General features: G+C 35.1%; 3 protein-coding genes across 22 annotated transcripts; 1 reads left to right on the top strand and 2 right to left on the bottom strand.

Moving 5' to 3' along the window:
* The first annotated feature begins 10,376 nt into the window (after window positions 1–10,376).
* On the top strand, window positions 10,377–15,083 carry LOC120085271 (uncharacterized). Of its 19 annotated transcripts, none has more exons than XR_016532293.1 (8): window positions 10,420–10,591; window positions 10,697–10,755; window positions 11,506–11,899; window positions 12,647–13,215; window positions 13,313–13,379; window positions 14,237–14,354; window positions 14,569–14,686; window positions 14,795–15,083. XR_016532293.1 is itself a non-coding variant. In XM_039041183.2 (6 exons), the coding sequence occupies exons 3-6, from the start codon at window positions 11,506–11,508 to the stop codon at window positions 14,082–14,084; spliced, it is 1,449 nt and encodes a 482-aa protein (XP_038897111.2). In that variant the 5' UTR covers window positions 10,377–10,591; window positions 10,697–10,755; window positions 11,484–11,505; the 3' UTR covers window positions 14,085–15,083. The 19 variants fall into 19 exon arrangements, 8 of the variants coding, with proteins under 8 accessions (XP_038897111.2, XP_090174191.1, XP_090174194.1 ...); XR_016532294.1 differs by having other exon boundaries at window positions 10,452–10,591; window positions 11,484–11,899; window positions 13,313–13,373; XR_016532289.1 differs by having other exon boundaries at window positions 10,452–10,591; window positions 11,484–11,899; window positions 14,842–15,083.
* A 2,699-nt stretch (window positions 15,084–17,782) lies between these two features.
* Window positions 17,783–18,760, bottom strand: LOC120067906 (heat shock protein). Its single transcript, XM_090318060.1, has one exon. The coding sequence runs from the start codon at window positions 18,612–18,614 to the stop codon at window positions 17,883–17,885; it is 732 nt and encodes a 243-aa protein (XP_090174186.1). The 5' UTR covers window positions 18,615–18,760; the 3' UTR covers window positions 17,783–17,882.
* A 4,911-nt stretch (window positions 18,761–23,671) lies between these two features.
* LOC120070209 (uncharacterized) lies at window positions 23,672–28,666 on the bottom strand. 2 transcript variants are annotated; one of them, XM_039022078.2, is made up of 7 exons: window positions 28,467–28,626; window positions 27,980–28,085; window positions 27,071–27,115; window positions 26,845–26,953; window positions 25,423–25,720; window positions 24,330–24,489; window positions 23,672–24,057 (listed from the first exon to the last, which is right to left on the bottom strand). In XM_039022078.2, the coding sequence occupies exons 1-7, from the start codon at window positions 28,512–28,514 to the stop codon at window positions 24,053–24,055; spliced, it is 771 nt and encodes a 256-aa protein (XP_038878006.1). In that variant the 5' UTR covers window positions 28,515–28,626; the 3' UTR covers window positions 23,672–24,052. The 2 variants fall into 2 exon arrangements, with proteins under 2 accessions (XP_038878006.1, XP_038878005.1); XM_039022077.2 differs by lacking the exon at window positions 23,672–24,057 and having other exon boundaries at window positions 24,167–24,489; window positions 28,467–28,666.
* Window positions 28,667–62,224: the final 33,558 nt, after the last annotated feature.

Raw genomic sequence — 62,224 nt, 5'->3', positions numbered from 1 at the left:
GAACTGGACCCGAACCATTTGAATCGGACTAGCCAAGAACCATTCGAAGCTGAACCGGACTAGACCACAAGAGAAACGGTCAAACCCACAACTCTTGTTCATGTTCAAAATCTCGCTAAGTCTCATCGTTTAGCAATGACGACCATTGTCTTGCATTTTGCCTAATCGTTTAGTATTTGCTTAATCGTTTAGCAAAGCTACACGATCGTGTAGTATTTTTCTTCTATTGCATAGTGTCATCGTCTAGTGCCGAAGGAAGCTACACGATTACTTAGTGTCTAACACTATCGCACAACTCCATCGTTTAGCACGGACAATTTACTACATGATCACTTAGCTCCATCGTCTAACGCCTGAAGCCGATCGTTTAGCACGTGCAAAAGGTAAACAATCGCTTAATGCCATCGTATAGCATTCAACGCATCGCCCAACTACCGCACATAGGTAAGCAATCGCGTAGTGCTATCGCTTAGCATCTCGAAGCATCGCTTAGCTACCGCATAGAGGTAAACAATTGCGTAGTGCTATCACCTAGCAACTTAATGCATCGGTTAGCTCCTGATCAAAGGTAAACAATCATGGTAAGCGATCGCTCAGTGCTATCGTATAGCTCTTCATCGCATCACTTAGCTCCCACCCGAAGCTACACGATCGTGTAGTGCCATCATATAGCAATACAATGCATCGCTTAGCCCTAGTAGACACATGATCGTCTAGCACACAACACCTCAATGATCAACGCTCGAAGCTACACGATCGCTTATCTTTTCATCACATCGTTTAACGCATGAAGCTAAACGATCATTTAGCTACTGAAGCTTAACGACGATAAAAACAGAGGTTGATTTTCTTGAATCTGCAACTCGGCCTCTTCGCTTGTTTCTTTGATTTACAGCTTAATTTCAACTCTAATGACTCCAAATAAATTACAGACTCTTGGAACACATTAAAGTTTGTCAAGCAAGAGCCAATTACAAATTTAAATGGAAAATCAAAGCAAAATTAAAAGCCAAAACTAAAAGAACCATATCAGTACAACAGTTTCAGATTTTTTCATATAAAACACCCACCAAACCAAACTTAAACCGAATTGAATGCTTATTGATGCTCTGATACCAGTTGTCGAAAGGTACCAATGCGTAGCGAAAGAAACCAGGATCCATAAGCACTCTAATTCATTAATTTTGAAAGAAAAGAAAACATGCTTTAACAGAAATAAATGGGTTTCATGACATACCTTTGAAGACCTTCCTCTAAGCTTTGATCCAGCTGCAAATCTCCACAGAATCTTGTTGTAGACCACCCCAAGATCTTCCCGCTATCCTGTTGGAGCTCAAGATTGAGTAATGGGACTCAAAATAAGGTGGAATTAAGGGAATTTGGAGAAGTTCACAGTAGCAACCAAGTAGAAGAACAACCTTTTTCTCTCGATTTTTTCTCAAAAATTTGTTTGGTTGCAATTACTTCAAAACACTCCAATCTCTTCAATATATTGCAGACATTCATGCAAAGAAATTTGTTGCATGAGATGCAGCTCAATGTTAGAGTTAATGAAGAGTTAATGTGGGTTGTTGGTGAGCTAGTAGAAGAAGATAATGGAAAAACAATTTTCCAATTTTTGTGTTTATATTTTCTTTTTCAATTTTATCTAAATTGATTTCATAAATCAATTTTATCTAAATTGATTTCATAAATCAATTTTATTTAATAAAACTGAATATATTATTAATTTTATAAAATTAATTTTCTTTAATAAAATTAATAAATACTTATTTAAATAAATTAAATAATTCTAATTTATTTAATATCAAATATTAAATTAATTTTTTACACAATCCCATTTTCAAATATTTAAATCATATTTAAATATTATTTCTCCAAATTCATTTAATTATAGTTTAAACATTTTAAATTAACTTATCACGCTATTCTAGAGCTTATCCATTTACGAGCTAGTAAGGGAACCTCGTGGACCTACAGATCATGGGCTCCAACGATCCGAGATTAATCGATTAGTCGATTTAACTCCCATTCGTTAACTAATGGGTGATTCCACTAAAGCGCAAAGTTGAACTCCCCTCACTGTAGATATATTATGTCCATTCGATATAACCATGATTAGTAAGTCAATCCTTCACATGTTGCTAGTAATAACGGTTGGATTGAATCTCTGTTTTACCTCTGAAATTACCTCTTGTTCCTTAAGGATCCCCTAATGAACAATTAATTTGTGATCCAATCAACAAATCGAATCCCTCTCAGGCCAATGAGAGGGTGAGACCTCTTATTCAAGACCTAGAATTAGCACTTAAAGGGAATAACCTCTCTACTAACCCTAATCGGGTAAGAGTGAATTCCCTCTTGCACTCTATGTTCCTAGCTATTCATCCGGTCTTATCCCCAAAAAGGTAAGCTTATTGAGCAGAGGCAATTGGTCTACTCTCACCATTTGCAGATCAAAGAATAATCTCGAACAAACAGGAGTTCATAGTTAGCTCAGGATTAAGGTTAAGTTATCTAGGTCATCACTTTGAAATAGTCAGTCTTAAACAGTAAACAACATTATAAAGTAAGAGTGACTGGTTTCGTGGTCTGATCTTGCACAAAACTCATTTGCACAGGACACCCCTACTCCTCATGTCTCAACATGAACGAATTAGGATCACTTCGTTTGTATCACTTTACAACTATTTGTAACAACTACAGAGTAGGTCACATCTAATAGTGTTACGAAAATAAGGTACCCAACCTTATTCATATACTATAGATCATTTTGACTATTTACTCGAATCTAATCCACTTGTATGTCTCCACATAAAGCTCAATTACTCATATAATACTCAAGGGACTTAGGTTTATTGGATTTCTAAAAAACAATATTCAATAACAACTTTATTGAATTATTATAATAAGTTCTAATATTTACAAACCACAAATTTTAGGACATAAAACCCAATAGAAGGGTCATCGTACTAATGATTGGTTATATCCAATAGACATAGAAATATATTTATGGTAAGAAGAGTGCAACTGTTAGTCTTTAGTTGAATGTCTGGCAGTTAACGAATGGTGGATATCGTGGCTAAAGAGTTTAGTCAGTTATTCACGTTCCATTGGAGCTTCGAGCCATAGGTTCATAGGGCCCCCTTGGTAGATTGGATAAAAGATGAGAATCAGTTTTTGGTCAGTTTGAAATGTTCAAATTGACAAGAGAGAGTTCGATTATATATGATATAATTGAATTAGTTAATTATAGACGATATAGTTAATTTTATGTATGAGATATATTAATTTAGAGGAAATTAGATATAAATATGATTTATATCTAGTGGAGAAAAAATACTATGGTTAATATATGATATAAATCCATAGGTTATGAATATAATGTGATTATATTTATTGTCTATTAATTGGACGGTTAAGGGATAATTGGTCGGCGTCTTTTCTGTTTTCATAACGGATGAGTAAGATGAAGAATCACTTTGAGATGCTTAAATAGCTCACGTTTTTACCTATACGATAGTGCTGAACAATCGCTTATCGTTTACACCCGTGCGCACTATTTACTAAACGACCGCTTATCTTTTACTAAGCGATCGTTTAGTGCCCAAGTTTTTCTAAACGATCGTATAGACAATCGCTTAGCTTTTTCTACACGATCCTTTAGAGATCGCTTATTTTTTCCAACACGATCGTATACTTCACCTTAACGATTAAGCATTTTGTCTATATGATACATGAGCCTTTCTCCTACTTGCTTGATCGTTGTATATGATCTCCCTTCCTCCTCCCCTCTACCAAAATTGAACAAAGCCCACTATTTGGATTCTCACTCCGAGAATACTGAGGGCTCTGAGTGGTGGTGTCGTCCTCGTTTTCTTCTGTTCGTGTGGAAACTGTTCGAGGTAGACGATTGGGAGTTGCATAAGGATAGCTTGTCGTTCCAGTGAAAGCAAGATTTGCTATGAAGAAAAAGTCTTCAACTGGTATGATCTCTCGGTCACTTATTTATTGATTCTCTAAGCATGCTAGTAATTTTGCACTGTGAATGCATATCTGTATGTTCGAATGTATATGTGGAAATTATATCACAATGAATTGAAAAAATCCGCTTCCGCTCATATGTACTCTTGAATAAGAGTTCCTTCATGATGGACATAGAAATATATCTGTGGTAAGAAGAGTTCAGCTGTCGGTCTTTAGTGGAATGCCTAACAGTTAGCAGATGGTGGATATCGTGGCTAAAATGTTTAGTCAGTTATTCACATACCGTTGGAGCTTCGAGCTATAGGTTCATAAGGTCCCCTTGGTAGCTTAGATAAAAGTTGAGAATTAGTTTGAAATGTTCAAATTGACAAGAAGAAGTTCGATTATATATGATATAATTGAACTAGTTAGTTATATATGATATAATTGACTTTATGTATGAGATACATTAATTTGGAGAAAATTGGATATAAATATGATTTATATCTAGTGGAGGAAAAATATTATGGTTAATATATGATATTAAACCATAGATTATGAATATAATGTGATTATATTTATTATTTATTAATTGGACAATTATGGGATAATTGGTCGGCGTCTCTTTTGTTTTCGTAACTGATGAGTAAGATGAAGAATCATTTTAAGACGCTTAAATAGCTCACGGTGTGTTGCGATTTGAGAAGGTCATCGCTTAGTAAATCAGAGCCTATACGATAGTGCTGTTTATTGAATGATCGCTTACACCCGCACATGCTACTTATTGAACGATCGCTTATCTTTTATTAAACAATCGGCGCGCTACTTACTAAACGATCACCTATCTTTTACTAAATGATCGTTTAGCGCTCGAGTTTTACTAAATGATCGTATAGACGATCGCTTAGCTTTTCTTACACGATCGTATACTTCACCTAAACGATCAAGCATTTTGTCTATACAATAGACGAGTCTTTCTCCCACTTGCTTGATCATTGTATACAATATCTTTTCCTTCTCCCCTCTACCAAATCTGAACAGATCCCACTATTTGGATTCTAACTTCGAAAATACTAGGGGTTCCAAGTGGTGATGTCAAAGTAGAGATGTCCACAGAGCAGGGCAGTCATCCTCATCCCCACTACCACATTTCATTCTCCATCCCCGCAAAATTCCCTATGGAGATCAAGGTGGGGATTCCCCACGGAGAATTTGCGAGGATTGGGTAAAAATTTAATTAAAGCTAAATTACTCCCTCATATGGATAAAGATATAATTAAAATGTTTAATTTTTTGTAATCCCTACAAATTAGAATTTAAATACTACAACACCCACACCCACAAATAATTTGATCGAGATAATTTTATATGTGTATGTGTATATAATGTATGTGTGTATGTATATATGTAATCAGGGCAGGGTCAGGGACGAGGGCGACGAATATAATCTCCATCCCCATCCCTGTTTAACCAACGGAGAAAAAAATCTCCATGCTCCCTCCCTCATTTCTCGTTTAATCGGGAATTCCCTACCTTGTTCGGGCAAGCCTCATGGGTTAAATGGACATCTCTATGGCCAAGTCCACTTATTAAAAAATATATATATATATATATGAACATCCATCCAAATCCTCTATTGGATAGATATATATACGAAAACTTCCTTTCGCCTCTTAAACTCAAGTTCATACTTATCTTTTTGTCATGATACAAGCTCTTGTGTGGATTAGATTGGAAAAAAATGTTTTTCAAAAAGTCATTTTCATTTAAACACTTTTGACAAAAACACTCATGTGTCAGGCAACTATTTCTCAAAAGTATTTTTATATACAAGTTTATTTTATTTGTTAGATGCTAAAAGTGTTTTTATTAATGTCAAATTACTATAAAGAATGACTGGAAAATACTATAAACTAATAAAAAAAATTGGGAATTCACTGTTTTGACAATCTTACGTATGTTTGTGTCAATAAATCTATTTTATTAATGTTTTTACGTGTTGATTGAACTATAAATATTTATTGAAATTTTATAACCATCAAAATATGTGTTTTTAAATTAAAATTTTATGTCATGAACGTCAACATTTTTTTTAAAAAAAAAAACTTGTGCATTAATAAAGCCCAAATTTGTAGTAATGGTAATTTAAAATAATGGTTGTCCGAGTTGGTGGAGGTGACTATTGTCAAGGGTCACCAGAGTTCGACGTTGATGGTGTGGTCAAATATGGCCAAGGTTGGTCGCTGGATGTGGTGGTCGGAGTGCTAGCGAAGGCATTAGCACTGATGAGGGTTGAGTGCACTATTGGTGAACATGTGAATAAAATATCGGTGACATACAAAATCGACCCTCCAAACACTGAGTTGAGTTTATAACTCAACTCGTAGCAACTCATACCCTCACTCCAAACACTCCATAAAGAGATTCTCATATATTTGTGTAAATACTAAAAGGGCTAGTTGCATAAATAGAATTCAATCCCAAAATAATAGAATATGTAGTACAAAGATAAAATAATTGGATATATAGAACAAAAAATGGTAAAAGACTAAAAAGCCCACGCCTAGCTACCATTTTGCTCGCTTCTTCCTAATTTTCTCAAATTGAAACTAACAACAATTATCAATGATAGCCACTGATAGCTGCTATCATTGATAGCTACTATCAATTGCTATCACTGATAGTTGCTATCATGATAGCTTTCAATTTGAGAAATATTAATACAATCTTGAAATATTAAGATTTTAATTTGCTATCAGTTATCAGTGGCTACCATTGATACAAATTCATCAATTGGAATCAACCTTGAAATATTAATAGTTAAGGCTATCAATGGCTATCAATGATAGATTTTTATAAGTAGTTATCAACAACTTTGAAAGATTGAGCTATACTAGTGATGAAAAACTATTAGTGGCTATCACTGATAGACTTTCATAAATGACTATCAACTTTGGAAGATTAATACAGTAGCTATCATTGATAATCTTTTATTGTGGCTATCACTGATAGCAGCTATCAATTGCTATCATTGATAGACTTTCATCAATTAAAATCAACCTTGAAATATTAACACTTAAAGCTAGCAATGATAGACTTCTATAACTAGTTATGAACTTAAAGAAACTTGATACATAAATTTCACCTAACCTTTATCACCGTTATCACTAATATCACTTATGTCGTAGTTATTAATGATAACTTATTTCACTAATAACATCACTGATAATATGCTATCAATGATCTCACTAATATCATGTTATCAATGATCTCATTGACATCATACTGTCAGTGATAGCTCTCTATCATCCATAACATATCAGTGGTAGCTTCTATCACCGATAATGTGCTATTAGTGGTAGCATCTATCATCGATAATGTGCTATTAATGTTAGCTTTTATCACCAATAACATGCTATCAATGGTAACTTCTATCAATAATAGCTATTGGCCACCTTATTGTCCATTTCCTTGTCCTTTACAAATATTCATACAATCCCTTCTTTTTTTATACCTCTCAAAGGAACTTATGTAAAAACAATGAATAACCAAACCATACCTGAAGGAAATCAGACATGAGGATTTCCATGAGCAGTGGAAAGGATCATTCCAAATTCCATTCGAGTTGAACATAAACAATTACAGTATAAGAACAGAAACTAACAGGTCATGCAAAACTAGAAATTACAACATGCTTATAAGAGTATCAAGGGATAGAGTATGCATACCTTTGAAGAAACATCCTTCAAACTCCCTCGATCAGTTTCCAAGCGTCCATAACACAACAATACGGATGCAACGATCGATGCACAGCACGATCAACAGCACAAACACAAGAACGACCAATGGCTCCTCGAAACCAATCGAGTCGAGTGAGGACACCACCACAATGGTTACCTTGGTATTCTCGGTGTGAGAATCTAGGAGTTGTGGACTCTGTATGAACTTGGCTTGAGGAAGAGACAGGAGGACACGATCGTGTAGACGATCGAGCAAGTGGGAGATAACAAAGTCTATCGTATAGACGACGTGCTCGATCGTATAGTAAATGGAAGTTTATCGTATAGACTTAGCCAAACGATCAACTGATGAACTATCGTATAGTCAATGTGTACGATTGTTTAGTCTCTGCCAGCTATCGCTTAGTGAAACTCTTTCACTTGATAGCTTATCCGTAAGTTTTTTTTTAAAGTGGCAACTCTCTAGATTTAAGAAAACAATTTTCCATCTATCTCACGGTTACCATAAAACCACCAATAACCTTCCATCAATTGGTTATTAGAGAAAAATATTTAATTATCAAATAATTAATACTATTATAAATAAATATGATAACCAACTTACCATATTATATTTATAAACTATAGTTTTGATATTTCATCTTACGAAACATACAAGCCATAGTTCTTTTTCTATTTTATGGTACTTAATGTAAATCATATTTACATTAATCCTCCACTTGATGTATCTCATACATCACACAAATTATATCATATATAATTGAATTTCCTCTTGTTAATTTGAACACTTCAAACTAACCCCAAGAATGGATTCTCAACTTGAATCCATTGAGCTACCAAGAGGATCTTATGAATATGTAACTTGAAGCTTCAACTGTATGCGAATAACTGACTAAACTCTTTAGTGACGGGATCCACCATTTGTTAATTGTCGGAAACTCCACTAAAGACCGATAGCTGCACTTTCCTCACTACAGATATATTTTTGTGTCCATATCAACCAATCAACAGTGCGATAACCCTTCACATATCGCTCGTAAGTATAGCTGAGCCAATTACCGTTTTGCCCCTATAGTTACATCTAACTCCTTAAGTACCACTGATTAATTTATTTACTTACCCTTGCTTCGTGGAAAAAGTGAATTCCATCTTGCTTAACTGAGTTCTCAGCTCCCCAATCATACAAATCTCCAAAAAAAGGTAGGCTTGTTAAGTTAGAAATCTAGTCACTTTCACCCATACTAATCAAAAGACCGCCCTTAAAGGCAGAAGTTCCCAAAACATTCAGGATCAAGATGATGTCACCTATGGTCGTTTAGGTGAGATGTAAGTCTTAACTATCAATGACGTTATATAAAAAGACGAATCATCTCATGGTCCGGTCTTATACAAACTCTTTATATAGGACACCCCTGCTCGCATGTCTTCACATGAATGGTCAGGATCAGACCATCGGTAGTATTTCACAACTCTTGTAAACCTCTACAAAGTGGGTCGTATCCGTAGTGTTGCTAGGATAAGGTATCCCTCATTTATCCTTATACTACAAATCTTTTAGGTTATTACTTAAGGCATGATCCACTTGTATATTTCATATACATGTTTAAGTTTACATATAATAACCACAAATCTTTGTTTATTGGATATGAGTAAATGCAAATAAAACAACTTTTATTTTGTTAATAACAATGTGTACAGAGTTTACAAACTACGAGATTTCGGGAGAATTATGACACAATCCCAACAATACCCTTCTTCTTCGTTTGATTTTGTAAACAAATATTACGATACACAAATATACAAATATTTCAATTTGTGCCCTACATTTTGGGTCATCTATGCCATTTTGTGTCAAGTTTGTTTATGATAGATATTATACTCTTAAAGTCCTAATAAAAAAAACTACTGGCCTGTCTAATATCGTTCGCATTTCTCATTTTTTTGAGAAATAAATTGTTTTAATAACTATTCTCGTTTCTTATTTCAAACTTTTAAGAAATGTTTCTAAAAATGGTGCAAATTTATAGACTCAAAAAATAGTTTCTTTCTAATCCATTTTCATTTGCTATTTATATTTAATGTTTTTTTTATAATAATCGAACTTAATGATTGACTTGCTAGTTTTAAGTCACTTATGAATGGAGTACTTTCAAATATTGAGTATAAAACTCGGTTGCATAATTCTTAAAAAAAATGGGAAGAAGCAAAAATCGAATAAAGAAGATATTTTTTTTTTTAAAAAGAAAAAAAGAGAAGAAGCAAAATTGGAGAAAGAAAAGAAAATTAAAAAAAAAAAAGGAAAAAACAAAAACCGGATAAAGGAAAGGAAAAAAAAAAGAAAGTGAAGAAGCAAAAACCGAAGAATGAAAAGAAAATAAAAAATTCAAAAAATGAAGAAGCAAAAAACGGAGAAAAGAAAAAAAATAATGAAAAAACAAAAATGGAAGAAAAGAAAGAAAATAAAAAAAGAAAGGGAAGAAAAATATGTATAATAAAACAAGACAAGAGAGGACAAAATTAAAATTAGAAAAAATTTAAAAAGTTAGATTAATCAACAATTCCATATTTGAAAATAAAGAAGTGATATATTTTTAGATTTTTCTCTTTATTTTACTATCTGTTACCCAAATCCATACCAAAAAAACAAAAAAAAAGAACCATTTATCAGTTGGACCTATCATATTGGGCCTTCAGGTCCAGTAACTTCGCCGGTCCATCAAGGGCGTCGAGCCTCCTTCCTCTTCCCGTTGTCCGGCGGTAGGAACCTTTTACTCGACTCTCTATGCTTCGGTATTCGTTCTTCTGCTGCATTTTCTCATTCCCGCGAAAAAAATCCATCTCCTTGACCTCTCTGCCTTTTCATTTCTTTCAAGTTTTTCTACAATGTAAGCCCTGTTTTCGTTATGATTATGTTACTTTTCAATCTCGATTCACTTCTCGCTTCAGGCCCTTCTGTATTGCATTTCTTTACTTTCCTCCGTGTTTTGCAGATTAAGAAACGATTACTGGACAGAGCAAACCCTAAAGTTCTCTGGATAAATCATTCGAGGTGAGCTTTATGATCTGGTGCATCTTCGTTGAATAGCAAATCTTCTTTTGCAGAACTAGGGGCAGAAAATTATCTAGGGCCGGTTTTGTAGTTTCATATTTTTCATTTCATGATTTAGAAGAAATAGAAAACAAAGAACGTGCTTGGTCATTATCTTAATTGTTCAAGCTATCGGTTTGCTACATTAAAAACTGCAAACCAGTGATTTTGAGGCGCTTTAGTAAGGAAATCAGCATCATCTGCAAGTTACTAATGGGTACCAATATCTTAAATAGATTAGAAATAATTCATGATAAGTTAGATACTTTAGTTTATTTATTTTTTAATTTCAAGTATTCATTTGTAACTAGAAATTAATAATTTTGAAGTACGAATTAATCTATCAAACAAATATTGTCGATAAATTTAATGAAATCTATACGAGATAAATTACTTTGTAAAAATATAACCAGATCTTTTGAGTATTTATGAATTTCGTTCCTACCTGTCAAACACAGTTTTCCAATTCTCAGGTATCATATTCGGATAGTCCTATAATTTTCATTTCCTTTTGTTCTCTTCCCCTCCCTCTTAATACCTTTTGTTGGTTCTGGAACTTGATCATGAGAATTGGGAGCTATATGTATATGGATTTTCCTTTTGAGTTGGTAGTTTCTAATAATGAATGTTAATAGCATTGCCTATGCTTATATTCATTATGAAAAACAAAGTATTGCCTATGCTTATAGGTTGGTTCGTCAACCATTTTAGATGTCGGGGGATCCTGTGGAGATTGTAGTTCTTGAGGATACAAATGGCTTCAAACCTAGGGCGGATAAAAATGAATTGAACCTTAGGCCAGTTTCTCAAGATGAATCTGGGGAGGGCTTGCCATATGCTCCTGAAAATTGGCCCAATCCTGGTGATAACTGGAGTTGGAGGGTGGGGAAGAGAGTTGCTATAACTGGCCATTTTCTGGATAGATACCTTTATTCTCCTCGTGGTATTGGCAATTCTGAGAACTCAGCTCGTAAAGGGCATGCTTTTGCAAGCAAGCTTTCAGTTGAAAGATATATCCAGTCTGAGTTCCCTAATGCAGACATTGATGCGTTTTTTGCCTCATTCAGTTGGAAGATACCAGCAAAAAAGTCATCTTTAGCGCAAGGTTAGCTTAGTAAATTTTATCATTCTCTTTTCATCTTATACCAGAAATTTAGCTGTTGTAGCTTCATTAAATTTATTATATATCTCAGTTCTACCATTCTCGTCTCGCCTCTTGTATCTGAAATGACAGTTCTGTTGGTTGACGTGAAATGCCTATTTAAGCTGAAATATTCCTAACGTTGAAATAGTTGTCTTAAATGAAAAGGCTTCTGATGATTATGTAATGCATTGAATTTATGTTGCATTAGATTCGTCTTTCTTGTTACAGGTAGTTTCTATACTCATAAACTTATGTTAAATTCTTTTGGTTGACCATTGCACCTAATATTTTAGTTCCAGTGTCTCTGAAACTATTGTCTTTCCCTTCCTTATCAGTATTTAGATCTTATTCGTTGGTTTTTTTCATTTTTGTTGAGCTATGGCTAACAAGCTTTACAGGTTAGGACTCTCTCCAGATTCTGAAATTTTTGAAAGTTTAGATGAAACCAAGTGGCTGGACCTCAGTGGGACTCATTGAAGTTCTACTGTCATGTTGTCAAAAGCATTGTTGTAGATAACTATTTCTATATCGTTAATATAAAATCAGCATGTGTGTATGTATTTGTCAGGTCACATCGTATTTTCATTGATTGGGTACCCTTTTCTATTGGTGTGTGTGTGTGTTGGGGGGACGGTCGAGAGATTGCTTTCTCAATAATTATTCTATTGTTCTTTAGAGATCCTTAATTTACCGTTTTATTTTATTTAGGTACTCGAGTTAAACAAATTCCATTCCCTCTACCCTCAAAAGAGATAGAAGAATGCTCTGCATCCGAGTCCCAGAATGGTAGAGTGGGTTGCAAGGCTGGAAATAAGAACTGTTATAGTTTATCTGTTGCAGATAATCCATCTTCATTTAAATCCATGTCCTGTGATATTTGCTGCAGTGAACCTCGGTTTTGCCGTGATTGCTGCTGTATACTTTGCAGCAAGATTATAGACACGACCAAGGAAAGTTATAGCTACATAAAATGTAAAGCAATGGTGGGTGATGGTTATATTTGTGGACATCATGCTCATATAAAATGTGGTCTTAAATCGTATACAGCTGGGACAGTTGGCGGAAGCATTGGATTGGATGCTGAGTATTATTGTCGACGTTGTGATGCTAGAACGGATTTGGTATCACATGTAGAAAGATTTTTGCAGTCATATCAATCAGCTGACTGTCGAGATGATATTGAGGAGATCTTGAGCCTTGGTTTCTGCATTTTGCGTGGTTCGCACAAAATGAGAGCAAAGGAGTTGTTAAGGCATATCGAATTGAACATTGAAAAGGTAAAACTGGTATTTTCTTCAATTAAATAATTTTACAATATCCTATGTTGCTCTGGGAACTTTTACCATGCTATTTGACTTTGAATGCTTGCTTCAGCTTAAATCTGGGACTTGCTTGGAAGAGATTGGGAAGATGGAGGCAGACAGCTCAGCGAATGGTACTGGTAATATCTTTTCGTCAAATCCCTCCCTTGATAACTATGGAGAAAGATTTCATCATTTAAATATAGTGTCTGATTATTCTGCATACTCGAACAAACTCTTCTTAGGAACAATGTCACTAAAGTGGTTAATGTATAACCTGCCCAATATTTAGTATGTTCAACAGCCATTTACACCATCAATCTTCCATACTCTTGCCTGTTAAGAGAATGATTAAGTAGTATACTCTTATAAAAAAGAAAAAGAAAAAGAAAAAGAAAAGGGAATGATCTTTTATTTTATGCACAGATGCACCTGATAATGCTTATTCTACAGAAGGTTCTCATGACGCTTCAGACTCCACTATAAGCTCAGAATGGACTATGTCCACCCCTTTCGATCATTGGATTGAATCCCTAAAACTTGAAGACGAGATTGATCAGGTTTTGCAGGGACTGAAAAGATCACAAGAGTTCGAGTATAATTTAGCAGAAGAAAGGCTTCTATTACATAAAAATTATCTACATAATCTCTTTCAGCAACTTGAAAAGGAGCAAACTGAACTCAGACATCAAACATCATCAACGGGACAAAATGCCATAACAAACAGAGTGGACCAAATAAAACGAGAAGTAAAGAGACTTAAGAGAATGGAAAAGGTTGCTGATGGATTTGGAATGACTCCGAAAGATATCCTCAAGGAGGACTTCGATTTGGATGTTGAGTAGAGACACGGGCACAAAAATATGATGTCACAAAATTTCACTGAACTTTGTTGGTTCATTTAGCCTTATGTGGGTTTTTGTAGCTTTTACTGTGTATCATATGGTTTCACATGAAGCTGAGTGTATGATATCGAGATTTTACTTGGTTTATGAAGATAGCTGGATTCAGGAAGCAAAATACTGAACCCATGCAGTTGCGGAGTTGCCAGAAGGAATGTAGAGTAGAGATATTTTGGTCCATTGGAAACTAACCCTCTGCAACGAGTTTTCACGGTAGGCCTTCCTATCAAATTTTCAACACCATGCATTTTATAATCTCTACTGGACCAAACTGTCAGCTTTGCTCCTAATTGTTGTCTTTGTTACTTATATATTGAATGGATGATGAAATTAAAGTTAGAAACAAGCATTGATTGTTGTCGGTCACTTGAATCGAGAAACGATTATTTGTGATTTGAACTCCTGAGAATTTTGGAACTCTTCTCAGATAAACTTCCGCGTCCCCATTGGTTGCTTGACGGATTGCTTTTTATGGCATCTGTGGAGTTCAGTAGGGGATTCAGTCTGTATGGTTCAGACTTCTTATCACTACATGCCGAAGAGAGGTACTTTCTTTTCATTACAATGCTAAAACCAGAACATATTTGATATCCCCCCACCCAAAGAAAAAGAAAAAAAGAAAAAAAAGAAACATAATCCCATTTGTTGCATAGAAAGGAAGCTTCGTGGAATGTGGTGAAACCGCCATTTTCTTTATCAGGATGATGACGACGATGATTTTTGCACCTACTGTTGACGTGTGTCTGTGTTCACGACAAGAAAGGTCGGCTCCTTTCTTTGTCCTTTGGCTTTTCCATCCTTACGAATGTATTTTTGTAGTTCTTTGAGTCTAGCGATAATGCAAGTATTTTCTCCTCGACGAGGACGTTATTAACGCCACCTTTATTTTCCTGCAAATGTAATTTATCCCAGATAATTTAAAAAGTGGATCATATTTTATTACGTTTGTGGCTGAAGATGATGCACCTAATTATATTTGAAAATTACGTGGAGCCTCTTAACTTTTTTCATATACTTGTAAATGATTTTATAATTTTTGTCCTTTAGACAATGACATAGTTGGTGTTATATATATTGTTACTGTTATAGTGGGAGAATTATTAATCGGTCATAATTACTCTATCGTTACAGATATTGTAACTAATTGACCTTATAATAATGGTAAAAAATAGAGACAATATAAAATAAACAACCTCAATTATAATCAAATTAAGTTCTTAAAATGCTTGAGTAAACATGATAAAAAAATAATTCATTTATGTTTGTGATTGAGATTGATCTATAGATTGAATTTTATTAAACTGTGTATTTCAATTAAACTGTCTATTTGAAAAACGATCAGATTTTGGTATTTTCTCTCTTTCATTTCTATTATAGGCCTTTTGATTAGTTAGTTAGCCCCGAATAAAGGCTAAGAAAATGCCTCCATAATGTGTTCCTTATTTTTCTTAAATTTGATAAACTAAAAACTTTAACCGAACATGAAGCCATGGAAATCTACTGTTGCGCTACAAAATAAAAAATAAAGAGATCTAACTTGATTATTGGATCCTATTATATTTATAAAACAGATCTAAATCTCTTTTTACATAACATTTGTACTATCAACTTTGAAGTTGAAAGTATAATTTTTTAACTGTAGGTATTGTTAAAAAAAAAAAAAACAAACAAATAAGAGATTTACATAACATTTGTACTATCAACTTTAAAGTTGAAGATATAATTTTTTCACTGTAGATATTGTTAAAAAAAAAAAAACAAATAAAATCTAAATCTCTTCCCATTTTTATTAATGAAAACAATGTGAGAAAAGATGAGGTCAATGGATTTTGTCAAAATATTCATTGATGTATTTGGTTCACATAGTTCAGAAATATTGTAATGAAAGGAAGATAGGAGTTTGTCGTTAGGTATTTGGTCAGATAGGATCGTCCAATTCCTATAGAACCTATCAATCAAATACCTCTAGAGGGGGATATGACTAAGCGGAGTGAAAAGGATTTTTCATGAGATGGAAAACGAAAACTATTAGTCCTTAAATTTGTATAATCTTAAATATGAGATTATGTGTTGATTATATATCAATGTCATGTAAATAGGAACTTGTAAAATCCACCTCTTACTCTTATACTACATGTCTTAAATCCAAAATCAAATCCCAACCTACTTTTTTTTCTTTTTAAAATTTTATTTTAGATGATGGGTAGAAAAGGATTTACCTTTATGTTGAACCAAAATTTTACATCATGATAATTAGTCATAATAATGGGAGGGGATTTTAGGCCACTGCTATGCAATCATCCCAAGTCGAAAACGATTCTCAGTCGAAACCAATAAAATGATGAAAGTTTGGATTAATGCTTGATTCACATGGTCAGCTACATGGAATTTAACTCTTCTGTATTTTGTTTGTCATCTTGTATATTTAGGCACACACAATGCTCTCATTTTTCCAATATAGAATCTATATGTTATGTCAAGGTAAGAGTCAAATTTCTCCAATTTCACAATAAGCTATTTTCAAAGGGAGGAAAATATCTGCAGAAGTGTCAAAATAATGCAATCAAACCATAAATTTGTAACTAGAGAATTTCGAGAATTCACGATAAAATTATCAGGTACGGTATACCAAAGTTAAAGATGTTTGAATTTCTCCACTTGGGTAAAAAAAAAAAAAAAAAAAAAAAAAAAGAGAATCATTATTCTCAACGCTTAGGGGGAAATCTACTGTTTACATCCACTATTAAATCAATACCAAACATGACCCATAGAAAAAGATTAAAAAAGATGAAAGATATCAAAGAGCATGAAGGCATCTATTACTCAAATAAACAGGTCAACCATCCAAAGGAAAAAGGAAAAAGGAAAAAGGAAAGAGATCTAAGGAATGAGAATAGGCAAAGCAGTTAGGATTTAGGAATAAGAATTTGGCAAACTTAAACGTGGCAGATACGAGAAAAATAAGGCTTAAAAGAAGGTTTTATTTTATGTTAGGCTAGCGTGAAAAGTGCCACATTATATGTTTTAAATACAAAAAAGTAAGGAAGCATATGGCCACATATAGGACCCATAAATGGACAAGAGAGAAGCCATACTTTCCAAACCACAGAGAAGGACAAGTGTTTGAGGTACGAGCAAAAGAGGGGGAAAAAAAGAAAGAGAAAATGATGTCTAGAAAATGGCTAAACCACTAAAGAAATGCATTCACAATCAAAATCTCATAACTGTATATTAGCAATTAAGAATTCAAAGCAAAGGGAAAAGTATGGAAACTGCTTCATCTTCAGTGTAAAACTATCCAATTGAATTACCAACTCAATTGTTCATCATTCAAGCCAACAGATAACGATTCTGATATAAACATTAGCCTAAAAGAAAACCCATATTTGAAATATAGATTCTGTTTTAAGAACATACTGGGGTCAGGCTATATTGATGTGGGGAGAAAAGAAAAGGAGTTCAAATTACTAGAAGCTAGCTAAAGCAGATTACAATTGCAAAAAGGGATTAATGTTTCAGAGTTGAGTATTATGTTATCAAGTTCTATGTTTGTGATGAATATCATTCAGATAGGAAGCAGTTTGGTTTTTCTTTCTAAGTTTCTTTTAAACTAATGGATCAACTGATTCAACAATGGGAAATTAACAGGAAATCTAGAATAGCATTAATAATGATGAACAAGGAAATTTCCAACAGTTAGTACAAAAACCAAAAAGAAAAGAAAAAGAGAAAGGATTCAATTTACTGTACAAGAACAAGTCGACCTTCCATTTCATCTCTGAAGCTCCCGTTCCCATCTCCCCAAATATCTCCTCCACCATCTTCAGAATTCTCTTCTTCATTCCCCTTTGGAACAGTAACTATAAGCTCTCCATCAACAAAAGCCGCACTCGCAAGCTCCGGTCGCGTCGTCTCCGGTAGCCGAAACCTCCACATGTCTAATTCGAGCTCATCCATTGCCATTTCCAACGATTCATTTTCACGGACAACGATCTTAATAACCCCAGGATGGATTTCCACAGCATGAGCCCTTACTCTATCGCTAATGTTACCATCAGTTTCAGCAATGAATCGGAAACAATCGGGATTTTCCTCCACCAAAACATCCGCATCAGATCGAAACGGAAGTTCAAGGACCCGATTGAAGATATGAGGTAATCTCCTGAGTTTCTTGTGGTTATTCAGAAGGGATTGATCTTCAAGAGAGTTTCTCGAAGTGGGGTTATTCCGAATGGCGATATTGCGCTTCCTCGGCAATGGATGGACCTTCATGGCGGTGGTGGTGTTGATTTCGAGCTCGTTCTTCACAGTCACAACAGGTTTTGAAGGGGCGGGAGAAACAACAACAACAAGCGTTATAACCCAAATCAATAGGAAAATCAGAGATGCCCTAGTTAAAAACGACGGACGAATTTCAAAAGGAATCGAAATCTTGATGGGATTGGTGTTCAGAGGACGGGAATGGGAAATCATAAAGGAATCAAACGAATTGGTCTAAAAACAATCAAACAAAATAGAAACAGGAATCGGATGACAACCCCGATCTTAAAAAATGGGGACTGAAAAAGGGAACTTACTTGAATAAGGGATTTGAGAGAGTTGAGAAATTGAATCGAAAGGAAGGAAGGAAAGAGGCATTCATTGGAGGAAGAGAATGCAGGAAGAGCCGTGAGAGCAAAGACCAGAGAGGAAGAATCGCTTAGCAGATAAAAGAAGAAAGGAAGGGAAAGTTTTATATATTATTTATTTTCTATCTTTAACCTTTAATTTTGATGAAATCACAAAGTCGGTCATATTATTGTTGTTATTATTATTATTATTATTATTGACCAAGTGGAAGAACGAAGAGGAGATAGTATAAATCCATACTTAATGTAATTATTTCTTTTAAAACAATATATTTTGAATAAAGTTTAGGTTCACATCAATCGTTTTTCAACTTTTATCGTTCTTAACCCAATTTAATCTTTGATCCACCACTTCTACTTATCTTCACAATAGTATGATAATGTCTACTTCGAACATAAATGCTCATGACTTTACTTTTGGTTTCACTCAAAATGTCTCATATAATTTGTGATAATTGTCTTCTTTTATATATCCATGATCATCCTCTTACCTAAGTACCGTGAGATTTTGATCATATTCCCAACACCTACTCATACATAGCATAATAAATCTCAACCTACAATTTGATATAAAGATGTCATAAAAAGTCCTAAATCCCCTTGATTTTTTTTTATGCATTTTACACATACATTCCATTAATGCAAAAATATATCATAATTTTAGTTTTTGTAATTTTGAATGAAACGAAGATTTTGAGATATCTACCTCAAGTACAATATTTAAGTTGGCATATGTGTGAAGATTTTAAGTTAGCATCTAAATCGGATGTTGAAATTTTAGGAAAGTATATCTGCAAATGAAAGGTTAAACAAAAAATTTAAAGCAACAAAAGTAATCATAAAAAATGATACTTTTTTAAATTACAAAAAGCTACATCAGATACCTTTGATTTAATCACTCAACTATGTATTATCGCACCATAAGCACAGATTTCTTAATTGTAGATTAAAGAATTGTGCACTTTAAACACAAACTTCCTAACTCTAGAAATATATTAATTCTAATTTTATAATTGAATTCATCGTATCAAACGAACTTTAAAATTAACTCTAATTTTATAATTGAATTCATCGTATCAAACGAACTTTAAAATTTTTACATGTAAGTAATGATTCAACACATATTAAACTATGAATAAATTTAATTTATATATTAATATATAATCTAATATATAATAATTTTAGTCTGTGAATTTTAAGATAGGTAAGGTTTGTAACATTTTAGTCTTGATAGGGAAACTTTTTGTTACGATTTAATAGAATTTCTTACCTATTTATGTCGATAAATTGATTAAGAATGTTCATAACTACAAAAATTCAAGTCTGTTATTTATAACAAAAGGAGACACTTATTTTTTATTGACTTTTTTACCATAGAAATCAAATAGATACCAAATTTAAAATACATAATTAAATTATTAAATTAAAAAATTGAGAAGCCAAAATGTTACCATTTTCAAAAGAAAAATTTTCACATATAGAAAAAATGTCTAACTATTTATAAAAATAGCAAAAGAAAAAAAAATGGATAGATCAATGTCAATCAATAATAGACTTTCTATCAATGATAGATACTGATAGATTTCCATGAACCTCTATCAAAGAAGATTAAAATTTTACTATTTTGTGTAAATAGTTTCCTTATTTTTTCTATTTTAAAAATCACTATTTTCAAAATACAAATACTAAGACTTCATCTAATAACATTTTCAAAATGTTTTCAAAAACTTATTTTTATTTTTAGATTTTGACCAGAAATTCAAGTATAGATTTCAAAAATAAAATCTAGAAACGAAATCTTGCAAAAGATTTAAGGTCCAAAAATATTTTTTAACTTAAAATTTAATAAAATTCCATAATATGAACTGCTCTTTTGTATTCTCCTTTAATTTTTTAATAAGTTATTTTTAAATTTAATAATATTCTAACTTTGACATTTTGATTAAGGATACATATTATGATAGGTTTTGTTTTCTTTAAGTATGATATGATAGTAGTAAACCATTAAGGTTTTATTTAATTATTATTACATAGGGAGACATAGAACTGAAACTTAGTACAATAAAATGGTTGAATAATTTTATGAAAATGTAGATGAAAATATGAATAAAATATTAATATCAATTGATATTTCTAGAAATGAAAAACAAAATTTTATCAAACTATTTAAATTAACAAACAAACATTTCACTTTTCTTAATTGAAGTAAAACTTATTGTTATTCATATTATTTCTAAATTGGTGATATTTCTTTGAAATATTTTTTTAAAAAAATGGTTAGAAACACTTTTTGAATTTTCATGAAAATTTTCATTTAATCTTTAAATTTTAGTTGATAACGATTTAGCTCTCAAAATTGTCACAATTTAGTCATTGAAGTTTTATAGTACCAATCTAGACCCTATATTTGAAATGGGTAACAATTTAGCCCTTATCACAAAAGGTCTCATCAAGATTGTGAATGTGAATTTTTATTAAGTAATAACTTGGTCTTTACACTTTATATAAAAAAATAATTGATCATTGATCAGTTTATCAATTTACATGTATATGAAATTTCATTAAATACTAATAATATCTTTCAAATAGGGACTAAATCATTCCAAATTATAAAATGCATGGACTAAAGTGTTAATTATTAAAGTTCAAGGACTAATTGTTACAAATTTGAAAGCATAGGGTCTATATTATATCAATTAAAGTTATGAAATTAAATTGTAGCTCCTATTAAAATTTAGGGATCAAAATACTTTTAACGTAGATTTTTTTAATGATATAATAGAAACGGATAGAAACTTAATACCCTACCTACGACTCGAGGTACTAAATGCCATTAATTGAACTATGTTTAGCGAATTTCATTCATGTACTTTAATTTATTCGTCTTGTTGAAGTTTATTATTAATATCATATTTTTTTTCGAAACAATTAATGTTATTAATTAGTGATAGAAGTTGTTAGCTAGTAACATCAATGTCACCTTACTCTACAGAACACCATGTTAAATATTTTGTTACACTGATTTAACCTTTACTCCAATAAATATCATAAGAATCAATAAATTACAACATATAAACGACATTGAGACTTTTGCTAATATAGGGACCAAGTTAACATAAGCGTGTGAAATTACCACAATCTTATCTAAGCCAAGTGGTTCCATTTTTTATGTAAGATCTATATGCATGCTAAAGAGTTCATTTCTGAGTCCATGGAGGCTGCTTCTCAGCGTAGACCAGAGAGCCCATCGAGTCAAGTTTCGTGGTCCCCACTCGTGGATGGACTTTGGAAGTTGAATTCTGATGTGTCTTGGTGTAATCGGAAGGAGGTGGGATCAATTAGATCATGCGTAACTCTATCGAATCTTTAGTCCGTATTGGGTGTGAGAAAGTCAATTTGGGATCGACTATAAAAAATATGGAGGCTTTAACTGTGGTTAGGGGTTTGTCTGAGATGATGCTTCAGATTCACAATGGCGCTTCCCTTTTGCTGATGCTGTGGATTTTGTTTATGCCCTCAATCACGAGAGCTATGATTTGTCTAAATTGAATGATTTAGTTGGGAAGATTTTATTCCTAATTGAGGCGGTTTGGGTTGTTTGTTTTGTTTGGTGTCCCAGATTGGCGAATGGGACAACCCATCGCATGACTCTTGAGGTTTTATCTTATGGTAATGTTGAAACTACTTTTGTTCTTTCCTCTTCTTCTTTATCTAAAGAAGAGAGGGGAGGTTTTGTTGGTTTGCCTGATTGGTTCTCCTTTACTTTGGACGAGGAGGATCTGGTAGACTTTGGTTAGTTGTTTGATATGATATTATTTCCAAAAAAAAAAAAAAAAAAAAGTTAACCTAAACATAAATGATAAAAAAAATGTTTTCTTTTTCATGGCATCACAGCTAGTCTCTCGCCACATCTTTTCTTTTTTCTTTTTCTTTTTTTAACAAATAAAAATTACTACTTTAGTTCAAAATAATTTCCTACCTCCAACATTTTAACTTCAAGCTTCATAACTCAATTAAGTGCTCCAAACATTCCCTAAAAAATTTTGCACAAATTAACGATCCGAAAGCTTTACCAAAAACATACATTTCTAACTAACAAAAAAAATTGTTTTAATGTCATTTTTATTCGACAATCCAATTAATTATGTACTATATATGTGTGTGTTTTTTAATGAATTTTTAAACAAAAACTTATGAGATGCCAATAATTATAAGATTGCAACACTTACAAGTTTGAAATTCATAAAAAAAATAATAAAAAAAAAAACCCAACTTTCTATCAATTCGATTCATTTGAGTAAAAATTCAAGTGAGACGAACAAATGTTAAGCAAGGAACAAAAGCTTCAAATCAACAAAATTTTAGCTACCGAGCCATCAACATCGGAATAATAATTGAGTTAAATATATACGTAACATTAGCACCGTGTTCAACAAAAATATATTACAAAAAGAAAAAATGTCCTTAAAAAAAGAAAAAAACAATAAATTCTTATATCTACAATTATTACATCTACATACCTATTGAAGCTTTAGGTTTGAATTAAAAAAGGAAAAGAGAAAAGAGTAGGGTTCATGAGTTTTGTCTCATATCTATTGCGGCACTATGCGTGCGGTAGGCCACAATCAAGCTTAAAGATTCCAAATTGATAAAAGCTTCAATTTTAATTTCAAATCGCTCCTTTTGCTTTCAACTGCTCAGATTCAGAAACCAACAATTTTTTTTTCACTTTAAATCAACTCCATTGCTTTCAACTGCTTAGCCTAAGAACCCAACAAATATCTTTCACCCCACAATGTAAAGATTAAAAATGATGGGTACTAGCAAAAAGCATCTCATCTAAACCCCCACTTCCACCAGAGAAATATATGTTGTTTATCTCGTAAGTAATGGGTTTCTATCTTTCAAACAAAACCACTAAAAAAGGGGGAAGAATTTCATATTAATGTAAAAAAGACAAAGCATGAAGCTTCAAGTTAGTTATTATAGTATTAAATGTCTGACAAAAGGCATTTACCATTTATTCTTGACGCGTATTCCTAGTCGTCTTTCTTGTGTAAGGCCTTCGACACGCCACACGGTCTGAAAGATGAAAGATTTTTCCCTACGAATCTTCCTGAGGATGTTAAGAGAATTGAGAAACTAGAAAAGAGATTGGAGTTTCCAACCTTCAACCATTACCGTGTTCTCTGAAATGTGGCTCTCCCATTTCAACCACCACCACAAAACTACCTTATGAGCATTGTCTCTGCAGTATGGATGGTTATGGCTTCTTTGGCTATCCTATCCTATCCATTAATCCAGTAATGGTTAGCCACCATAAAAGACCCTGATGGAAACGATTATACACCATTTTTCTTTCCTATGATAGGCAAATGATAACACTGCACCTCGAAGTGCATAAATGTCTCAACATTCCTTCTTCAATTACATGGTTAGGTACAAAAATGTCCCTTTTTATTTATTCAAATGAAAAGTTTCGTTAGAAAATAAAATCTCCCTAGAATGGATAGAACCTGAAATTACACATGTTCAAAGTTTGTTGGCATTGTCTGGTTACCTTTTCGATGCCGACGATTGTATCTTCTGCTGCGAGAGTGAGATTTGGGAGATGGACTAGAGGCACTTGAGTGTTGAATTTCTTCTTCTTCTTCTCTGGCCAATGTACCAAAAATACAATCTAGAGGGTCTGTGGTCGTAGCATCGGTTCCAGGCTTAGTCTGCATATAACAAAAGTTCAAATCAGACAAAATGATAGAAAAACACTCTGTGTGTGCATGTATTTCGTTTTAGTGTGATGATATAAAATAATCAACTTTCTTTCCACTTGGATGTTCAAGTTCTTATAAAGTGCGAAGTTTTGTCACTCAGGTATGCGATATGTCCATCTATTTGCATAAGAAAAGCTCGTTTGACCAAGGAGGCATCATAACATAACACCTACATTCCTGACTCCCTGTGAATCATCCTACTTGAATCCTTTGGTGCAAGGCAACTTGCAGAGAAAAAGGAAATATTTTCCTTGCGTCTCTGGTCAATACTTTTCAATTTTAGGAACTTGAGCTATGAAGGATAGACACTCCATTTTAGGCAGAGTGTTCGTGTCGGACACATTCGGAAACATGTCCGACATGCAAATTTTCATGTCCTATTTCAAACACGTACATTTGGGACACTTTCTGGATACGCCTGAAAATTGTTTTTAGAGAGAAAATGTCCAACCTTTAATATTGGACTCAAATTGAAATCCAAATCGATTATATTTTAAATTTAGATTAAAAAACTAAGATGAAAAGCCCATTTTTTTAACCGAAGATAAAAAAAAAAAAAAAAAGAAAATAAAAAATGGAAGTTAGAAACCTAAACATTTCATCTCTTATTATTGTTAATTAACTTTGACATAATATGTTTTTTTTAGTAGAGTGTATTTGGCATTTTATGTTAAATTTATATAAATCTAAAATAATAATGATAATAACAAAGAGGGTATCCCAATATGTCCGTGTCCTCCTTGGAATGTACAAGATTTCCTTTAATCAGTATAGCACACAATTCTCTTTTGAACTAAAAAGCAAAAACCATGAGTAAACGATCATAAAAGAATTGAAGAAGTATTAGTCAGATGGGGACAGAAACTGAATTATTGAACTTACAAGCACTGGCTTCAACTCAAGAGCATTTCCTTTGTCATCAGGATCACCATAGGAATCACTCTGGTAGGCACTTGAATCACGGTTGGATGAGTCATGGTGGGAGTTCCCATGCAAGTTGTCCTTAGGGTCATTATCAGGCGTCCTCTGAGCATGAGCAACATCATCACTAAAGAAATTTCGAGAACGCCACCTTATCTTTGGCCGGTCCAAGGTTGAATCGTCAAACACTTCCTCATAATAAAAATGCTTGGATATGAGCTGCATGGCACGAGGATCATTGTGATATCTCGTAACTACACTGCAATGAGAATATAAATATTGGTCATGTACAAGAGAACTCGCCATGTAATGTCATTAAAAATAGTACGAGATTCCAAGATCATTATCACTGAAATTTACTAGCCTATGGCAACATTAATAAAAACTTGATGAGTTATTACATCTCGTTGACTAATATACGTAGATAACCCTCTTCTTTCTCTAATTAAACCAGCTTCAAGTACTTCAGCACTCGAGCACCTACTCAAGTGCCTAACTAGCTTGGTTAGCCCCCTTGCTTCCCCAATTGAGCCCGCATGAGATATTTTCAGCCCTCATGCAGCACCTGAGTGGCATAATGACACCTATTTGCTTAGCCACTAAGCGGGGATAGTGACCTCAACACCTACTTCGTCAAATTTAAACAGAGTAAATTACCGCTGGCTTCTGTTATGCTCATTATGGCTGACCAAGGTGTTTGCTATCTAGTAGGATCCTTAGAAAGAGGAATAACAAAGTGTTTAAAGGTTTAGAGAGGAAATTTTCGGTTGTTTGGTCCCTCATTAGATTTCACGTCTCTCTTTAGATTTCAATTTTGAAGAGCTTTTGTAATTATTCTATTGATACTATTATGCTCAATTGGAGTCGTTTCCATTGCGGCTTCCTTTCTAAGGCTTGTCTTTTTTCGTATGCCCTCGTGTTCTTTCTTTCATTAAGATGAAAGTTGTTGTTTCATCATAAAAAAGAAAAATAAATTAAATTAGAAATAAATATACTTTCATGATGCAAAATAAAAGAATATACAAAGGCATACAAAAAAGAAGTCCAACAAGAGAGAGTCACAAAACACAACCTACAAGAAGGAACTCAAATCAAACAAAATCACATCAATGTTATAATTACAAAAAGGCCGAGTAACCAATGCCTACAAGTAGGCATTAGACCTCACCACCTCCAGAACCTCGTCACATGACCTCTTCACCCCTCGAAAGGGAATATAGCTAGATTTTCACTCATAGTCACAGCTCCCTGCGGCAACATCATTCAGATATTTTAGCCGACTCGTAAGGTTGTTTTAGCCTGGTTCTTCATGAACATCAATATTTGTTTACTAGCATGGCACTAATTAGAAAATTCCAATATTAATGAAGGCGAGTGACCTACATATTTGCCAATTCCTTTTGCATCCTACTTCCATGCAGCGCAAGAATATGATCGACACATGAAGTTAGGGACAGGCTAAATCTCCATAATCCACATAGCGCAGCAGCTCCTGCCAAAATATAATCCTTAATAAATGAATTGAAAAGTAATTTCTGCACAGCCTAAAAATCAGCAATTAATTTTGCAAAAGTGCGTGCGTGTGAGAGAGAGAGAGAGTTCATCTTACCTCCAGAAAGATTTAACCGAATGAATTTATTCAGCCTCCATGTTCCTACCAGAGCAAACTAAAGAGTAATTAAATGAATAAATGACGGAGGGAACAGAAGGAACTGCAGCTTTAAGATGCCGCAAACATTTAACTGATATATATTTGATTGTGTGCAACCGTGCACTAGAAAAACAACACAGTTTCTTTTGATTGGACACACAGCTTCACAAACTTTAAATAGCTTTAAGCTAGGTTTTATCTTTATTTGATATTGAGGTAACAAGTTATTCTATCATCACAATTTATTTATTTGTTTTTTTTTTTTTAAACATATCTCGAGTGTCAAGGACTCTACTCTTTGGATTATGCTCATGGCTTGCCCCACTAATCCCTAAGAAGAATTTGCCCGCTCCAGTGCCTGCTCAACGAAAAAAATTTTATACCAAAGGCTTAAACCCAGGACCTTCGATGGTATCTCCAAATATCCCAAGCCTTTACCACCAGGCAGCAAGCACCATTTGGGATCTTAAAATTGAGTATTGTCTACAAGAAATCCACACGTATTTTTGCTGCCTGTCTTAAAAAGAATTATCACCTAAAATCAAACAAATAGTACTTTATACGAAGTTATGATTCTATATATTGATTTTTAAAGTGAAGAGAATTAGTACTTGAGCACTAGCATACATAAATTCATCCGGAAGGTAACTACAGTTGTTGAGTAGAGCAAGATAAAATCGATTATTAAATAAAAAGGACCGTATAAATCTGAAAAATAGAAACGATCTGGCTGAAAAGTTCTAGCCTCTAGGGGCACAAACACATGTAAATTGAAAATCAAAATGCTCCCTCTGGCCTCTAGGTATCCTCATTGTATAATATTTTCAGATGAAAGGAAGATAAACTCGGCCGCATTATACAGCATACCTGCCCATGTCACGCCACCTCCAATGAGTCCTCCAAGGGTAAAATCTCGAACAGCCTTAGACCTACATGTTTGGAGCAAATTCGCTTCCTCGATCGTCAAGCTGTTCTATGTTGCAGAAATGAGTAGACGTATTAAGTTAAATGAAGTTGAACAAAAACAAGTAAAAGCGTAGAAATCGACTTCGACAGCAGAAAGCGCAACCACACTTGAAATCAACCGATCGGCAAAAGAATAGCAATTCTAGGCTCAAACCAAAATTAGTTCAGCTGTTCAACTAAGAACCAATTGAATGCCGAATAGGAGCTAACTGATTAATCAAAACAAGAAACAAATGGAAAAAAAGATTCGTCGGTGGTTCTATGTGGATCCTTGATAACAACCAATTCTTGAAAAACTTAAATATGCTGTGTCGAGAAACTCAAATGAGATTGATAATGTGAAAGTTTCAGAATGGAAGAGGAAGCGAAGGTTGGGAAAGTGAAATACCTGTTTGGACCTGAGAACTTGTTCGAGATGAAATAAAGCTTCGCCCATGGCGGAGCTCCGATTACCAAACACCGCGACTAACCGGAGCAAACTGGAGATACCAAGAAAACAATCCCCCTGAGGAGGGTACAGACTAGTGGGCCTACAATCTTGGGCCTTGGCTTATCGTAATACATATGGAAAGTTTTTCGGTCCATATTAAAATCTGGAAATTTGTATCAAGTAATACAAATAGGAAAAAAAAAACTCATCATATATTCCACATCTAAAATATTAGCACGATCGGTCAAGTTATTACTTTTTGAAAATTCTAAATTTACCCTCTCTTAACTTTTCTTTTTTACATTTCCGTTTTCATTCTTTTCCCGGTGAAGTTCTGGAGTCGAAGACCCAGTCTCCATCTAGTCTCAATTTCAATTCATGAATTCCAATTCGTGAAGCTTTCCATTCAGTCTCTCTCCGTGATATTACGTTCAATTTCAATTCGTGAGTTCGTTTTTCTTTTTTCTATTGCATCTTCGATTGGGAGTTTTCTCTTTGAGCGTTTTTTTTTTTCGATTTTGTTTTTCATTTTTTTCTCGATTTATTCAGCTCATTTACTCTTTTCTTTCTCTTTTTTCTCAAGAACCTAATGATTTCTTTAGTTCACTGTGAATATGATGAATTGTGAGGGGAGTTTGTGTGCTTTCATGAAATTTTGCTTTGTTCATTGCGTTGTTTACTTTTCTTTGATATTTTGAGTTTTGATTGATTAATTAAGTTAAGGCTTGCATTCTTCACTTTTTTATTTGATATTATATTATATTTCTAGAAACATATCAGTATATTTTGATGTTTGATATTTTTTGGTTTGATATTACGGCTTTGACTTTTTGTTTGTCATTTATGATTTTCTACTATTTTCATTGTATTAATGTAGGGTTTAGAAGCTACTGTCATCAATCGAAAGATATCAGTGGCTATCATGATAGTGACTATCACTAATAGAATATATATGATTGCTATCATTTTTTATTTGTTTATTATTTTTTATCGATATCCATTGAAAGACATGCCTAGTTATGGACTGGTTTCAGTGATATTGATAGATTTATATTTGCTTTTGATTTATATTAGAACCTATCGATATTGTTATTCAAGAGTTTTTTTTATTTACTTTCGCAGGAATTTTAAAACATGGTTATTCCAATAGTTGTTTTTCATAGTGGAATATGGAATGAAAAACATTGTTATGTGAGTTACAAATCTACTGGAGTTTTAGTAGATGATATAATGGTTTTTGAAGATTTTGTGGGTTTAATAGTGAAGGAGATTTGTTTGGACGTGTCTATTTTTTCTATAGAACTTTCGGTTTTATTAGATTTTGTTATGAACGAGGTTCAAAATGTAGTTCAAATTCGTGAAGATAAGGATATAACTTGGTTTTTGACTTTAGCTAAGGAACATAATACACGACATCCTTTGGTTGCTCATGTCAATAGTTCATGTTTGGAAGTGTCTTCTAATGTTGTTTCTAGTGGAGCTGAGAATTATTTGTCTATTGTTCCTTCTTCTAAGACTATGTTTGATGATGGCGATTTCCAAGTGATTATGGATATACATATTGCTCGTGATGTGAAAGAAAAAGATGTGTTTGCTAGTAAAGAGATTTTATCAAATTATTTTTACTTGATAGCAGTTAAGAAGAATTTTGTATTTAAGACTGTAACGTCAAATTATTTTGATGTGTTTAAGATGGTTGTCAATGGTATGTGAGGACATCCTGTTACAAGCAGAGTGTTTTGTGGATGCTTAGGAAGTTTATTGATATTCATGATTGTTCTATAAAAAGTATTCAAACTTGTCATAGGCAAGCTTCTTCGTCCTTAATAGCTGAATGTTTGAGAAATGACATCATGTGTCTTAGATACTTCATAGGCAAAGCTTATTGGAATACAAAAACAAGCAGCGGAAGAAAAACAAGATCATTAATCATTCTAATTCATTAATTTTGGCTTCAAATTCAGCATGCTCATAAACTAAAAAGAGAGTTTCAATACTAACCTTTGAAGTACCTCTTGAATCACGATCTTCAGCTGCAATCTCCTTTTTTCTTTAGTTGTGAATCACCACAAGGTCTTCCCTACTATTCTCTTGGAGCCTTAGATTGAGTTGTGGGACTAAAAAAAAGCTTAAATTAGGGAAATGGAAGTGAAGAACTGGTTTTTCAGTAGTGTGAAGAACACTTCTTCAAACACTTTTTTTTTCCAGAAAAATTCAACTACTTGCATGCCTGATTTCCACTCATAACTGAAATTTATATTGCATGACTTTTAAGCAACAAACCTTATGCATGAATTCCAGCTCAAGCTTGAGAATTTGAGCGGTAAAATTAGTGGAACTATGAATGAGCTACTAGGTTGAAGAAGTGAGAAAATTCCACTTTGAGATTTTCTCATTTTCTTCATTTTCCATTTAATTTTGAAACTATTTACAAAATTAAATTTCAATTTCAGTTTTCAATCTTAAAATTAAAACTGAAATTAATTTTATAAAAATTAAAACTGAAATTAATTTTACAAAAATTAATACAAAATTAATTTTTCTAATAAAATTAATAATAATTAATTAAATAATTTAATTAATTTAATATCAAATATTAAATTAATTCAATACTAATTCCACCACCATGATTCCCTATTCATGGATTTAATAATTAAATCATATTTAAATAGTAACCAATTCTCCAATTTTATTTAATTTCAAAATTAAACGTGTAATTATATGACATATAATTACTAATTCTCTTAATTCATATTTGAACGATTCAAATTAACTTATCATGTTATTCTAAGACTTATCCCTTTATGAGCTAGTAAGAGGTACTAATGGACCTACAGATCATGGGCTTCAACGATCTGAGAATTATGGGTTAAAACTTTTTACACCGAATTAACCCCCCATTCGTTAACTACTGGGTCACTCCACTAAAGCTCGGAGTTGTACTCCTCTCACTATAGATATATTGTGTCCACTCGATATAACATGATTAGTAAGTTAACCCTTCACTGGTTGTTCGTAATAACGGTTGGGTCAAATGGTTGTTTTACTCCCGAAATTACCTCTTATTCCTTAAGTCTCACTGATCCTATAGTGAACAATTGGTTTGTGATCCAATCATCAAATCGAGTCCCTCTCAGGCCAATGAGAGGATGGGGCCCCTTTGTTTAAGAATCAAAGTCAGCACTCAATGGAACAACCTCTCTACTAACCCTGAAAGTGAGTAGGAGTGAATTCCATCTTGCACTCTATGTCCCCAGCTATCTACCCGGCTTTACCCTTGAAATGGGAGGCTTATTAAACCGGCGCTGTTAAGCCAACCGTCACCTATGTCAATCTAAGGATAATCCCGAATAAACAGGACTTCATAGTTAGCTTAGGATTAAGGTCAAATTACCTAGGTCATCATTTTGAAATAGTCAGTCTTAAACAGTAAACATTGTTATAAAGTAAGAGTGACTTATTTCTTGGTCCGATCTTGCGCAAGTTCATTACACAAGAAGCCCCCACTCCTTATGTCACTATATGTACGAATTAGGATCACTTCGTTTATAGCACTTTACAACTTCTTGTAACAACTACAGAGTTGGCCACATCCGATAGTGTTACCAAAATAAGACATCCAACCTTATTCATATACTATAGATCATTTAGACTATTTACTTGAACCTGATCCACTCGTATGTCTCCACATAAAGTTCAAGTACTCATGTAATAGTCATAGATCTTTTAGTTTATTGAATTTATTTCTTAAACGAAATAAGCAATTCATATATTCAATGCAACTTTATTGAATCAAACGTCAATAACAACTTTATTGATTTACAGAATGAGTTTATTATTTACAAACCATGAGTTTTAAGACATAAAATCCAACAAAGCTAACATGTAAGCAGACGGTAGATACGTTCTACTATATCATAAGGCCCTATATACCTTGGACTCAACTTACCTTTCCTGCCAAAATGTAGCCCACCTCTCCATGGAGATAGTCTGAAGAAGACTTGATCTCCAACGTTAAACTCTAACTTTCTTCTTCTCTTATCTACATAACTTTTCTGATGATCTCGACTACCTCCAAGTTTCCCCTAATTAATTTAACATTCTCTAAGGTAGCTTGTACTAACTCTGGTACTACTAACTTTCTTTTCCTTACCTCATTCCAATAGACTGGGTTCTATACTATCTTCCATTCAGTGCCTTATATGGTGCCATCCCAACTACCTTAAACTATAACACACATGCTCTTGACATATCTTCCAAGTTCTTGACGGTCTTTTCTGATCAACCATCTATTTGAGAATGTAACTTAGTATCAAAAGTCTCTTGTAAACTTTCCAGAACTTTTGAAGTTAACCTCGAATCCCTGTCTACATAGAGCTTAACCAACTTTTCAAGTGCAAACATCACCTTGACTAGAAAAAATCTAGCTGTCTATGTGAGCCTATCCACAATTACCCACATGTCGTCATAACTACTAGGAGTTTTGGGTAACCCAAATAAGAAATCGATTGTAACATGTTCCCATTTCTACTCAGGCACTAGGAGTGGGTTTAGAAGTTCTCCCGGTCTCTGTCGTTTCGGCTTAACCTGTTGATAGATCAAACATCTATTCACATAATCTACTATATCATATTTCATTCCAGTCTAGCAATAAAACTTTTTTAAAGTTATATACTTTTTAGTGTTTTTTGGATTCATAGCATATGCTAAACTATGAGCCTCTTCTAAAATCGCATTTTTCAAGATCACACTGCTAGGAAAACATATCCCATTATCCATCGTTAAGACTCCATCTTGCCTTAACACCTAATCTGTCTCTTTGGTTCAAACTCACCTCCTTAGCTAACTTCTTGAGGATTGGGTTTCCTAGGGTGCTCTTTGATAGCATCATCCATCACAGTGGGTCTTACTTGGAAATGAGCAAGTAAGCCCCCAAAGTTTCCTACTGCTAAAGAAGCATTAGAATTTCTTAGCTCATGTAACAACTAAAGGAACCCCAATGTCCAAAGTGGAAGTGGGATCGGTCTCAATTCCCAATTTTCACAAAATTAAAAATACAGGGAACAAAATATGCATTATATAGAATTTACAATATGCTTTTAGAGAAGGAGTAATTAGAGTTAGAAACAATTACTTACCCTTGAAGCTAAAAGTCTTCACGAAACTCCTTCTTGATCCGATCACAAACTCACCAAATCTCCTCGAATAAGAAGTACAGTAATCCTAAAGATTTAGACACCACCAAAAGAGAGCCACATGTATTCTCTGTAGGGTATGAGAATTCTCGAGAGTGTGTGAGCTTTGATATTTTTGGGACGAGGGAGGAAGAATTTGAGAGGAGATTTTGCAGGGAAGATTTCTATAGGAAAACCCAGATAAAGCCACACACAAAGAACGATTCTATGATATCTTCTATGAAGAAGAATGAACAGCCCGTAAATGAAATCACCACATCCCCACGTTTTTCAGAGAATTAAGGGAAGTGAAGTTTAATAGATAACATATATATATATATATAAAATAATAATAATAATAATAATAATAAATTTATAACATAGTTATATATATATATATATATATATATATATATAATTATGTTATATCAAATATAATACATAACCTATAGTTTTTATATTGTATCAAATACAATATAACCTATAATTTTTAATTCTCTCAATCATTCATGATATTTAATATAAATCAAATTTATATTAAATTTAATTATATGAATCTAATTCACATATTAATATTTGAATCATATTCAAATATTTATTTTCTCTCAAATAAACTTTATATTATAATGTATCAAATACATTATATTAATTATATCACATACAATTAATTTAAATTAACAACTCAAATTAATCCAAAATTATTCTCAATAATCTCAGTTGAGCTACAAGGGGACTTTATGAACCTATAGATTGAAGCTCCAATGGTACTTGAATAATGACTTTATGAACCTGTAGATTGAAGCTCCAATGGTACTTGAATAATTAATTAAACTCCTTTAATTAAATTATTCAACATCTGTTAACTGTCAGTCACTCCACTAAAGACCGATAGTTGCACTCTTCGCACTACAAATATATTTTTGTGTCCATTGGATATAATTAGTCAATAGTTTGATGACCATTCAAAAATTGCTCATAAGTACAGTAGAGCTGTTGCATTGCACATGCAAGTTTTCCTAATAAGACCCAAGTATAAGCCTCACTAGGTTTCCTGGTAAGTCCAGGGTCGAACACAGGGACTACTGAGTAATATGCGACAGTTACTTTGACTCTCTTGCGGTGGTGAAAACAAATAAGTTGGGTGGTGTTTTGATTAAGAAAATTTCCTATGCGACGGAGTTCGAACGAAGAGTTGATGAGATCGAGAAGTACAATGAGTATGCGATGAACGGATTGAGAAGGGGTTTAGCTAACATTTCCTAAGATTACGTACAAGTTATGCAATCATGCTACATACAAACAACAACATGTCATCTCTCAATGCCAATGCTATAATTCCTATTTCTAGGACACATGCGATGTATACGAAAAAGTCAATAGGACTTATGTCTAAGCCTCTATTCTTATCTATGCAATGATGCATGATGCACACATAAAACAAGTTGACCGCATATTATCATATCCTATTTCTAGGGTGCATGCGATGTGTAAATAGCAATAGAATTTATGTCTAAGTTTCTATTTCTTGCTTATGCGGTTCTAATCTGGCTCTCTCAAGCCTAGATTCTAATCTGACTTTCTCAAGTCTAGATTCTATCTTTAGACTACTTTCTCAAGTATCTCTAAATGGTGACTGACGCATACGTAAGACAAGATGATGGCATAAAATGTAAATCTTAGGTCATGCCAGCTAAGTACTTCTCAACCCATTCGGGAATTTAGCTACTCATGCGAAGTGTGGAGAGATTGAACATAGATTGAAATGAGATTTCCATTTTCTAAGTAAAGTGTTGAATAGAAAATAGTAATGGAATTTAGGGATAAGAAGCCCGGTAAGCAATATCTTGCTTTCCGTGGCCTTTTATACTGTCTTTTCCACTCCAACTCTGTCCAGATGAATATTCTTGCTCTCGCAAGTGTTGGCCCTTTCTTCTTGTAGTGCTTTTCGGCAGTCTCTCGATCTGTCCGTGAATGATCTCTTAGCTTCTTCGTCTCCTAGCTCGTCTCCGTCCTCTAAATCTAAGTATGAGTATGTACGTGAATGAACTAACGGCTCTCTAAATTGTATATGATCTCTATATCTAATTTGTTAACCATCATTACAATGGTGGCCTTCGGTATTTATAGAGCTCAAGATGAAACAGCCTTTCTCTTTAATGATTGCAATGATGGGTGGTGATTAAATCTCCTGCTCTGATGCGCCGATTAATGGTCACCGAAAGTTGAGTGTACTTGCTACAGTGTGGCTTTAACAGATTGTCAACTAAATTCGGATACGATCGTCATTAGTTTTCCGTCCCATCATGATTTATTATGCTGTCACCTTGATGCACAGTCTTTATGCGGCCACCTTCTTGAGCAACTTCTCATGATCGCATGCGATCGCAATCTTGCAAGCGCGCGGATGCCTAATTCCTTTGGATCGCAATTTCCTTTGCGCCAATGCATTTTTCCTACACAAAAGAAGTAAATTAACTGCTTTTATGCGATGGCCGCCTGCGATCGCAATTTCTTCAGTTTAACAATTTTGGACATGATATTGCTTATTTTTACCATCGCATTCTCTCATTGTTTTACTTATTTGAGCTATAATAACATGTATTTCTATCCGTTATCATACCCCCAAATTTAAAACAATGCTTGTCCTCAAGCATAAACTAAAGATTTTCTTTTAAGAGTCAACCGCCTTTACCTTACCTAGATTTCTCAAGGTGCCTTATTCGAATTTCATGAACCAACGCCTTCTTAATTTCTATCCTAATCCCTTCCTAAAATATTTCTAATTTTTAGGGACCGCAAGTTTAATCTTAAAAAAAAAAAACTTTACTCGTTTCCTAGAGATCGCATGATTTATTTCAAAACTTTCTCCAACCAGCGTGTTTCCAAGTGATTTTTATCCTTGCACGATTTAGATATTCTTTTTGTGATCTTGCGCTGATCCAAGTGCCCAGCCTTCGTTTTGGCTTGCCCCCACGGGGGTCATGCGAGCATCCAACTACGAGCAAGGCGCTCTTTCTTAGTCTAAACTCATGCCCATTTCTTTATCTGGCAGCGAAGTTGCGATCATTTGATTTGTGCGTTGATCATGATTCCCACCTTCGTTTTGGCTTGCCCCCACGGGTGTCATGCAGCCATCCAACTACGAGTAGGATCCGATTTCAACATTATGATTTTTTTTTATTGAAATTCTAAAAGTAGCAAGGTTGAAAATAAATACTAGCACCCTCAAATTTATACACAACAATGTCCTTATTGCTGATAGACGAAATAACTCATGCGATGCTCTTAGGAAATTTCGTAAAAATCGTTTTGAAATAAAGTTGGTGGACTGCTAACTTTTAGAAATGTTTCATGAATTGACTGTCCTGAAATTAAGTTGACTCTAGTACATGCGATAAGAAATAAAGGCATGAATTTCATCATTGAAATCATAATTGGTACAGGGAAGAATGCGGTGACTAAATAAAGTAATCAAATTTCAATGATTGCATCAAACTAAAGAGGATACGATAATAAAATTTAGCAATATTAAAATGAGATGCGAGAAGTGCAAAATTTGGAATAAAAGAGTCAAAGAAAGATACAACCCCAAATTTACTCTGTTGCCTGCATCATCTGTGATCGCATCCTTGCTTGCGATGGGTTGATTCCTCGAATGCGATGGGCTGATTGAATTAGTCGCGTGTTTGATGTTATCGCGTAGCTCCACCACAATCGTTCACTACAATCATTACTAAATATCAAGAGGGTAAAAAAATATGAAAGACAGAGTTGGAAATTCTGAAGAGTAGTGGTTATACAAAAAGTGAGGTAAGTTCATGAAAGAAAGATACCAAAAGGATACTTCAAAAAAATTGCATCCCTAATGAGTTTGTGTCACATATCAATGCAAGGACTGCTCGTTTCTTCTTCAGTCAGGATTCCTCAGGTCCATGGAGGTTTTCTCGCGATGAAAGTCTCCTCCGTGATACATCTTGACTCTTTGCCTGTTGACCTTGAATGTGCTGGTCCCTTCTTCATTGGTTAATTTGACTACACCGTGCGTGAATACTTCTTTAATTATAAATGGTCCGGACCAGCGTGACTTTAATTTTTTGGGAAAGAGTCATAGCCTAGAGTTGAATAGCAAGATCTTCTGTCCAACCTGGAGATTCTTTTCACATAGTCGTTTGCCATGCCAACACTTTGCACGTTCCTTGTAGATCTTGGCATTTTCATATGCTTGAATTCTTTATTCGTCTAGCTCAAGCAACTAAAGTTTTCTCTCCTCCCCTGCAGTCCTTAAATCAAAATTGAGCTTCTTCACTGCCCACAGTGCCTTGTGCTCTAATTCCAGTGGTAAATGACATACCTTCACAAACACCATCGCATATGGGGACATGCCTATAGGTGTTTTATAAGCCTATATGCCCACAAGGTATCATTAAGTTTCATGGCCCAATTTTTGCGTGAGGGATTCACCACCTTTTCTAGAATCAACTTGATTTCCCTATTAGACACCTCGGCTTGGCCGTTTTTCTGGGGATGATATGCGGTGGTGACCTTATGATGGACATTGTACTTGAGCAGTAGTTTTTAAATGATGCCATTGACAAAGTGGGAGCCTTCATCACTTATTATGGCACGTGAGGTGCCAAAACGAGTGAAGATGTTTCTTCGCAAGAATTTGGAGACTGTCGCCGCATCGTTTGTGATGCATGATACCGCTTCAACCCACTTGGAGACATAATCGACGGCCAAAAGAATGTACTTGTGACCATTTGATGGTGGAAATGGTCCCATGAAGTCTATGCCCCACACATCGAAGAGTTTCAATTCCAATATAATATTCATCAGCATCACATTCTTCCATGAAATGTTTCCTGTGCGTTGACACTTGTCGCATTTCATAGAATAGTCTCGCGCATCCTTGAATAGAGTCGGCCAATAATACCCACTTTGTAACACTTTTGCTGTTATGCGTTGACCTCTGAAATGTCTGCCATAGGGTGAGTCATGGCATTGGGAAAGTATGCGCTGATAAGTAGTCTCTGGCACACACAGTAGAAAGATCTGGTTTGATCCCCTCTTGTAAAGATTCGGCTCGTCTCAATAGTAGGATTTACATTCATGCATAAGTCGCCTCTTTTGGTGGGTTGTGTAATTCTCTAGAAATTGCTCACAGACCAGGTAATTGACAACATCTGCGTACCATGGTAATTTTTCAAGTTTGAACAACTGCTTGTCTGGAAAGGATGCGTTCACTTTCGACTGAATGCGGTCGACTTCTGGATTCTCTAATCTCGATAGGTGGTCAGCAACCTGGTTCTCCGTCCTTTTGCGGTCAATTATTTCCATGTTGAATTCTTGGAGGAGGAAAACCCATCGGATTAGCCTCGACTTTGCATCTTTTTTGGTCATTAAATATTTTATTGTTGAGTGGTCGGTGTGAACTATCACTTTGGATCCCAGCAAGTAAGCTCTAAATTTTTTTAGTGCAAAGATCACCGCAAGAAGCTCCTTCTCTATGGTAGTGTAGTTTGCCTGGGCGGAGTTCAATGTCCTCTTCACATATGCGATGGGGTGTAGCATTGTCTTTTCCTTCTGTGCTAACACTGCCCCCATCGCATAACCGCTGGCATCGCACATTAGCTCAAATGGCTTTGTCCAGTCAGGTGCGATCAAAATAGGAGCGGTAATTAATGCGTTCTTTAGTACTTTGAATGCATTGAGGCATTGTGTATCAAAGTCAAAAGTTCTGTCGGCCTCTAGCAACACACTCAATGGTCGAGCTATCTTTGAAAAGTCCTTCACAAATCGACGATAGAATCCTACATGTCCCAAGAAACTCCTTACAGTCTTCACATTTTCTAGAGGTGGAAGCTTTTCAATGGCCTCAATTTTCGCTTTATCCACCTCTAGCCCTTCCTTGGAAACCTTGTGTCCGAGCACAATTCCTTCATTCACCATGAAATGGAATTTCTCCCAATTCAACACAAGATTTGTCTCTTCGCATCTCTTTAATATCTTCTCTAAGTTGTTCAGACAGACTTCATACGTTTGCCCGTAAACTAAGAAGTCGTCCATAAAAATTTCCACTGAATCCTCGAGATACTCGGAGAAGATAGCCATCATCCACATCTGAAACGTGCTCAACACATTGCATAATCCGAACAGCATGCGGCAAAAAGAAAATGTTCTATATGGCCAGGTGAATTTGGTCTTTTCTTGGTCTTCAAGTGCGATCATTATTTGGTTGTAGCCCGCATACCCGTAAAAAAAATAGAAGTAATCATTTCATGCTAGGCGGTCTAGCACCTAGTTGATAAAAGGCAAAGGGAAATGGTCCTTCTTCGTCGCTGCATTGAGCTTTCGGTAGTCCATGCAAATCCACTAGCCAGTGACGGTCCTCATTGGTATTAACTCATTGTTTGCGTTCGGGACTACCGTCATTCCTCCCTTCTTGGGAACGCATTGCATGGGGCTGACCCACGTGCTATCAGCGATTGGGTATATGATGCCTGCGTCCAACCATTTAATGATCTCCTTTTTCACAACCTCCTTCATCATCGGGTTCAGTCTGTGCTGAGGTTCGATTGACCCTTTTTGGTTTTCTTCGAGACGTATTTTGTGCATGTAGTATGTTAGGTTGATTCCTCTTATATCTGCTAGTGTCCACCTGATTGCTTTTATGTATTTCTTCAGGATGCTAAGCAACGCATTTTCTTGTTCTTCTTGTAGCGCAGAGGAAATTATCACCGGCAAGGTTTCATTTTGCCCAAGGAAAAAAAATACTTCAGATGACTTGACAGAGTTTTCATCTCCACGGTAGGCGGTTGTTCTAAGGAAGGTTTTTGTGTTTTTCTCTCTTCCTTCAAATTCAAATTTTCTTCTTTGTTTGTTGTTTTCTGTGATCACATTGCAGGTTTCTACAGATGCGGCCGCATCCTCTCTTTCATCTTCTTCTTCGGACTCCACTTCTTCATTACAACTGTGTTCATTGTCAGAATCGAATAGGTCTTCATCTTCTGGATACTTCATGGCTTTGATGATGTTAAACCTGAGATTCTTCCCATTTATACTCACCGTGATCTGTCCTTTGTACACATAAATTTAAACACGACCAGTAGATTAAAATGGTCGTCCTAATATGATGGGTACATCTTTATCTGCCTCATAGTCAAGAATGATCAAGTCAGCCGGTAGAATGAATTTATCAATTATGACCAGGACATCCTTCAACTTTCCCTCCGGGTGAACTAGAGACCTGTCCACATGCTAAAGAGTCACCGTCGTGGGCGTCAGCTGCCCCGCGTTCAACTGTTTGAAGACTGAAAGGGGCATTAAATTTATATTGGCCCCAAGGTCGCATAGCACTTGCCCGATATAGATCCCACCAATTGAGTAGGGTATCGTAAAGCTTCTTGGGTCACGCATCTTCAGTGGGATTATGGTGTTTGACTTTTGCGTTAGTACCACCATTGCGAACTTTCTCGTGCTTCTTTTCTTTGACACCATATCTTTAAAAAACTTAGCATATTTCGGCATTTGTTCTATCGCTTTTGTAAATGGAATGTTGATGTGTAGCTATTTTAACATTTCCATGAAGCGATGATACTGAACTTCATCATTTTGCTTCTTCTTTAGTCTTTGTGGGAACGGTGGTAGTTGTATCTTCATTATTTCGTGTTCAATAGGGTTAGAGGTGGACGCAACTTCCGGTTCCATCGTCTCATGCTCTTTTGATTCATTTTGCATAAATGAGTTATTGGATTCCATCATAATTGGATTGGTCCTGCTCGGCTCCTTCTTTTCTTCCGTTTTCATCTTTCCACTTCACAAGGTAACTACTCGACATTGCTCCTTTCCTGTGTTCCCCGGGTTGCGAGGGAGCTCAGTTGAGCTTGGCAGCGTCCCTTGTGGTCTATTTTTCAGCTCTCCCGCAATATGTCCTATTTGGATTTCTAGATTACGGATAGAAGTTGCCTAGTTCTGGAGGACCGTCTCGTTCTTCTCAATGTACTACTTTAATAGTTCTCCAGGGAGGATGATGGGGTGCTTGCGAGCTGCTGGCTTGATGTTGCGGTTGATCGTTAGTTTGTTGGACAAATCCTAGCGGTTCTTCTTTTTGTGCCATAGGTTGATAACTTTGTTGTTGGGTATTTTTTCAAGCAAAATTGGGGTGGTTTCTCCACCTAGGGTTGTATGTATTAGAGAAAGGGTTGTTCTTTACGAAGTATACTGATTGTGGGTTCCTTGGACATTCTTCAACCGGATGCGATTTTCCATAAGTAGCACAACTCGTGCTCGTCTATTCAATTGCATTGACTTTCCCTCTTTGCGTTCCAGGGTTATTGATTGCGATGCCCTGTAACAGATTAATCATCGCTTTCATTTGATTATGTAGAGATGCGGTGGCACCGTTATTTCCGTTACCTTCTCGAAGTTTTATTCGTTGATCGCTTTCCTGCCAATCTTCATGATTCTTTGATATGCGATCAAGGATATTCTTCGCCTCATCATAAGTTTTATCAAGCAGACCACCAGCTGCTGCTGCATTTGTAGCCATCCGCAATGCAGGATTCAATCCGTGATAAAATATTTCCATCTGGAGACAGTCTGGTAATCCATTGGTCGAAAAATCTCGCACTAATCTTTTAAACCTCGCCCACATGTCACTGAGCGATTCGTCTATTTCCTGTTCAAAATTTGTAATTAACTTCCTCCTTTTTGCATTCTCGATAGAAGGGAAGTATTTCTTCATGAACTTCTCTACAACCTATTCCCACGAAGTTATCTCCCCTGGTTCGAGGAATATGTCCATTTCCTTGCTTGATTGCATAACTAAAATGGGAACAACGTTAGTCAATCTTCTTCAGTGGAGATATTTGGGAACACGAAAGTGTTACAGATTTCAATGAAACTCCGGAGATAGGCGTACGGATCTTTACCACGCCTTCCACCAAACTGTCCGGCTGTCTGGATCATCTGTAACATAACCGGCTTCATCTCAAACCTTGATCCGTCCAGAGTTGGCTTCATGATTCCTGAGGAGAAATCATATAGGTTAGGTGACGCATAGTACTGGATGGGTCTATTGTGGTCGTTCGCCAGGAGAATAGGGTTTGCCATGATGTTGTTTGCATTTGCGGCTCTTTCTTTCAGTTGTTCTGCCATTATGAGATTTCTTTCTTGTTGTTGTCGGTGGTTGTTTCTTTGTCTTCTTCGGAACGTTCTTTCGATCTTTGGGTCGTAGTTGGGCTTAGGAGCGTATCCTTCGCTCATGCGACGCCTGCTTCTTCCTTACCAAAGGAATGGCAGTGCATAGAGGTCAAAAGCTGCAAAGAAAATCAAAAGGTTTACTATTAGCGCAATATGTACTGCCGTAGTCCCCGGCAACGGCGCCAAAAACTTGATGCGTTGTGAAATATGATGCGATTATAGTGTGAGTTTGAGGTGATGTGTTATGCGTTGCACATGCAATTTTTCCTAATAAGACCCAAGTATAAGCCTCACTAGGTTTCCTGGTAAGTCCAGGGTCGAACACAGGGACTACTGAGTAATATGCGACAGTTACTTTGACTTTTTTGCAGTGGTAAAAACAAATAAGTTGGGTGGTGTTTTGATTAAGAAAATTTCCTATGTGGCGGAGTTCGAACGAAGAGTTGATGAAATCGAGAAGTACAATGAGTATTCGATGAACGGGTTGAGAAGGGGTTTAATTAACATTTCCTAAGATTACATACAAGTTATGGGATCATGCTACACACAAACAACAACATGTCATCTCTCAATGCAAATGTCATAATTCCTATTTCTAGGACGGATGCGATGTATATGAAAAAGTCGATAGGACTTATGTCTAAGCCTCTATTCTTGTCTATGCGATGATGATGCACACATAAAACATGGTAACCGCATACTATCATATCCTATTTCTAGGGTGCATTCGATCTGTAAATAGCGATAGAACTTATGTCTAAGTTTCTATTTCTTGCTTATGTAGTTCTAATCTGACTCTCTCAAGCCTAGATTTTAATCTGACTCTTTCAAGTCTAGATTTTTTCTTTAGACTACTTTCTCAAGTATCTCTAAAGAGTGAATGATGCATACATAAGACAATATGATCGCATAAAATGTAAATCTTAAGTCATGCCAACTAAGTACTTCTCAATCCATTCGGGAATTTAGCTACTCATGCGAAGTGTGGAGAGATTGAACATAGATTTAAATGAGATTTCCATTTTCTAAATAAAGTGCTGAATATAAAATAGTAATGGAATTTAGAGATAAGAAGCCCGATAAGCAATATCTTGCTTTCCGTGTCCTTTTACACTGTCTTTTCCACTCCAACTCTATCCAGATGAATATTCTTGCTCTCGCAAGTGTTGGCCCTCTCTCCTTGTAGCACTTTCCGATAGTGTCTCGATCTGTCCGGGAATGATCTCTTGGCTTCTTCGTCTCCTAGCTTGTCTCCGTCCTCTAAATCTAAGTATGAGTATGTACGTGAATAGACTAACGGCTCTCTAACTTGTATATGATCTCTATATCTGATTTGTTAACCCCCGTTACGATGGTGGACTTCGGTATTTATAGAGCTCAAGGTGAAACAACCTTTCTCTCTAATGATTGCAATGATGGGCGGTCATTAAATCTCTTACTCTGATACACCGATTAATGGTCACCGAAAGTTGAGTGTACTTACTACAGTGTGGCTTTAATAACTTGTCAACTAAATTCGGATTCGATCATCATCAGCTTTCCGTCCCATCATGATTTATTATGTTGTCATCTTGATGCACAGTATTTTTGTGGCCACCTTCTTGAGCAACTTCTCACGATCGCATGCGATCACATGACTTTTCAATCGCAATCTTGCAAGCGCGTGGATGCCTAATTCCTTTGGATCGCAATTTCCTTTGCACCAACATATTTTTCCTACACAAAATAAGTAAATTAACTGCTTTTATGCGATGGGTGCATGCGATCGCAATTTCTTCAGTTTAGCGCTTTTGGACATGATATTGTTTATTTTTATCGTCGCATTCTCTCATTGTTTTACTTATTTGAGCTATAATAACGTGTATTTCTACCTGTTATTAATCCCTAGATATCGTTGTAACTTAAGTATGTATGTGGAGACATATAAGTGGATCATGCCTTAAGTGATAATCTAAATGGTCTGTAGTATATGGATAAAGGAGGGAAACCTTATCCTGGTGACATTACGGATACGGCCTGCTTTGTAGATATTACAAGTGTTGTAAAGTGCTACAAATGGTCTGATCCTGATCATTCATGTGGAGACATGCAAGCAGGGGTGTCCTATATAAAGGAGTTTATATAAGATCGGACCACGAAATGTTTAGTCTCGTTATATAACGCCGTTCATGATAGAGACTTTCATTTCACTAAGATGACCATAGGTAACATGACCTTGATCCTCTGTAAGTTGGGAACTCCTGGCTATGAGGGCGGTTCTTTGATTTGCATGGGTGCGAGTGGCCAGATTGCCGACTCAAACCTACCACTTTGGGGATTCGTTTGATTGGGGAGCTAGAAACTCAGCTACACAAGATGACATTCACTCCTTCCTCGAAACAGGGGTAAGTAGATAGATTGCTCCCTTAAGGGCTGATTCTGGGGCTTGAACGATGTGGCGCCATACATTTTCTCATGGCTTGAGAAGTATTCACTCATAGTAAGACTATGATGTATTGTTCATTAGAGGAACCAGTGGTACTTAAGGATTTTGATGTAACTACAGGGACAAAAACGGTAAATTGGCCCAACTGTACTTACAAGCGATCTGTGAAGGGTTATCGTACTGTGGATTGATTATATCCAATGGACACAGAAATATATTTGTAGTGGAAGAGTGTAGCTGCTGATCTTTAGTGGAGTGCCCGGTAGTTAACAGGTGGTGGTTTTCATGATTAAAGAGTTTAGTCAGTTATTCACGTATCGTTGGAGCCTAAAGCTACAGGTCCATAAGATCCTCTTGGTAGCTCAATGGATTCGAGTTGAGAATTAGTTTTTGGGTTAGTTTGAAGTGTTCAAATTAACAAAAGGGAATTTGATTATATATGATATAATTAAGTTGGTTCAATTATATGTGATATAATTGATTTAATGTATTAGATACATTGATTGGAGGAATTGATATAAATATGATTTATATTAAATAAATTAGAAAAGAACTATGGTTTAAATATTACATATGATGTGATATTAAAAGTATAGATTATAAATATAATATGATAAGTTAGTTATTATATTTATTTATAATAAAAACAATTATGTGATAATTGGTTTTGGTTGGTTATTTTCTCCATTAACCATGCAAGTGGGAGGTTATTTTCAGTTTTGAATAATTGAAGGATAAAATGCAAAGAGTTTTCATTTTACAAAGAATTGCTTCATTTAGTGAATAACTAATCGTTTATTCATGAGAGACTACACGATAGCCTTCATGAGAGACTAAACAGTCGAGCAAGATTTACTAGACAATCATGTAAATGATTGAATGAGAGACTAAATGATCAGCTAGACAATTCTCACGAGAACGAGAGATTACTAAACGATCAAGTACTCTTAGTCTATGTGATAGACAAGACCTTTCTATGTGTCAAGGGGTTGTTATTCGTGGAGACAGTTCATGATTGCTAGATGATTGGACGATTGCTTACGAGAGTGAGATATTGTTGGTCGATTGATCACGAGAGCAAGAGATTTCCAGAAGAAGAGTTCTTTAAAGGTATGTCTCTCAATTACTTTTGTATTTGATTAAGAAAGCATGCTGTAATTTTCTTGAAGATGCATCACTATTCTATATGTTTGTGAATGCATTTATTCTTTTACAATAGGCTTGGAAAGATCTTGCTTCAGCTCACTGGTTCTCTTGAATAAGAGTTCCTTCCCAGGCTACCAACAGCCGATGCATAGGGGATCTGTCTCATATCCTCAACTTCTTGAGGTGTCTTGGAACACTGTTCCTTAGACAAAATAATTCCATGCCTGATAGCGAGTAAACCCCTTTTGGAGTTCTGCATCGAAAACTTAGCAAGCATCTTGTCAATGTATGATGCTTGAGACAGGGCTAACATTTTATTATTTCGATCTCTAAAGATATAAATGTCTAGAACAAACTGCGCCACTCACAAATCTTTCATTTGGAATTGGGTCGCTAGCCAATTTTTAATTTCAATTAACATGCCTACATCATTTCCAATGAATAGGATATTGTTTATGTTGGGGTTGATGCCCTAAAGTCTCGTGTCCTGTAATTTGTAAACAGTTTGTACGAACGCTTGTGTTGTTAATATATGATATTTACTTCATATCTTGCTTTTTTGCTCAGTTGCTTGTTTTATTTGCTTTACCAAAAACCAATAAACATAAAATCCTTGGTTATCTGTATGTGACTCAAGCATGTATGTGGTGAGATACAAGTAGATCATGTCTTGAGTGATAACTAAAATGGTCTGTAGTATATGGATATAGGAGGGAAACCTTATCTTGGTAACGCTATGGATGCGGCCCGCTTTGTGGAATGGTCACAAATGTTGTGACTTGTCACAGATGGTCTGATCCTGATCATTCGTGTTGGGGACATCTGAGCAGGGGCATCCTATACAAAGAGTTTGTATAAGACTTGACCACGAAGTGTTAACGTCTCATTATATAACACCGTTCATGACAGAGACTTGACTTCATTAGGAGGACCATAGGTAACATGACCTCAATCCTGAGTGAGTTGGGAACTTCTGCCATTGAGGGCGGTCCTTTGATTTGTATGGGTACGAGTGGCCAAGTCGCCGATTCAAACCTACCATTTTGGGGATTCGTCTGATTTGGGAGCTGAGAACTCAGCTACACAAGATGGAATTCACTCCTTCCCCGAGGTAGGGGTAAGTAGATAGATAGCTTCCTTAAGGGCTGATTCCGAGACTTGAACGATGTGGCGCCACACACCTTCTCTTGGCCCGATAGGTGTTCACACATAGTTGGACTATGTTGTATTGTGCATTAGAGGAATCAGTGGTACTTAAGGAGTTAGATGTAACTACAGGGGCAAAACGGTAATTTGGCCCAATTGTACTTACGAGCATCTGTGAAGGGTCATCCTACTCATGATTGGTTATATCTGATGGACACAGAAATATATTTGTGGTAAGAAGAGTTCAGTTGTTGGTCTTTAGTGGAATGCCTAACAGTTAACGGATGGTGGATCTCGTGGCTAAAGAGTTTAGTCAGCTATTCAGGACCATTAGAGCTTCAAGCCATAGGTTCGTTAGGTCCCCTGAGTAGCTTGGATAAAGTTGAGAACCAGTATTTGGGTTAATTTGAAATGTTCAAATTGACAAGAGAAAGTTTGATTATATATGATATAATTGGATTGGTTAATTATATATGATATAATTGACTAGATGTATAAGATACATTATTTTGGATGAAATTAGATATAAATATGATTTATATCAAGTAGAGGAGAAAATACTATAGTAGATATGTAATATCAAATTATAGGATAAAAATATAATATGATTATATTTATTAATTAATTAGTTAATTAATTATATGATAATTAATCCAAAATTCACGTTTGGATGTGGGTTAGTGGGGCAACGTTGGTTATTGTAACCGATGAATTAAAATGAAAATAGTTTTCATTTTGATCAATCGTCCAAAAGAAATCGCAAGCGCGCGTTAGAAGAAAAGAAAACGATCGCTTACGTAAAATCGAGAGACTATATGATAGCTCATCTTCGCCTAAACGATCGTCTACCTTGTGCCTAAATGATCGCATATTATTTCCTACATGATCGGATAGCTTCTCTAAACGATCATATAGTGTGCCAATTTTGATAAACGATCGTATACCTTTTCATAAACGATCGTTCAGTAAATCCTACACGATCGTGTAGCTTCTCCTAAATGATAAGCATTCTACTTGCGATAGTGCCTTTTTCCCTCCCACTTGCTTATCGCCTACACGATTTGTGTTTCCTCCTTCCTCTACCAAATTCACCAAAGACCACCCTTCGGATTTTTACTATAAGAATACCTGGTGCTCTTTAGTGGTGGTGTCGTCCCTGCGGTGTTTGTGTTGCTGTTGTTGACGCTATTGTTGGGCATTGGTATATCGTTTGGAGGGTTCCGCTGCGGTGATTTCCAAAGTGTCGAAGATTGTCTTCAACTGGTATGGAACTCTCTCCCTTGTTATTTATCTTGTTCTTAGCATTCTGACAGCTAGTGTTTGTTTGCATAACTGTTCGTATGAATGTATAATGTTGTATTTCGGTCATTGTGAGATCGGAGCGATCTGAACATGCTCATGGAACTGTTCAGTAAGAGATCCTTCAGTTTATGTTTAACACAAGAAAAGCTACTGAATTGTTGATGATTCTCTTGTAAACACAAGGCTCATCAACATTCTGATCAAAGCCATAAGATTTGATCGCAGTATCAAATCTTATATTTCAAGATCGAGAAGCTTGCTTCAATCCATAAATGAACCAATTAAGCTTTCAAACCTTTTGCTTTTGACCTTGGGTTATGAATACCTCAAGTTGCTCTATATAAATGGTCTCCTCAAGATTGCTATTTAGAAAAGCAGTTTTGACGTACATTTGCCAAATCTCTTAGTCATAATATGAGACAATGGACAGGAGTATCTAGTTAGACTTCAACATGGCAACAGGTGAGAAAGTCTCTTCATAGTCGACTCCCTCAACTTGGTATAACCCTTTGCCACAAGTCTAGCCTTGAAGGTTTGCACCTTCTCATCAGCATCCGCTTTCTCTTGTAGATCCAGTTGCAACCTATATGTTTAACTTCATTAAGTTGAACTATAAGATCCCAAACTGAATTGATGTACATGGATTCCATATCGAGATCCATAGCTTTGATCCATTCATCTTTATCAACATCCTCCATTGCCTTCTATAAGACAATGAAAGGCAATGGATCCTCAACATCTCCATCAACTACAATAGCTAGGGTTTTTATTAAACCCATATAACGAATAAGCGGGTTCACAACCGAGGAAGGGTTGAGCATCGAGTATAAGCGATCGAGGAAGGGTCGAACATCGAGTCTAAACGATCGAGGAAGGGTCGAGCGTCGAGTATAAGCAATCAAGGAAGGGTCGAGCATCGAGTTCTTCCCATCGAGTATTCAGCAGAGAACCATCGAAATTTTCATCGAGTAATGACCCTTTTCCATCGAGTTTTTCCATCAAGGATCGAGTTTGCTTGAAGTGTTCAGCTTTAAACTTTTCTTTTATTTATCCGGACAGATGGCTTAATCTGGGCCTTTAATCTCCAATAGTGGGTGAGGTGGCTTAAGGAGATTTCATGCATAAGGGTTGGATGGTAGTATAAAAAGAGAAGAGAACTTCAAGAGCCCATTTTGGACGATTCCTTCGAGCAAATCAGATGAACTTGGTACTGTTGGAAAGCTCTATGAGTCTAGTTTTTAAAGTCGAGCCATTAGAAGGAAGTCTCGCTGGAAGAAGGCCAAAGAATTAAGGATAAATCGATGGGTTCCATTTTTGGGTGAATCCAGGCCATCGATGAAGAAATCAAGATCCAGGACAAACTATATAGAATTTCAAGTTGAAAATTTAATTATCACCTTTATGAGTAACTTTGTAAAAGGAAAATTTTCAAGATAAGGTCTCGGGTTTGAGTTACATATTTTGGAAACTAAACCTAGAAAGTGTTGAACAAGCAGGCAGTTTCGCAGTTTATGGCCATTGGGGAATATTTAAAGCTCCACAAACCACGAAGAGATTTACACTGAAATTTTGAGGTAACATTACTAACACAATTCTGAGCATGTTTGAAGAAGGAATTTTCTTAAAAAGAGTTCTGGATTTCAAGTTATTGACATTAGAATCTGAATTTAGAATTTGTTGGGATAACAAGCAACTAGTTGCTAAACGTGGGTTTGACACCCCAAAAATCATACTAAGTACTGAGTGGGGCATCAGAAAGGAGGCGACTAGCTGAAGTTTAAACTTTTTTGAATTTGACTAAGTACCCGACGTCCTAAGGTAAGTTACGAAGAATTGAAAGAGAAAGGAATAAATGTGAGCTTAATTCTGAAAGCGAGTCTTAAAAGGGAAACCATGGCTAGTAACTAAAAAGTATTTTGATATGTTCACAGGGTTGACATTACTAAGAGAAGCACATCAATCTTAAAAGGAGTTTTCAAAGGCTGTGAGTGACTCTAATGTTTACAGATGTTTATGAATGAATTAGCAAGTCATGCTTTAATGAAAGTAACTTATTGATAGCCAGCCTCAAACGTTTTCCAATCTATTTCCTTTACTGATGTTTGCGAATGCTTGATAGATTAATAACTTATAGAGTATGGTCTAGGCATGATGTTCTTAAGTAATTAATGTCTAGTGCTTACGAAGTATGTTGCCCTAGATAAAGCCTGAATGGTTAGCGCTTGTTATTAGGGAAAGCTAAGTCTATAAGACAAAGCTAAGTGTGATGGTTATATGGACTCCTAGTAAAGTATGTTTAGCTCACTACCTCGAAGTGGTAACCGAGCTTAGATGCGATTGATGATAGGATCCTAGCTACGTACACATAGGGCCAGTGGGACTGGGAAGGTGATGGACAGAGGAGCCACATCCCAGGAGATGAATTCAAGTTTCAGTAAAACTTGTTAATGAATAATGTTATGTGTTGAGTTGGTTCCTCATTAGCAAGAACTATAAAGAGCGATAAACTATGTGATTTCAATGAAAATTGTTGATAAGTTTATATGTTTTCAAGCAATTAAGTTTCATGAGATTGCTTAACATTTTCCTCAAGTATGTACTTGTTTTAACGCATGCCAAGGTGATATGTTAGCTTTATTCCAGATTAAGTATTCTATTATTAAAGCATGCATTCTAAAGACTGTAGCTAATTTTCTACAAATCCTAAGCTTAAAGCTATATTCTGAAAAATTCATGATATATATGATGTTAAAGCATGATATGTTTTTAGTAAGCTAGATACTAAAAGCATGGAAGGTTTCCAGAAAGTAGCTAAGGTGTTGACGATACTTAGTAACTCCACGTGCACGTAGAAAGTTCTGAAGAAGAGGCCGAAGTATGAGCCTCTTATGCCATAGTTGAGAGGCTGAAGTATGGGTCCCTTGGCCTGATACAGATTTTGGGAGCTTGAACGATGAATGCTCGTTCTTAACTAAGATTCAGGAAGTATTCACAGAACGTTAGTATGTTTTATGCTTCAAGTGTTATGGAAGTTGTTCGATGAGTTATAGCTAAAGACATAAGTAATGGCAGAAGTGACACACCCCGACTAAAGTTATAGTGGAAGTTGGGCTGGAGGGTCCCTCCCCCACCAAGCTTTAGTTCAATAAGGTTATGCTCAAAAGCGGACCAGGGGAGCCACTTTCTTGTAAAGATATTTAATGTGGAAGCTGAGGCCTAAGGGCCTCTTAGAACTGATGTCTATGATGCCTAAGTTATGTTTAGTTACTAGTAGAGAAGTTTTATGTAAATACTTGTTTGACTAATTTCTCAGTTTTTACCTACGCTTTTCAGTTCATGGTTTCTTTGTTAAGCATGATTGATATGTTTGTCTTTTACGTTTCAAAGGTCAATCACTCACTGGGCTTCTAGCTCACTTTGTTTAACTGTCTTCTCCACAAGTAGCGGTCACTCCCCAGAAGACGACTCTGTTGTTGCTCTACCACTCAAGCCCAAAATGTTAGGAAGTCTAAGCGTGGGTTATGTATAAAATAGTACGCGTGTATTATGTCATGTAGGGACTAGTTGAGTGTGTTGGGCTAACTGTTTATGTAAAGTGTATATGTTGTATTATTGAAGAGTAATGTAGAACTTTGTTAATGATTGTCATTGTCTTAAGTTATGGTTGAGTATATTGATAACAGGCAGAAATGCACATTATCATAGTGCTAAGTTCTTAAACAATGCTGGCTTATGTTGATAGAACATGTTAAATTGCGTCCATTTAGCATCAATTTCATAATATTGCGATCGCATGCGTTCATCGCATAGGAACAGTTGATTTTTGTATTTTTATGCAAAATATGCGTTGACGCAAGGCAGAAATTGAGATCATAGGAAATTATTGGTCGAGCGTAGCATTACCACAAGGCTTTACGGTGATCGTGTTCGCAAGCATTTGCTCAAGAAGGATTGTCGCAACTTGGTCGGTGCAAATGGTGGGCGCATCTGGGTGAAAGACTAATTAATCGCGATGGGACAGAAAACTGATGCCAGTCGAATCCGAATTAAGTTGATAGTCGCTTAACGATAACAAGTACATTAAGCTTTTCGATGAAAAATATTCGGTACATCAGTAAAGGGAATTAAAGCCGTCCCATCTGTGCAATTATATGAGAGAAGCCGCCGTTCACCCTGGATGTTCTATAAATACCAAATGCAACCTTCAGAAAAGAGGGTTTACGATCCTACAAGTTCAGCTGTTGTTCACCGTTCCACCAGTTCAGAAGCCTATTCATAGTGTAGCCTTGTTCTTAGATTTTCTTTTATTTTAAGGTGGACGAGAGAGAGGAAGGTTGTGCTGACAGATCATTCCTGTAAGCTTGGGAGAGTGCCAGAAGCTTTAAGGGCAGAGAGAGGGCTAACGCCTGCGGAAGCAGGAACATCTTTGGAGCCGAATAAAGATTTACAGTATAAAAGCCTCGATCAACAAGGAATTGTTACTAGGCTCTCTATACTTTCATCTTCCATTATTATTTTGTACTCAACTCATTTATCGAAATGGAATCCACTTCTCTATATCTGTTCACTCTCTGTTATTTACGCATGAGTAGCTAAACCAGTTGAATGGGTTGAGAAGCATCTAGCTAGCACAACTAGGGAATCTTCATTCTATGCAATTATCTTGTATTATATATGCTTCATTCGTCTATTAGAGATACTCAGAAGGGTAGTCTAAGGACAGGATCTAGGCTTGGGAAGGTCAGGTTAGAATCTAAGCTCAGGAGAGTCATATTAGAACACATAATCAAGAGATAGGAGCTTAGGAATAAGCACTATTTGCTATTAATGCATCGCATGCATCCTAGAGATAGGATATGATTGTCTGCAGTCACCTTGCCTTTATGCATTTTGCATCATCGTATAGGGAAAGAGTAGAGACTTAGAGATAAGCTCTATGGACACTTTTGCATTCAACACATGCGTCCTAGACTTAGGAGCATCGCATTTGCATTGGAAAATGACTTATTGTGCATAGTTGTAGCATGATCACATAGTCTGATGCATTCCCAAGTAGCGCTAGCTAAAGATCTTCTCAACTCGTTCATCCACATACTCAATGCATCTATCACACAACTGACTTTTCTCAAATCTGCCGTATTTGTTTATTATTTTTCATTAAAGCAATCAACAACAAACCAATAATTAATTGAGTTACCAGTTACCGCAAAGTTTTCCTAAAAATTACCAACGCAACCTGTTTTCACAAGTCTCTGAGTTCAACCCTAGACTTACCAGGAAACTCAGTGGAGTTTACACTTGGATTCCACTGAAGAAACTTGAGTGCTCAACGAAATTTCACCATCGCATATCATCCATTCACTTCATAAAATCAAGCATAAAAAAATGCATTTCAGGAATATAAGTCAGGTTAAGCAGATTAGTAAGTAGTAAGTGTCAGTGAGAGGGTTGTAACTGCCGTAGTCACACCTCCTTACAGGACATTTGGGAAATATGGGAGGGGATGTGACACTCCCACTACATCAAGGATTCCTCAACGCTTGAGGTGGATGTGACCTACTATACGAACCAACTTCAACAACTTTTGTTGAGGTGTTGAGCTCTTTAACAACTCTTGTTGAAGTTTCAATAGTTTCACTGGAATATTTATTCAACCCAATTTTACTATGGGGCTTATGCTCCCTTATGTGGTATTCTTCTAAAAAGGTAGCATTTGTCGACACAAACACTTTATTATCCTTAGGATCATAGAAGTAACCATCTCTCGTTCCTTTAGGGTAACCTACAAATAGGCATAATTCTGTACGATGTTCCAATTTCTTAGGATTTGCCTCAAGCACATGTGCTGGGCAACCCCAGATCTTGAAATGGCTTAAACTACCTTTGCAACCATTCCATAATTCCAAAGGTATTCCAATAACACTTTTGGAAGGAATGCAATTCAAAATGTAAGCTGCAGTTTATACTGCAGACCCCAGAATGAGTCAGGTAAGGTAGCATAACTCATCATAGACTGAACATTGTCTAATAGGGTTCGATTTCTCCTTTCTAATCCATCATTTTGTTGAGGTGTACTAGATGTTGAGAGTTGGGATACAATTCCATGTTCTATTAAATAGTCTTAGAATTTTAGATCTAAATACTCTCCACCTCAATCAGATCAAAATGTTTTAATCGTTTTATTTAATGCATTTTAAACCTCAGTCTTGTACTCCTTGAAATTTTCAAAGACTTCAGACTTATGTTGCATTAAATAAACATACTCATATCTAGAATCATCAATAAAAGTGATGAAATATTCAAATTCTCCTCTTGCCTTAACTTTCATCGGACCACAGAGGTCTGAATGTACATGTTCTAAGGGTTCTTTAACCCTATGACCTTTTCCAGTAAAAGATCTTTTAGTCATTTTGCCTTTAAGGCATGACTCACATACAGGTAAAGAATTTTCTTCTTTTACTTCTAACTCGCTTAGAAGTTCATTCTTGACTAGTCTCTTAATACTATTGAGATTTATGTGTCCTAATCTTATGTGCTAAAGATGGGTGTTTTTCCTTAGGAGAAAATTTCTGTCTTTTATTTTGAGTTATTTTAGTTTTAAACAGTTCGGTATTAAGGATAGCTTTAGTTGCTTACGGTCTTAACACATAAAGATTTTCTTCCAGCTTAGTAGAATAAAGTTCTATACCATTCTTGGAAATAAACACTTTATTTAAAGAAAAATGTACAAAATAATGTTGTTCAATTAAACACTTTACAGAAATTAAGTTCTTCTTTAAATCAGGAACTACATATACATTGTCCAATAAAATATATCTTTACGATAAAGTAAGTCGGAGTCTTTCCACTGCCCTAACTAAGACAGTGCCTAGTTCCAACACGCACATCATCTCCCCAGCCTCCAGATGCTATCAGGAACTAATTCCCTAACATGAAAACAAATATGGCTAGTGGAACTTGAACTTATTATCCAGGTTGAATGATCATTCTTCACCAAAAAAGTCTCCAAAACAAGTAAATCACATTTACCTTGCTTGGCCTTCTTCTTTTCTGTCAAGTATTTGGGACAATTTCTCTTATAATGTCTCTCTTGGTTGTAATGGAAATAGATTCCCTTTGCAGCCTTGGCCTTCTTGCCCTTCTAGGCAATAGCTGGTGGGTTAGCTTTCCTCTTTCCATCTTTCTTCTTCTTTCACTTTTTTCTGCTAGAGGAAGAAGCCACAGATTTAGTTCCCAAGGTCGAACCTCTGAAGAACTTCTTAGAGGACGAGGCAACATTTTCCTCTCCCTTACGTTTCTTGACTTTCATCAAGGACTGGAAATTTTGTAGCTCGTTGAACAAGGTGATTAGGTTGTAGTCAATCTTATTCATAACATCATTGCTACGACACTGTAAAAAACTTTCAGGTAAAGATTCCAAGATGATGCTAATTTGACTAGCCTCGTCGATGACAGACCCATTCATCTTCACCACGTGAAAGTGGACCATCATGTTGAGAACATGTTCTCGAACAAATACCCCTTCTTGCATACGGGCATTGAAGATGAATTTAAGATCACCATGCTTAAGCTGAGTAGATGGTTGTTCGAAAATTCCCCGCAGAGACGCCATGATCTCAAGGGTAGTGATCATGAGCTCATGCTTCTTGGTCAAGACTTCAAAAAGGCTTGCCAAGATATATACTCGGGCCTTTTCATTTGCCCGTACCCAACACTCGTATGCCTCCCAAATGTTTCAAGCAACATTTGGAGTTGGTACTGGAGGACATTCCCCAATCAGGACAAATTTCAGGTCATCAATGATTAAAACTGTGTTAATCATGTTTTTCCAGGTAATGTAATTATCGCCTGTTAACTTATCGGCGGTGAGCATGTTTAAAGTTGCGGAAGTCGTTTTGTAAATTTGCTGAAACATAAAATTTATTTATATTATTAGTATTTAAGCATTATACATTTGGAAAAATCAATCAAATTTAACAAAATAATTTAATGCACCCTATATGAGATCTATTTTGCAATGATGTTTCAGTGAGGTGGGGTACAAGTCACCATCGGGTGATCAGGTATCCTTTCACTAAAATGAGATAATCTTAACCAATATACAGAAACTGTTAACTAGCTTAACATTTTCTTGTAAGTTAACCCCTCATTTTAGATTCTAGAGTTCCGCCCCAATGAGCCAACCATAGGGAAAAATCGATTGGGGCAAAAACTCAAGAAATCATATCAATTTTGGAGTTTTGAGTAAAGAGTCATGCTAATGTTCCATAGGCGGACACAAGCAAAGGTACCTTGAGGTCGAGCATGAAAATTTACTACAAACTAATGAGAGAGACCGTGGGATGTGTTGACACACGTCCCGCTCCCACTTACTATAAACCTATGCAAACACTACCAGTAGGGGGACACAAGCAAAGGTGCCTTGAGGCAAAGTATAGATCTCACGGTGTGAACTTTGAGGAAGAAACGTGAAAAGGAAAAATGAAGTATCATATACCTCATTTTCTTTTCACTAAGTGTTTTATCTAGGGTTAATTTAACTTAGAAAAATACGGCTAATTATTTTACTAAGTGACTATTTAAATTTTCTCAAAACTAACACTTATTTTGGATAGTTAAATAACTTTGATTAATGTTTATGAAACATTTTAATAAACCTTAATCAACAATTGCATGCTTATAGCAAATCTACCTAATTCACCTTTTCAGGTCAGTTCCCAGGTAGGGGTTTTCCGTTTCTGTCAACTTAAATACCCCAGCCTAGACAGAATTAGCCTTAGACAAAAGGTCCCTTATAGATATGTTTGCTACAAATTTAATCTTTTAATTAAAATCAATTTAATCCTATTAAACTGATTAAAAGATTAAACTAATTTCTAATCTCACTAGAAATTTTGTGATCTTAGGTCTATGTGAATCATATTTTAAAACTATTTTTTTAAAAAATGATTTTAACCTAAGTTTGCATGCAACTCTGAATTATTGATTTTAATTTCTAATTTCATTTAGTTATAACAATTATAAAATAAATGAAACAAATTAAAACTATATATTGCATCAAATGACATACTTGATAAAATTATAACAATTATAAGATTATCTGAAGTAGTGTCATGCATCATGCAATTCCCATTTCATTACTAAACATACATAACACTTATATACTAAAGTAATGAAATAATTAATAACATATATACATCCATACATCCAAACTATATATTATAACCCTTATAATATAAATGATGTATGGTTATGTTATTAATGCATGCAAGCATATATTATAACACCTATATTATATGATGCATGAGCATACTATAAAAATAAATCATGCAACTATATATTATATATTTATAATATAAATAATGCATGAATAATGCATAACCTATAGTGGGATTTTACTATATGGCATACATTAAGACATATATAAATAAAATTAAATCATACAACAAATGCATAATTTAAACAACAACTATTGGACCGGGATTGGACTCCTAAGTAAGTAATTAAATTAATATAACTTTTATATTAATTTAATTAATAAAAAAATAATTATTACCAAATAATAGTCAAATCGGTTCAAAACATGTGAACCAGGTTTTGAATCACATGAACCGGACCGCCCAACACCCGAACTGCCCACGAACCACTGGAACCAAGCAAATCGTATGCGAACCAGCTGAACTACATTTCGAACCAGAAAAATCTTTTCATCTCGGAGTGTTGAAACGCTACGAAAAATTTTTCCGTTTCGCCTCAACGCTAGGATAAAGCGTTGCAATGCTACTCTATAGTAGCCACTGTACAGACATGAAATCGTTCGATTGGCCTCGTTTTCTCCAGAAAAAGACCAGAAATCTCACGAACGACTCAAGACAAACATATTACAAACTCTATAACAAGAATTATGCCCGAAACAACGAGACCTTACAAATCAAAATTTGTAAAATAAAGCTGTAAATCTAAAAAGTCCAATCCCGAAACACCCATAATTGCAAACCATTCACAACCATTCATCTATATGAATAATACAGAATGAAAACCCACCAATTATTTAAAATCAAAATTGGGACCAAGAATCTAACTATGATACCAATTGAAGGAACCTCAAGGTCCGTAGCGGAAGCGGGATCGATCCAATTCCCAATTTTCACAAAATTAAAATTACAGAGAACAAAATATGCATTATACATAATTTACACTATGCTTCTAAAGAAGGAGTAATTAGGGTTAGAAACAATTACATACCCTTGAAGCCAAAAGTCTTCACGAAACTCCTTCTCTATTCGATCACGAACTCACCAAATCTCCTCGAACATGAAGTACAATAATCCCAAAGATTTGGACAACACCAAAAGAGAGACTTCTGTATTCTCTATAGGGTATGAGAATTCTTGGGAGTGTGTGGGCTCTCATATTTTTAGGAAGAAGGAAGAAAATTTGAGAATAGATTTTGCAGGGAAGATTTCTGTAGGAAAACCCAAAAAAAAAAAAAAAAAAAAAAAAAACACACACACACAGAACGATTTTGTGATATCTTCTGTGAAGAAGAATGAATTGCCCGTTAAAATGAAATCACCAGGTCCCCACATTTTTTAGAGAATTAAGGGAGGGAAGTTGTAACTCCCTTTATTTAATTTTAAAAAATAACAATAAATTTAAAAATAAAAAATATATAATAACTAATTTATTTTATATATATAACTATACGTTATATCAAATATAACACATAATCTGTAGTTTTTATATTGTATCAAATACAATATAACCTATAGTTTTTAATTCTCTCAATTATTCATGATATTTAATATAAATCAAATTTAATTATATGAATCCAATTACATAATTAATATTTGAATCATATTCAAATATTTATTTCCTCTCAAATAAACTTTATATTATGTATCAAATACATTAATTCATTACATCACATATAATTAATTCTCTCGATTAATTTGAACAATTCAAATTAATCCAAAATTAATTCTCAATAATCTCAGTTGAGCTATAGATGAGACCTTATGGACCTATAGATTGAAGCTCCAATGGTACTTGAATAATTAATTAAACTCCTTAATTAAATTATTTACATCTATTAACTGTCGGTCACTCCACTAAAGATCGACAGTTGCACTCTTCGCACTACAGATATATTTCTGTGTCCATTAGATATAACTAACCAATAGTTCGATGACCATTCGCAAATTGCTCGTAAGTACAGTTGGGCCAAAATTACCATTTTACCCTTGTAGTTACATATAACTCCTTAAGTACTACTGATCCCTATAATGAACAATAAGTCATAGTCCAACTATGACCAAACCCCTCTCGGGCCAAGAGAGGGTATGGTGCATATTGTTCAAGCCCTAGAATCAGTCCTTAAGGGAGCAATTTATCTACTTACCCCGACATTAGAGAAATAGTGAATTACGTCTTGGTTCCCAGCTCCCTAATCAGACGAATCCCCAAAATGGTAGGCTTATTGAGTCAACGATCTTGCCACTCTCACCTATACCATTTAAGTTATCACTTAAACATGATGCACCTGTATGTCTCTACATATATGTTTAAGCTACAGAAGATAACCTTGGGTGTTAATTTATTGGTTTGTGGGTTAATGTTACTAAATGTCGAATAAAAAATATCTCATATTTTATTAAATAAATAAATCATTTGTACATTACAATTACAAACTATAGGACCCAGGAGATTTAGGGCATCAACTCTAACAACAACAACCCTTTTGTTGTGTTAAGCGAGGATTTAGGATGACTAGTCTTCTTGCTTAAAGCATTTGCTACTACACTAGCCTTCCCTAGATGATATTCAATTGCACACTCATAGTCTTTGATTAACTCCAGCCATCCTCATTGCTTCCATTTCGATTCCTTATATTTAAATATATACTTCAAACTCTTATGGATAGTAAAAATGTGACATCTTACACCAAACAAATAATGCCTCTTGTTCTTTAAGGCTAGAACAAATGTTGCTATTTCTAAATCATGCGTTGGGTAGTCACACTCATGTTTTCTTTTTTAACTGCTTTGAAGAATAAGCAAGTACTTTCCTTTCATGCATCAGAACACATCCTAAACTTTTTCTGGAAGCATCATAATATATCTCAATCATGCATTGGGTTGGTTCCCAGGTAGGGGTATTTTGTTTCCGTCAACTTAAATACTTCAGCTTTAGACATAACCTTCCTTAGACAAAGGTCCCTTATGGAAAATTATTTTTATGAATTTAATCGTTTATTATTTCCAACTAATCATATTAAAAGAAAAATAAAAGATTAACCTATTTATAATCGTATTAGAAACAATTTAACATAAGCTAGGAGAATTAATTTTAAATGATTTAAAATTAATTAAAACCCATGTTTGCATGTAACTTTTGATTATAGATTTTAATTTCTAATTCATTAACCATATAACTCTTACAAATTAATGAATTAAAATCTAAATTAATGAATTAAAATCTATAATATGCATATTAACGACATTAATCGAATATAACAATTATATTACCTAAGTAATGTCATGCTGCATGCATTTACAATTTCATTAACAAACATTATATAACAATTATATTAAGTTGTTAATGAACTATATAGTAAACATACTTTTAATCATACGTACGAAATAATATAACACTTATATTATAAACATGCATACTATATTATATACAAAATGCATGTGCCTACTTCAAGAATAACCTAAACTTTAAATATAACATTTTTATTTAAATATGATGCATGATCATGCTTAATCTATAGTGGGATTTTAAAACTATATGGCATACAATATGAAACATATACATAATATAATTTAAACATACATCACATGCACATCAAACTATATTAAAATTATTAATAGACCGATATTTGGAATCCTAAACAAGTAGTTAAATTAATGTAATCGAATTATATTAATTTAATTATAAAACAAATAAATTACAAAAGATAAGGGAGAAAAACGGCTGCAGAGACTTGAACTTGCAATCAGGACCCTAGTGTCGCGGCGCTACAGAAATTCCGTCTACCTCACCTCGCATCGAAGCATCACAACGCTAGGGCACAGTACTGCGACACTTTTCCCAGAAACCCCATATTCGTTCAATTCTTTTGCAATTCTCCTCTATTTTCTGGCGCTCTCCACAACAATCAACCACCACGAATGACCCGGACAATGAATGCAAACTTGAGTGCAGTAAATTAAATGCCCAAAACAAACGGGCTCTTACAATTTGATCAAAATCAAATAGCAATTCAAGATCTAAGTGCCAAATATCGAAAACATCTATTATGCCAAAACCCAAATTAA

Source organism: Benincasa hispida, chromosome 1 (genome assembly GCF_027475165.1).
Source record: "Benincasa hispida cultivar pf3 chromosome 1, pf3_genome.v1.1, whole genome shotgun sequence".
Taxonomy (NCBI): Eukaryota; Viridiplantae; Streptophyta; class Magnoliopsida; order Cucurbitales; family Cucurbitaceae; genus Benincasa; species Benincasa hispida.
Note: the sequence above shows the minus strand (reverse complement) of the source record. Positions and strands in the feature narration are given on the sequence as shown.

Excerpts from the sequence above, each read along its gene's own strand:
- LOC120070209 (XM_039022077.2), bottom strand. The coding sequence starts at position 28,514 with ATGGGCGAAGCTTTATTTCATCTCGAACAAGTTCTCAGGTCCAAACAG. Across the intron at positions 28,086-28,466 it reads AAGTTCTCAGGTCCAAACAG|AACAGCTTGACGATCGAGGA; the intron begins GTATTTCACTTT and ends TCTGCAACATAG. Across the intron at positions 26,954-27,070 it reads TCGGTTAAATCTTTCTGGAG|GAGCTGCTGCGCTATGTGGA; the intron begins GTAAGATGAACT and ends ATATTTTGGCAG.
- LOC120085271 (XM_039041183.2), top strand. The coding sequence starts at position 11,506 with ATGTCGGGGGATCCTGTGGAGATTGTAGTTCTTGAGGATACAAATGGC. Across the intron at positions 13,216-13,312 it reads TCGAATTGAACATTGAAAAG|CTTAAATCTGGGACTTGCTT; the intron begins GTAAAACTGGTA and ends TGCTTGCTTCAG. Across the intron at positions 13,380-13,665 it reads CAGCTCAGCGAATGGTACTG|ATGCACCTGATAATGCTTAT; the intron begins GTAATATCTTTT and ends TTTTATGCACAG.
- LOC120067906 (XM_090318060.1), bottom strand. The coding sequence starts at position 18,614 with ATGATTTCCCATTCCCGTCCTCTGAACACCAATCCCATCAAGATTTCG.